Source organism: Hakea prostrata, chromosome 9 (genome assembly GCF_041222555.1).
Source record: "Hakea prostrata isolate BN-2017 chromosome 9, UWA_Hpros_2, whole genome shotgun sequence".
NCBI lineage: Eukaryota > Viridiplantae > Streptophyta > Magnoliopsida > Proteales > Proteaceae > Hakea > Hakea prostrata.
The window spans coordinates 4,924,137-4,995,800 of NC_142608.1; the positions used below are offsets into that span (position 1 = coordinate 4,924,137).

The 71,664-nt window shown below is 37.5% G+C and overlaps 6 protein-coding genes across 7 annotated transcripts in view; 4 read left to right on the forward strand and 2 right to left on the reverse strand.

Annotated features, from left to right (window-relative positions):
• Positions 1-3,238: 3,238 nt before the first annotated feature.
• LOC149004199 (protein FATTY ACID EXPORT 6-like) lies at positions 3,239-12,613 on the reverse strand. Its single transcript, XM_089169614.1, has 3 exons — positions 12,208-12,613; positions 4,761-4,848; positions 3,239-3,752 (listed from the first exon to the last, which is right to left on the reverse strand). Exons 1-3 carry the CDS (start codon positions 12,404-12,406, stop codon positions 3,680-3,682), a joined length of 360 nt encoding a protein of 119 aa, XP_089025740.1. The 5' UTR covers positions 12,407-12,613; the 3' UTR covers positions 3,239-3,679.
• A 111-nt stretch (positions 12,614-12,724) lies between these two features.
• Positions 12,725-14,543, forward strand: LOC149004200 (DTW domain-containing protein). Its single transcript, XM_089169613.1, has one exon. The coding sequence runs from the start codon at positions 12,894-12,896 to the stop codon at positions 14,262-14,264; it is 1,371 nt and encodes a 456-aa protein (XP_089025739.1). The 5' UTR covers positions 12,725-12,893; the 3' UTR covers positions 14,265-14,543.
• A 4,259-nt stretch (positions 14,544-18,802) lies between these two features.
• LOC149004201 (binding / calmodulin binding protein) lies at positions 18,803-41,036 on the forward strand. Its single transcript, XM_089168169.1, has 21 exons — positions 18,803-19,552; positions 20,648-21,116; positions 21,241-21,326; positions 22,270-22,383; positions 22,484-22,672; positions 23,299-23,364; positions 23,639-23,695; positions 27,089-27,211; positions 27,307-27,423; positions 27,515-27,622; positions 27,707-27,836; positions 31,525-31,671; positions 33,173-33,349; positions 33,440-33,585; positions 33,690-34,037; positions 34,207-34,384; positions 34,524-34,765; positions 38,515-38,704; positions 40,000-40,225; positions 40,314-40,469; positions 40,599-41,036. Exons 1-21 carry the CDS (start codon positions 18,890-18,892, stop codon positions 40,684-40,686), a joined length of 4,020 nt encoding a protein of 1,339 aa, XP_089024295.1. The 5' UTR covers positions 18,803-18,889; the 3' UTR covers positions 40,687-41,036.
• Positions 41,037-42,659: 1,623 nt separating this feature from the next.
• Positions 42,660-46,231, forward strand: LOC149004202 (RNA-binding CRS1 / YhbY (CRM) domain-containing protein). The gene is given in 6 exon segments (XM_089168117.1): positions 42,660-42,914; positions 42,916-43,261; positions 44,307-44,434; positions 44,539-44,764; positions 44,895-45,022; positions 45,177-46,231. Coding segments are annotated over 6 exon segments (1,113 nt in total). The 5' UTR covers positions 42,660-42,725; the 3' UTR covers positions 45,273-46,231.
• Positions 46,232-63,989: 17,758 nt separating this feature from the next.
• On the reverse strand, positions 63,990-69,178 carry LOC149004203 (purple acid phosphatase 18-like). The gene is made up of 5 exons (XM_089168118.1): positions 68,869-69,178; positions 66,631-67,299; positions 65,728-65,916; positions 65,169-65,257; positions 63,990-64,449 (listed from the first exon to the last, which is right to left on the reverse strand). Exons 1-5 carry the CDS (start codon positions 69,010-69,012, stop codon positions 64,230-64,232), a joined length of 1,311 nt encoding a protein of 436 aa, XP_089024244.1. The 5' UTR covers positions 69,013-69,178; the 3' UTR covers positions 63,990-64,229.
• A 492-nt stretch (positions 69,179-69,670) lies between these two features.
• The window catches only part of LOC149004204 (uncharacterized), a 5,579-nt gene continuing 3,585 nt past the window's right edge, over positions 69,671-71,664 (forward strand). The window contains exons 1-4 of one of the 2 annotated variants that reach the window (XM_089168712.1): positions 69,671-69,808; positions 70,012-70,612; positions 70,827-70,927; positions 71,657-71,664. The exon at positions 71,657-71,664 is cut by the window's right edge and continues 76 nt beyond it. In XM_089168712.1, the coding sequence (XP_089024838.1) occupies positions 70,021-70,612; positions 70,827-70,927; positions 71,657-71,664 (701 nt within the window). In that variant the 5' untranslated portion in view covers positions 69,671-69,808; positions 70,012-70,020. The remainder of the gene's footprint in view (positions 69,809-70,011; positions 70,613-70,826; positions 70,928-71,656) is intronic. The other variant, XM_089168713.1, reaches the window with a different exon arrangement.

Below are 71,664 nucleotides of genomic sequence, written 5' to 3' on the forward strand. Positions count from 1 at the left end.
AATGCCTTGAAGATTTATCCAATAAAGCATTTGAAAAAACCTTGAAACAGGTTTGAGGTGGTGAAAAATTTGTATATGAAGCATTACTATTCCTTGCTGAGATATCCACACTATCAATTGGACCCTAGAGCGAAGTATGTTCTTGCACCCACTGAACTTCACTGAGTAATCTATTCATCCAAGTCATAGTATTAAAAAAGTGAAACACTCTTACCATTAAATAAAATTTCATTTCTTGCATACCAAATAACCCAACAAAATATACTACTCATCATATGCACATTGTTCATAATGACCAAAGTCTCCCTAAATGCCTTAAGGGCCTGTTTGGTTACATGAATCCAGAGATTTCAAATCTTTGGATTCATGAATCTGAGAATTATACCCGTTTGGTTGTAAAAATCTCTAGATTTATGGGTAAGGAGTGAAATCCAGAGATTTCAAAAAAGCTATACATTTGCACATTTACAAAAATCACATTGATCAAATAGTTTTTTAGGATGAATACAAAGATTTCATTCCACAACCAAACATTTAATTTTGTATGACTCCATAGATTTGAAATCTCCAGACTCATGTAACCAAACAGCCCTTAAGATAAGTAAGTTAACTTTAAGAAAAAGACAAGAACGCATTTGAATGAAAATTCCCACACTCAAGCTATTCATCTTTCTCTATAGTCTACAATTACTCTTCTTCTTCCATTCTTCATATTCATGATTTTCTATTTTCTTGTAAACATTTTTTCTCTCGTTGTCATCTTTTAAACTTGAATATGAGGATAATATTGAAAATGAATAAATAAAAACTAATTGAGGCTAATTAGATATGAGATCTAATTAAGGGTATCAATCGGTATGGTCTTGGTAATTCGGAACCGTACCAACTGTAAATACTAAAAATCAGAGTAGTACCATACCGAGTTTACACGGTATGATACGGTTTTGGTATTTACAAAAATAGTTCGGTATGGTTTCGACATTAAATCTGTGCGGGAAAATGGTTTAAACATGGCAAAAAAAAATTGACATTATCAAATTTAGGAAGATCTTATTATTGATTGAATTTTTTTTTGTGTAAATCCAAATTTTAAAATTACATATGTAAAATTGGTATTTATATAGTTTTTTTTTTCTCTAAATGAAGATAATATTGTTTTTTTATTTCTTAATTTTAGAAGGGCAAAATAGATATTAAACATTTAACTATAATTGTTTCTTAACACCGTTATAACTGATGGGGGCAACAATAATTTAATAAATAATAGGGTCACTTTAGTAATTAAGTAATAGTACAACAGGCAAAATAATTATCCATTTTTATATATATATATTTTTTTTAATCTTAGATTTATTTAGACCAACTTACATCCTCAAGGTAACTTTTATATATAATTTAAATATATCATCATCACAAACCCATGACCTCTTCTTTTTTTCCCCCAAATCCATAACCTCTTCACTAAAAGGCATTAGTCATTGCCAAATGAGCAACCTTTTGATGATATTTCAGCCAAGCTCATCACATGCTTTTACGGGTCAAAAAAGAATTTTCTCAAAAAGAGTGGTGAAAGATTCCAACACTAATGCTCAATAATGGGTGTCTAGATCTAAACCTGCAGGGATGAATGGAGAGGTGGAATGCCTTCACCATACAATGGATATAAATCCCACTTCTAAGACTAAATTCTCACACTCTAGGTTTCTCCCCTAATAAGGGAAATTGCTTGGGTGTTGTGCAAATAATGAGCAGCACCTGCAGGTTCGTAGCACTAAAGTCGAACTCCCTAATAAGTTAAGCAACAATGTTGTAGGCTCAACGAGTGATAATGGGACTTGTCAAATTTGAATCCATAACCGATCGAGTTTTTTTAATTTTTTTATTTGTTTTATTATTTTTATTAAGGTATAACCGTCGGGCAAGAAATAAGATCAGGCAACTTACGCATAATGGACTCACCTTCACAGAACATGGCGATATAGCTTCTGCTTTTGAACAGCACTTCAAACACCTTTTTTCCGCAACCTAGTTTATACCCTCATAATCTTATTTCACACCCATTGCAAATAGGATTTCAGAGGATGACAAGCATGGCTGGTGAAGCCTCTCACTTCAGCGGAAATCAAAGATGCAATGTTTGGTATCAATGGATTAAAATCTTCTGGGCCGGACGGTTATCCAAGGATGTTCTATCAGCATGCATGGGATTCCATTAAATCTGATGTGGAGGCAATGGTGTTTCAATTCTATCAATCAGGTACTTTTACCTCATCCCATAATGCCACTTCCATTACTCTTATACCTAAGACTGAATCCCCTCAGGAGGTGGGAGACTTTTGGCCCATTAGTTTGTGCAATACAAGTTATAAAATCATCTCGAAACTACTGGTGAACCGGCTCAAACATATTCTTCCACATGTGATTTTTTTTTAACACAATGGATTTGTCAAAGGTGGCATATTCAGGACAATATTTTGATAGATCATGAGATCCTCACAAAACTACATCGACACAACAACCGAAAGACAGGGCTATGGCTGTCAAGCTGGATATGAGCAAAGCCTACGCCAAGCTAGAATGGGGTTTTCTTAAACAAGGCCTATTATCTTATGGTTTTCATCACCAATGGATCGACTGGACTATGTTCTATGTGGAATCGGTAAAATATTCTATACTAGTTAATGGATCTATCTCTGGCAGTTTCACTCCCTCCAGGGGTCTTAGACAGGGGGACCTTTTATCTCCATACCTATTCATTCTATGTGCTGAGTTATTATCTTCTCATATGGAGCTCGCAGTCATCCAAAAAAAATTAAAAGGCATTCCTTTAGCGCAGGGTGGTGAAAGGATATCGCACCTTGCTTTTGCAGATAATTTGATTATATTTGGTCAAACTAAAAATCTAAAGGTCGCACTTTTGCCCAAATTATTCAGGATTATTGCCCCCAATTGGGACAAGAACTTAATTTCCAGAAAACAAGGACATACTACAATAAAAGCACATCAGCCAATATGAAACGGGTTTTATCCACTCACTTTCATATCATCCCAACATCGGAGATGGATATATACTTGGACATTCCTCTCTTTTCAGGGAAGTTGAAGAAGAAACATTGTAATACCCTGATTGAGCGAGTATCTCAACGATTACAAGGATGGAAATCTAAAATACTCTCTTCTCCTTGTAAGATGGTTCTCATTCAATCTACTTTGGGGTTAGACAACGATCGAACAGAAATATCCTTCCATAAGTTCCATTGCCATTAGTTAGGGTTTAATTTACTTTGTTTTAAACCAAGTTTTTCTCTTAAGCCACGGGGGATGGCAGGCTTGAATTAGAACTGAACTTTCAATACAGGTCTGGCCTCAGACAGTGAGATGTAAGGTAAATTCTCACAGCACTCGATTGTGTAAAACTCTCTTTTATGAGTTTATCTCAACATATTTTAAATGATCAAGGGAATGCTAACTGGTCATCTAACACTTTGACCATCATAAGTAGTGATCAATGAGAATGTCTATAAAACTAGTGGTTCATTCTTTCAATTTATGTAGTCTTTTTACACACTTCTTTTGTCTTTGACCGCAAAAAGCACGCCACATTTATGCATTACAGACACACACACAGCACATTGAGTACAACAATGACTAAATTTTATTTACAAGATCAGCTCCAAACTCATTCAGATTTGGACGGGAAATGGTTCCCACCACTAGCGATTTTGTACAAGTAAAATCCAGTCATAAGAGCACTGCAAAAGAACAAAACATAACCACTGCATCAAAATTTCTGAACAATGCCAAAACCCATTGCGTTCAAAAGGCAACAGAAGCACAAAAAACTAAGTAAATTTAGCATAATTATCAAAGCAACCTGCAGATGAATACCAACACTATCTTGGAGACAGCGAAGGGAACAGAAACATTTTCCAAAATGATTCAGTATCTTTGCTAAAATTGGAACAACTAATTGTTGATTTTCCTACCAACAAGGACTCACTGCACTTAGATATAAAACATCACCAACCAAAGCAGGAGAAGAAAATTAACAGTCTCTTTATGCATCGATATTTAAAATAAAATGGCACTAATCTAGTAGTTAAACAGTTTCAAATTACAAATCATGGCTAACAAGTAGCATAGTTGACTAAAACACGATGCATACAACCCAAGCGCACGAGACATGAAAATCCATTTGATATTTGTTTTGGATGTAAAGAGAAAATGATGCCATTAAGTCTGACAGCAGCTCTTATAATTATGAGCATGAAGCTCTATGTTTTCAACAGATAAAATGCCCTCGTGATAACAGGGGAAAGATTTTATATACAGTCCTACAAAAGGATCAGCATGAATAACGTATAAACATCTACAGGACCATGTGAACTTCCAATCACACCTCCACATACTAGCTGGCATGCTAATAATGCTCAAACGCACTCTTTAGAGAGATCCACGACAAGGCATACACATAAACAAACACACAAAAGCAAACTACTCAGACTGAGCAATGCAGAGAGGAGTAATGCAAAATTAGTTGGAAGATGTAACAGAGATGTTATACTTTCATCATCTAAGAATCCAATACTAGAGAAGTTACAGGTCAACTACCATGAACCCCACATCCTCAAATACAAAAATCTTCCTTCAGACAAATTCAATACAAATTATGTAATGCATATGATTCAATTTTAGCTCACGCACCATAATATCTGAATCAACACCCAAGAAAGGCTTTGAAGTCTTTGAAATCGGTTTACCTGATTCCCGAAACAATTCCACCAGGCATTATCTTGGAGGTTTGGATATAGCGCTGCCCCATGACCACTGTAAGTGTCAATGCACAAGCTGCATGGGAAATTTATGAATAACCATAGATGAAAAATGAAGAAGTAAACAATTTCAGAGTCACAGTACAGAACAAGAAAAAGCCTCCACACTCTTTTGCTTCTACCAAAGTGATGCTGACTGCCAAGTTAACATAAATCACTCGAATGTACTAATATGGTCTCTTGAAATGAATAGAATAACTGGATCTATCTCACGATATCACCTTTTTCACGAATTAGCCATCAGAAACTCAACTACCCACCACAAACAGATTAAAACAGGAACATTTTCTACCGATAAAAGAAGATAAGAACATCTTTTAACCCTGGGCTTCCCTGGGTTAAAATTTGAAACTTGGGTCTTGACCACAACCTTGGGTTTTTGTTCAAGTATTGACTGAGACGTCTGAAATCCAAGTTTCCCAAGAAACCAATGAAACATGGGTTAGTCAAAAAGTCCTGGTTTCATTAGGTTTCAGCAAATTTTTAAACTTTCAACAATTCAGGCACCAGGTTAGGACCAAATTCAACCAACTCGGTTTCAATAGTTTCGACCAGCTCATCACATGTCAAGTTTTATCACGCCCCTCCAACACTCCCCCCCCCCTCCCAAAAAAAAATAATAAATAAATAAATAAACAACAAAACAAAAGTCCGTGGTTTTGTCTTGGTTTTAGCCCAGCTCATCCATGTCTTGAAACTGAGAACTTGATCCTTGGTTTTGAATCTTTTAACCAATACTTAGGTCCATGTTACCTGGTCAAATTGACTAGGTTTCCATTCGAAGTGAAAACTATAGTGTGTACTATGTTTCCCCTTTGAAATTCCTTATGCCCACTTGTAAAAAACTTTGACCAGGGGTATTTACAGGAATCCCCTGTTTCTTCTTCTTCTTCTTCCTTTATCGCAACAACCATTCCTGCAATTCAGAGCCACTGGGGGCTGCCCGCGGTGGTGAGGGAGGTTGCAACGACTTCAACATCAGCGGAAGAGACCTGGTATCTTTAATGGAACTCCCAGTTCAAGACACTGACCCCGCAGAACAGAGACTAGCAATCTTGTTTTGGTTATGGAACTAAGTATCGGCTTAGGGCATGGAGAGGAATCTGGATCTTGCCATTTCAGCACCCAGAATCTCACCAACATCATCACTAAGATCACAGCCATCATGGTCACGGACATCATCACTAAGACCACAACCACCACCACAGTCATGAACACCCTGATTTGGAACTTTCGAGACTGGGTCTGTGGATCCAAGCGATGGGCCTCTTGTTATCTCAGGCTTTTGGTGGCGGGCACTCTCATTCGCATGCAACCATATAGATCAATTTCATCATATTGAATATCACAAGTCACATTTGCATTTTCTGGAAGTTTTTTTCTGTTCGATTGTCCATTCTGTTGGGTTTCTGAATCCATTCCCGGTTGGAGTCCATAATTTCACCAACACAGCTTTAGGAAGCGCTTTCTTGCTTAATGTTACTATTGCAAGATGGTCTCAAATATCATTTCTGCTTGCAGATGAGCTTCCTCAAGAGATTTTTGATGAAGATGTAGGACAGGACAAAAGATTGGGTGTACAGAAACTACAATTGATTGATTTGGTACCTGATTCTCTGAAAGAGATTAATTTGAGATTGCAGTTATCACTTGATATGCTAAATGTTAAAGGTAAGAGGGATCGAGGAACTCTTACTGTTAAGGTCTTGTATCACGGATTCACCAAGGAAGAGCAGTTGGCAACCCTTGAAGAAGAGAAGAGGATCTTAGAAATGCAAAAGAAATTAAAAGAAGAAGGGGTGATATGAAGCATGATGGATGCAGTTCGGACAGGAGTAGGCCTTACAGGGACTGGCACTGGGGCAAGAGTAGCATTGGTTGGAAGCGACATTGGTATCAATGTTGCAACAGCCCTCATTTTTCAACTTCTAATCCGCACAATGGCTTAACCTGTCATACAAGCAAGGAAGTTTTGTCCTTAAGGACACTGAATTGGCATGGTTGTGCAGCAAACAAGTGAAGACCAAGCTACTGACCTCACCTTGAGGACAAAGTGAATTTCAAAGGGGGTAGTAGTGATAGGCCAACGGGGGCACAACATGTGGAGGAAAGAGATGGGGGGACAAAAACAAACTGCCGCAGTGGGGGATGAATAGGGAGTGGGGAGAATGTGAAGAGAGGGTATCGGTTATCTTATGAGTCTTTTGGGCAGCCTTTGGCTGAGGGCAGCATATGCTGTAAGGGTTGACTGGCACAATTATAACTGGGTTTCTCTCTTTATTTTCTTGCTGTAATTGTTACTGTGTAGACCAGATAGGAGGTTCCTATCAGCCATTTGGAATGATGTTGGCTCCAAGCTTTCCTTTTTGCTTCTTAAGGCCCCTGTAGATACCCCAAGGAATAGACATATTGTTGTTACCTGGGGTCTAGATAGCTCTTTATTGGTTCACTCCAGGTGTTCTTAGCTTGGCCTCCCCCTCCCCCCACCCCTAGTACCATCTTTTCTTTCCCTTTGGGGTTTTTAATATTTAATTCACCCAGAAAAAAATTCTCATTAACTAAGGAATAGAAAAGTCACATAAAAAACCTCCAGCCTAAGCATTGGGGCGTGGTAAACCCTAGTTAGAAGCTAAAAGTTTTTTCGGGATGAATGAATTAATCGTTAACCAAACCCCGAGAAGGGGAAAGAATGTACAGCAAGGACCGAAAGACAAGAGGGAGAAAAGGGGGGCGGGTTTACTATCTGCTAGAAGGCACTAAAGCGGTGCCAAGACCCTAGGAGACCACAATGAGCTGGTTCCTTTGGTGTCCAAAACCGAGGAAGGGGAAGAGATTGCAATCTAGCAGACATGTCAAAGGATACAAGCTAAAAGTTACATTTAAGTTAACATTGGACCAACAGCTGAACCAAATTGATCCAAGATGAACTATGGTTCACCTGATACTGGAGCAAACTGAACCAAGATGAACAATGGTGCAATTGAAACTGAACCAAACTGAACCAAGATGAACCATAGTTCAATCAAGTTATCTGAAAAGCCAATCGTGCCCCTGGTCCCGATGGGTTTAGTATGGGGTTTTTCCTATCTATCTAGGATTTCATTGTAGATGACCTTGTTCAAGCCATTTGAAGTTTCTTCCTCAATCCCTCCCAACTCTCCTCCGTTAGCCAAACATTCCTCTGTCTCATTCCCAAAAAACCTGGAGCTTCCTCCCTTTCTGACTTTCACCCCATTTTTCTATGTAATATCGTCTATAAATTCATCTCCAAGGTCCTCACAAACCGCATTAAGCTTGTCATCCCTTCTCTTGTGAGTGCCAATCAATCTGTTTTCATTATGGGTCATAGTATATTAGATAACATTCTCCTCAGTGTGGAGATTGTTCAAGGTTTTGACAGAGCCTCCCATTCCCCCATTGCACTCATGAAAGTGGACATCCATAAAGCTTTCGATTCTATCAGATGGAACTTCATTAGTGAAGTTTTATCTGCCATGGGATTCCCCCTGCCTTTGTCCATTGGATCGAAATTTGCATTTCCACCCCCCACTTCTCCATCATTACAAATGGCTCCCTGACGGGCTATTTCCCTTCTAGGGTGGGAATTCGCCAAGGTTGCCCCCTTTCCCCTTATCTATTCTCCCTGGCCCTTGAAGTCCTCTACCGCATCCTCTAGTCCAAAACTGATAAGCTCTTAATCTCTCCCATTCCCAAATGTAGATCTGCCAAGCTAACCCACCTCGCCTTCGTGGACCATCTCATGATCTTTTCCAAAGCTGACCATCAGTCCATCTCCGCCATCCTATCTTCTCTCCACCTTTGAAGCCCTCTCCGGCCTTCACGTTAATCTTAGCAAATCCACCCTCTTTCTCTCTACAGTTTCCGACCCTATCCAATCCTCTCTTTTGCAACTCTCTGGCTTCACGCTTGGCTCCTTTCCCATTACCTATCTGGGGCTCCCTTTTATCCTTGGCAAGGCTCACCGGCACCATTGCTCTCCTATGCTCGACCACATTAGGAAAAAACTTTAACTCTGGAGAGGAAACTTCTATCCTTCACTGGTAGAGTGGTGCTCATTTAGTCCATCCTCCAATCTTCTGACCTTTATTGGAGTGGCATCTTTTCCCTCCCCAAATCCATAATCCATTCAATGGAGTCCCATTTCTGTGCGTTCCTCTGAAAAGGCCGAGAATCCTCCTGTTTCCTTCACCCCATCCCTTGGTCCTCTGTCTGTCACCAAAAATCCGAGGGTGGCCTTAGTATTTGTCACATCCTTGACGTTAAATTGGCATGCCTCTTGAAGCTCATCTGGAAGGTGGCCACCAAGCATGACTCTATTTGAGTTTCTTGGGTTTACTCCTCTCTCCTTAAGCAATATTCCTTTTGGACAGTGTCTTGCCCCTCTAATCCCTCTTGGATCTAGAGAAAGCTCCTCCTTCGCCCTCGTGCTCTATCTGCTATCTCTGTCCAAATCTCTTGTGGATCCTCTACTCTCTTCTGGCTTGACCCCTAGCATCCGATGGGCAATCTCTACTCCCTTCTTGGTCCTCGCACTGTCTATGATACTTGTATTCCCAAAACTTCCAACCTCTCCTCTTTCATCTCCAAAGGATCTTGGTCCCCTCTCCCCCCACCCTAGCCTCAGCCACGTCTGGAATTCCCTTCCCCCCATCCTTAACTCATCCCGAGATACCACCATTTGGCTCCCCTCTCCCACTAAATCTTTTATCATTTCCTCCGCTTGGAACCCTCCTTCCCCCTGTCCCTTGGACCCCTTTGGTTTAGTTTAAAAGTCACATTCTCCGCCACACCCTCACTCTTTGGAGAGCCCTCAACCTCGCCCTTCCGACCTAATCCTTCCTCATAAGACGCCATATCCCCGCCAGCCCAAACTGTACCCTTTGCTGGAACGGCCTAGAGGACACCGACCACCTTTTCTTCTCTTGCCCTTTCTCCCTATCCCTTTGGCGCTCCTATGGGTTTGTTCGTGTGGTCTTGGATTCTGAGAAATTTTGCCGGCCATTCTATTTGTGATCAAGTAGGCAAGCTAGTCTTTGGTGCCACTATCCACCACATTTGGAAGGAGTGCAATCTCAGAAGATGTTCTTCCCAATCTTGATCCTTAGACTTGATTTGGAAAGCCATCTATTTTGATGTTACTTCTAGAGTGCTCTCTTTCCCCCATCCCCTATTACTTCTAGGGTCTCATCTCTCCTCTGTATCCCTCCTCTTAAAGCCTAGTGCTTTCCCCCTCTCCCTCTTTCTCTTTTGTATTGTTTCGTTGCGTTAATATATTTATTCATTCATCCAACAAAAAAAAAAAAGTTATTTGAAAAGCTCTAAAATTGAAAAAACAAGTACGGACAAACTACTATATCTACTAGTACTACTGTTTGGACAGCTTCTTTTTGCAGATGTAGGTCTTCAGATCTGCATCATCCATCTTCTTGAAGGTCATCTGTTCTTTTCTTACTTTCTAGGAAGTGCTAAATTTCCCTGTGTAGAAGTCTGTCCCACAAGAGGAGTCAAAAGGTGACATTATTGGGTTTTTGGAATGATCATAGGGAAGCACCATGCATTTGAGATAAGCCGAGAAAAAACATGTGTACTCACATGATTGCAACCTAGTTCTTGAGGAACCATGGTAGTTGACATAGGCAGTTGCAAAAACCACTCTAAATTCCATGTGTTTTCTCTTGCTTATTTTTCTTTTACCCCCTCACATCTTCTTGAGTGTGGGTGACTTGCTTCACATTTATCCTTGTTCAAAGTTTTTGAACTTAGTTCTAGTCTTTCACATTTCAATAATCCCAATTCATCCCCCTCCCTCCCTTCTCATTCTACAAAACATAAAACAACACACCTAATCTAGACACCCAATTGGAGTTTTAAACATGTTGTATGCAAAGACAAAAATATGTCCAAACTTCAAACCTCCAACTCCCTCATGCTGAACCTACTTTTAGAGTTGGCTATCTAAGATAGCCTATAAAGATGTCTCATAGACTGTGGAGGGTAATAGTAGATCTGTAAACCTTTAATATAGCCACATAACTAGTCAACTACAAAATGAGAAATGACATTCTCAATAGTGTAACCAATAAATTAACACTAATGAAGTGCTAAATCTAGATAAAATCCAGAAAATTTCCATTATATCAAGTATTCACAAATAGCAATTTCCAAGTTTTAGAACCTCACAAAGTAGATTATTTTTTGACCCATTGTACCATCAAAGAAGATAGGATAGGATGACTGTGATAGACAGAGATGATAATAAACATAAGAGGATAACAGGCGCACCTATAGCAGACTTGACACAGTTCACTTCATGTTAGGCTAGTTTTTAATCATTTGTTTGCCTTTTCATGATAACTATTTTACAAGGCATAAACACTAAGATATAGAATTCAAAAGCCTGCAATCCTAAGATAATTACGCTTCTGCATCAGTCACTTTATTTTTTTTTCAGTAATATAGATAGATTAAGAGATGATCTCATTCTTCCTTCTTGATTTTTTGTCTATCATGTGACTCTGACCAAACAGTTGTCAAAATTCACTGACATAACCTCCACCGAAAATTGGAAGAACACATCCTAGTCGTCAAGGCATCACCCTTAGACTCCCTCTCCTAACCCCCCCCTCCTCAATCATCAAAAAAGAAAACCAATTGGCTTGGGTTGCCTAGCTGCCTTGACAACTATGGTGTGATCAAGGATTTGCATGGGCCATTTATAAATGAAAACTGAGAAAAAAGTATAAGAAATTGGATAGTTTGCAGTATACACACGCGTAGAACTACTGTAACAAGAAGACCAGCAGTTTGTCATGGTCCTGGTCCTCGACAGTGCAGATCAACATGCACTCTCAAAAGGTACTCATGTTGGAAGGAAGTGACGGACAAAAGTGGAGATGTCACTATTTTGGGAAATGGGTAGAAAAGAGTAGTTAAACTATGTTTCTGTAATCAAAACCCGGAGGGTTAATAGTTCAACATAAATGAGAAAAATATCTGCAATTCCGAACATGTAATTTCATAGAAGACTAAATAATGAAACCTTATTGATTTTAGGCCTAGAAGAAAAATACCCGAATCCCTCTAACCAACCAGCATCCAAACTCTGATAAGTAGCCACATTCGTATAAGAATATAAATGGAAACTTGAAAGAAAAAAAGAAAAAGATTCAGGTTGCCTCAGTTTGATCACTCTAAAACCGTAGCATTTCAGTAGACGCCTTCTCATAACTATGGATAAAAACACTAGCAAATATATATAACCACTCCTAATATTCATGTTTTAACCAATATAAACAACTGTGGTTACAAACCAAAAATAAAGCTTCAAAAGGAAAAGTAAATGAAGAGCATATACCCGTCTCAAGAACTAGTGCGAAATAAGAATTCCTTCGCTTTTCAAACGCTTTCAGGCTCAGAAAACCCGCAAGCAGCAGTAGAAATCCTGTACTCAGTCCTCCGGCCAACGAAGCTGTACTCCCCCTCTTAAAATATCCAACAAGCCCTCCAGCAACAATGATCAATCCATATGGAATCGTAAAGCAAAAATCGTACATTTTGATCAATTTGATGCCAAGGGAGAAATTTTCCGAACAATCAAGGTAACTCTTAAGAAATCAACAGGGCTTCAACACCTCTCAGTAGGAGGATCAGTGATTCCTTACTGGTATTAATGGCGGAATCCTAGTCAACACCCAACGGGCAACGTTCCCAACCACTCTCAAGTCTCAACTCTCTATTCCTTGAACGCAGTTCCATTTTTCTGATCCACTACCCCTACCTTTATCAATAATGACGTTCATATCCCTAAGCTTCTGAATAATTATAAATTGCTTCGTTCTTCTCGAGCACTGTTTCTCCTTGTGCACATTCGGAGCTATTCGGAGCTCCAACCACCCCAAAAGGACCTAGGGTTTCCATTTCAACTGCTGCTTGTTCTATCTCTAGGGTTTATCGAATAGTGTGAGGTTAGGGTTTCTGAACTTCCATTTGTGCATCTCTGAAAGCTAAAGCCTTCAATCATCCATGGTTTGACGTCAACCAATGCTGGCCGGTATTCAGGGTTGGTTCCAAATTCGGGGGTTCCATTTTTGTCTCTTGTTTGAGCTCCAAACCCTCTGCAACCAACGATCCAACCTTTCACATAGTCGTAGTAAAACAGAAATGGGTTCTCAAGCCCCCGCTAAGAGGCCTTTCTGCTCTTCGTGCATGAAGCCTCTTCGTCTTTGTCTCTGTGAACGCATCAAGAACCCCTCTCTTGATAATAAAATAGCCGTAACGATTCTTCGACACAATCAGGAAAGAAAGCATCCTCTCAATTCTACAAGAATCGCTACGTTAGGGCTCAAGAATCTCACCATAGCAACGGATTCTGATGTTCATTTCGAAGCGAGGTTCCTCATTCGCGTGCTCGAGCCGTGCCCAAAAATAGCAAGGTCACCAGGTTATTATCCGATTTTAGAATCTAATGCAACCCAAACTAACCTCAAATGGACAGATGGGAGCGAGGAATTATCAGATTTTGAGCGATCTCCGGTCACCGAATCAGAAAAGCAAACTGCCAAGATTGCTCGCTCTGCAGAACATAGTGTTGTCAATGCTATTAATGGTCTGCATCACTACCCAGGAAACTTGTTGCAAGATCACACAGTTTTTGAAGAAGGACATGAATCGGCCATCAAAAGTGACGGAAAACAACTGGGAAAGCAGCCCTGCGATAAAATGACTTCAACTCTTCCAATGGTAAAGGAAACAGCGTCAGATACCCAAGCTGCTGCACTCAATGATCAAGCTAAAGCAACTACAAACGAAGAGGCTGTCATCACTGCAACCATTGCTAAATGTGGCTACACCTGTTCCCTTACTCAGCTCAAAGCAGCTCAAACCCGCATTGAAAAACCAGATTTTGATAAACTTTTGGCCACTCAGGTAGGCCAAGATGCCATCTCTAATGGTTTTGTGGTGAAAAAGTTGCAGAAAAAGCCAGTGAATGGGAGCAATGAATTGGAAGAGTATGAAGAGTTTGAAATTATGGTTCCTCCTGGTTCTGCCCTGCTCTTCCCAACCAAGAAATCAATTGGAGTAGAAGATGTTGATTTTGAGGTCAAGCACTTGATCGTACTGGATGGAACGTGGGGGAAAGCGAAGAGAATGTACCATGAGAACCCATGGCTGAAGCTATTACCCCATTTGAAATTGGACTCAACCAATATTAGTTTGTACAGCGAAGTGAGGCACCAGCCCAAGGCTGGGTGTTTGTCCACTATTGAGAGCATCGTTAGCGCGCTAAAGGCGTTTGGAGATGATCATGAGGGTTTGGATGATCTCTTGACCGTGTTTGAATCCATGGTTAGGGATCAGAGACGATGCAAAGATGAAAGATTGAGCAAAATCTCTATGGAAGGCGAGTCTTGACTGCTCTTTGCCTAAGAAGACAGGGGTAGCAATGGAACGGTAGAGTGACTCCACCACTTACACACGGAAATGAAAACATACTGAATCAAAATGTTTCTTCTTTATTGTTCGTTGTTCTCCAATTCTTTTTTGAATGAGGAAATCATCGATTCTTAGATTTGCTTCTCGGGTGTGAATTACAAATGTTAAGACGAAAATTCCAAAATCATTTTCTGGATCGCCTCATCAAGCTGACTTGTTTGGGAAATTTTTCTCAGTCAATTCTTCTAGCTCCGAGTCTCCGACCAACTCGCATTTCGTTGAAAAGAAATGTTGTTGAGGCGATGCTAGATTCTAGAATATCATGATTTTTGTTTTTTGGGTCTTTTTTTTTTTGAATATGACCATTTAAACTTAATAGGAAAAGAAAAAATAAATAAATGATAAAAATTCAATTTAGGCCAGTTTTTCAGCCCGCAAGTTGTGATTGGAATTTTTTTTTTTTTTCAAGTTTAAAAGTTTATATAGAATATTACTAATATAGGTGCGGCTGGATGGGTGCAAACCCAAGACCTCCTAGTGGGAGGCTGGGCGTTTAACCGCTCTACTAATCCACCATTGGCCAAGGGGCTTGAGGCCTTTGATTGACCCTAACCTTTGAATAATTATTGTTAAAACATGTTATTCAGGGTCAATTTAGGGCTAGCTCGGTTCATCGCTGTTTTGCCCAATCAGGTCAATAAGGATTAGGATCAGACACATGTCTTTGTGCGCTCACTCAACTCTAAGGGGAACGAACAATTTAATGTGTATTTGGTAATGTTTCTATTCTGAGAGATTAGTTCTTATAAAAATTAGTTTATAATGTTTCTCTATTAAAATACCATTCTTTGCTTATAAATGGGGGCTTGAAAAATCTATTTTGAAAATGTTTCTAGAACACTACTAGAATAAGTTAGTGTTTGATAAATTTATTTTAAGTTTTTTTTTGGTTTTTTTTTTTGTACAAATGGCCTTATTAAGCTAAGGGATGAGGATATTAATATGCCTTAGCGAGAATCGAACCCACGACCTCTTCACTAAGAGGTGTTGGTTTTACCACTAGAACAACTTCTGTGTTGGCTCATTCTAAAGTTTCAATTGGACCAATTTTATCATTTCTATTGATGTTCTTTTGTAAAAAAAAAATGTTGATGTTTTGTAAAAGTGTTATTTATTACACCTTTTTGACCGGCTTGTTCCTACAGAATTGAAGAACATTTTTAAGGACGTTACCAAACGCGCCCTGTATTTTATCTTTGAATGGAAGTTTAATTGGTTATACTAGCACTCTTCATTCAGGTCCGAGTTTTCCTGTGGTATATTAGTATGTATAATAGTCCATATCTCCTATTATAAAAAAGCTATCAATTCCAAACAATATCCATATATACATGTATATATGATTGTAAAGTATGATATTTTTTTGAGATAATTGTATGAGTATGATTAGAGTCATAATATATGCATATTTACCTTTGCTTTCACATAGAAGTTGTTTACATACTTAACCCATGAGCACTTGATCACGAATTCTTGAAGTTCTTTCTTTTCTCTCTTGGAGCATGAGGACATTTTCTTATGAGGTGATTGAGCATGTCACTAGCACCTTCATGATTGCATAGCAAAGATAATTTTTACCCGAGTGAAAATGGGCAACCATAGTCGACAAATATGGGGACTGATTCGAATGCTAAAGAAGGCTAGCTAGGAGCAAACTGAGAAAGGTTAGGCTCGTTATCATCACACCAAATTTAGTATTTGGATGATAACTTAGAAACTTATGGGTTAAAGGGGAAAGAATAAATTTCATCCATAACAAAAGTGATTTAAAGAAATTACGATTTCTTAATTTATCATATTGGTGAAAATAAATTTTACAACAATATATCTCTTATTTGCATACAGACCTAGGAGAGGTATTGGGTTTGCACCCTGATGCGGATCAATTATACTTCCGGATCCGACTAAGCCTCCTCTCGTATTCGAGACGATGAGTCCTGCAAGAAAGGTTAGATGCGGGCCGGCTTGTGTGCCGGGCAGCCACCTCCGATGGCAAAGTCAGATAATGAACAGAGTGAGGTCTTGTGCAAAAACTACACAATATTATACTCAGAGTGTATTGGTTGCTTACCGGAGGGGTATGTTTATGCTTTTATATTGTATTTGTAAGTGTTACCTTTTATGTATTTGGTAAGTTAGCCTGACAAGGGCTATTGTTTCTCCTAGGATCATGCTTCATTGTCGTTGGTCCCATTCAATCAGCTGCTGAGTTGACATTCTATATCAAAGATGATTGCTATATATGTGGCGTATGTTACGCTTTTGGTCATGGATGATCGGTAACTTTCCCGATGACTATCGGTAGAAATCTTCCGTATCACACCCACTCGGCGGCATTAATATAAAGCTCCCCCCATGAGGAAATAAATCGTGGTGCGCGCAAGCTGGCCCGGATGAACCTCAATTAAAAAAAAAATTAAAAAATAAAAAATAAAAATCAAGAATAACAGAAAAGTCTAGTTATCAAATTACATCACCTGCGAACTATAAATTATCTCACCTAAATACCAGCACCTTTTATTAAAGAAGTCACGGTTCGAATCTTCCTGTGGAATATTTAATAGTTTGCATCACCTATTATAAAAAAGCTATCCATTCCAAAAAGCAAAAACAAATTATTTAATTTAACTTCTTTTAATGTTTTTTATTAAAAAATTTGTATTTTTAAATTAACATATCATATAATTTAGGGTAAATATCACTTACCTCCCCAAAAAGCAAAAACAAATTATTTAATTTAACTTCTTTTAATGTTTTTTATTAAAAAATTTGTATTTTTAAATTAACATATCATATAATTTAGGGTAAATATCACTTACCTCCCCTCTTAGCTGGACAAATAGCACTTACACCCCCTCTTAGTTGGATAATATCACTTATCTCCCCTCTTACCTATCAAATATATCAAACACCTCACTTATGTTAATTTTTTCAATTAAATTTAACTTTTACCGTTAAATATGTTTCTAAAACCCCACAATACCCTTAGCTAAAAAGTTAAACTACTAAATTATCCTTAATTAAAATAATTATTAAAAACCAAAATACTATAGTTAAAACCTAAATTATCTTTTCTTTTTTTTTGATAGTAAAACCTAAATTATCTTTAATTATTAAAAGCCCAACATACTTTTTTAAAAAAAAAATAAAATTATGAAACAATTAAAAAACACGTATTAGACCGAGTAAAATTAAAAATGCAATTAAAAAATGCAGAGTATGTTGATAAAATTAAACATGTACTACTATTTTGGGTTTTTTTAATTGTTTGATATATTTTTTTTAAAGGGTATGTTGTGATTTTAATAATTAAAGATAATTTGGATTTTAGCTATGGTGTTTTGATTTTTAACAATTATTTTAATTGAGGGTAATTAATATTTTAACTACTAGGGTGATTACGGTAATTTAGGGTTTAAAAAATATATATATATATATTTAACCAATGATATTTTGGGGTATTCAAATAATATTTAACAGTAAAAGTTAAATTTAACAGAGGGGAGGTGTTTGATATGTTTGCCAAGTAAAAGGGGAGGTAAGTGACATTATCTAATTAAGAGGGGGTGTAAGTGCTATTTGTCCAGCTAAGAGGGGAGGTAAGTGATATTTACCCTATAATTTATGGAGGTTCGCACCTAAAGGTGTCAATCGACGGGCCAACTTGAATATCGAAAACGAACGCACAAATTTAAAAGGACGACGGTCGATTAAATCGGTATAGAAAACGGTTTAAACACAGGATCTAGTGCGGTACAATTTTGGTACGATTGAACTTATACCACTTTTATTATTAGTTCATTAAGATCATAATGAAATTGTGATCGACCAATCGATATAATTTGAAATTAACATAGATAAAGCAAGTAAATCTAATTAATAGAAACAAAACAAGTAAATCTAAGAAGAGGAGTGAATGCTTAAACGAAAAAATTGAAATAGGGAATTAGGGATAGGGTAAAAGTAAAGTATTTTAATTGTAAAATACAATTATACCCCTAATTGGTACGGTTAGGACTCGGTATGAGTACCAAAAGCGAAAATTATGGAGGTTAACGCGATTCAGCGGAACGATTTAACGTAATTGCACCTTATTTGCACCACAGTAGTTCTATACTTCTATGCTTAGATTATACGCATAGATTATCAGTTATTGCGTTTTCTGGTAAGGTACAGGCATGAGGCAACATTCCATTTTACCCCAAAATTGCAAATTTGCAACATATATGTATTTAAAATTTTTTTGAGTTGGAAAAAAATGCAACATATTTAGACTATTGAGAAAGAAACATGTATCCACTAGCCTACAAAAAAAGAAAGAAGCATGTATCGGAATTAGGGCATCTAATAGCGGTACAAATCGTCCGATACTACCGAAGCACGGAATCGGACTTCCAAATTGCGAGTTACGACAATTTTCCCAAGTGACCGAAGCATGTAACGACGTTCCCGCTGCTATCTTTAAAATTCAAATCTCACTCGCTTCTTACTCTTCAGATCTGCACTAAAAGACAGGGAGGCAAGGAACGTAAGAACTAGGAAGAATGGAAGAAGAGCAATCATCCCCAAATCCTTCGACGCTTCTCCGAGATATCTCCAATTTCAAAACCCCTAAACATGCAGGTCGAATTCCTTTTCCACAATCTCCGTTTCCTCATTTCTTCACTGCCCCTAAACAATCTCCATCTTCTTCATCATCTGCTTACCGTCGCCGCACTTCAATTGCTCCATCTTCTCGTTCGAAAGCTGCTCGTAAACTTAAAGCTTTTGAGGTGGAACAATCTCAATCCTCTCGGAAGGCACAAATCCGTAAAGAGAAATCTCTGAAATGTCTAGCCAAATCACTGACTGCATGGCTTAATTTCCTCTTTGAAAACCCTAAAGCTTGTGGCTGTGAACTTTCAAATGGAGCAGATCGATTGGAAAATGCGAAGACTGTGTTGGCTAACGGTAAGAGGGACAGTTGGCCGGGGGTTGAGGTTGGGGTCGACGGAGCCTGGAGGATCCCAAAACGCCAGAAGGATAACTCATGGCAGACTCCAAGCCTTGGTGATGCGGAGCCGCCCTTGTCATTGTCGGCATTTTCATCGCTTGAGGTTTCTTTGCGTGAGGTTTGCAGCCTTGAAGATCTAACGCAACGTATGAGAGCCTACCTAAGTTTTGGGGGCTGCAAGGAGGTGCTTTCTTTGATGAGTCAAATAACGAAGGTCTGGTTGCAGTCTTTGCACATATTTTTTGGATTATGATTTGTTCACCATGATACTAGTTTTGCAAGTTTCAGTCCACTGATTTAAGAAAACGCTGACTGGTGTATATTTTAGTTTGAAAATAAAGAAGACGTTGCATTTTTATGATCTTTGTCTGATTTCTGCTCCAAAAGAGAAAAAACATAAATTGTCAATCTCAATATACAGATAAAAAGAAGTAAGATTTTGTGAACTTTCGCTTGCCATAATCTGTTGCCCTAAATGAGTTTTAAGTATTGATATACAGTGCGGGAACAGACTGGTTATAGCTAAATTGTTAGGGATTCTCAAATCAACGTCTATTTATCAGCGATTCCTTTCATGTTCCAGTTACCCAGAATATGATAAACCTTATTTCTTTGTTTTTTATTAATTTGTTTACTATAGATGATCATCACTGGCTTCCTGAAACAGTTCCTCCGATGATTACTGATCATGGGAAATTTTTTTTTTCTTCTTTTCTTTCTAGTTCATTGCTTATCCAAGGTATTCACTATTCATTGCTGGGTATGTAATCACCTTGAATCATGATGCCGTTGTACTAAGTACTAACTACAACATTCAGTGAAATGCTATCAAATGAGAATGAATGGGATGGGATTGCTGCTGCCTGCCCTTCTTTTCTTACTGATGTCATCACTAGAAAACTGTTTCCAATAGTTATCAATTGCGGTACTTTTTTCTTTCCCTTTATGCTACCTTTATTTTGAACGTGTCAGATTCTCCTAAGTTAAGCCCTGTTTCGTACAAAGAATATACCAAAAAAAAAAATCTTGATAATATCTCTTAGAAGTAAAACTTTCTTGAATTTTTGTCAATCACATCAACTAAATTCTCAAGGGTATTTCAACTCTTTGATTGTGATCCATAAGTTTGCCCTTATACACATTCCAATAGGCAGAAACATCAGTATCCAGTCAGTGTGGTGTTCCACTTCCACACGTTTCCAGAAAGTAATGATCTTTTTTGAGAGTCCAGAATTTCAATGGAGCTCTATACATGCATCTACATATATAATTGATTCAATATTTGAATCTGTGTTGTCTTCTGTTTCAGAATATTGATGAAGGGAGGTTGAAGATGAAAGCACACTGCCCTATGGTAACAGATGTAGGTTTGAAGAAGAAGGCCACCAAAATCCTCATGGCTTACAGTCCAATTTGGCTCCGTATTGGATTGTACATTATTTTTGGTGGTGACTCATTGCTACCCACTGTAGGTGTCTATTCTGATCAAGAAGTTATGTTCTTAAAGATGGTGGTAGAGAAGCAATTCTTTTCTCATGTGGGTCTTGCAAAAGCTTATGCTTATAATAAGTTGGTTGAGGGTCTATACAGACCAGGTTACTTTGAGGCTCTGGGAAATGTTTTATTGAAGAGGTTTTTATTGCTCATTCTTATACTTGACAGAGCTAAATCTCAAAGCAGTCTACCAATAAATTATGGCATCGATGGGACTGATGGTGGGTCTCCACTGTTATTTGATTCTCAGTCTAATATTAAATCAAGTCAACAAGTTGTACATGGTAATTTAATTTGTCTTCCCCTTTTGTGTTGATATGTGAAGATAATAACTTTTTTTGTTTCTTATTCATGTTATAATAATTAAAGGTTGATACTTTCCATATGTCTTGTTTTATGATAATTTAGATTTCTTATCATCGGAGGTAATGCATGGAGAAGGCAATATTGTTGCACATCTGGTGATCCTCGGGTACAAAGTCCAGTATCAACAGGTGAAGTGGCCATTCTATTGTTGTCTTGTGCTATGCTCTTTTTTTCTCCTGTAGTTGTTCAAGATTTTTTTTTGTGGGGGGGGGGGGGAGGTGGTAATGTGGATTCAATTTTTTAACCTTAATCTTTGGCTAGTGTTGTAATGGAGCTGGAAAAATACTGCTCCACATACAATACAACCAGTTGGGCTGTTGGGCCACAATGAAATGATCTGGTTTTGATTTCATTGGTTCTCTTTCCAATGATACTTGATTCAGAACCAAAAGCTGAATAAGGACTTTTTGCACTAGATGAATATCGACACTTTTAGTCCAGTAGTACAGATTATGATGTGTTTACGACACCGTTTTCTCAGTGATGGGTGTGGTAAGTTCTGCATTCACTAAGGAGATAAATAACTAAATGCAATTCCAATGCTTGTACACATCTGACATTGTTGTTATATTAATGGTTGGATCCAATGGCCAAAGAGTTCCCTAACAGTAAGGAAAAGAGGAAAAAGTGGCATGCCACAAGTAATGTATCCATGAATGGTGTGTAAACATATAGTTGTCTCCATCTTCAGATGGAAAAGATAATAACAACTGAATGCCATTTTTTAGGGACTAATATAGCTAAGCAAATGGGTTGGCCTTTGCTTGCTTTTTCAAAACCAGTAGTCCAGTACTAAAAAATACAATTAAATTAGGTTGTTAAGCGGATAATACAAACCGAATAGAACACAGTAAAACTGGATTCAATGTGCATGATTCTGATTTTGGCTTATCCTATCTGTTTGTTTTTTATTTAAATCTTGTCAAATTATAAACTGCACTGTGTGGCACCAATTGACACCTTTATTCTTAAGTGCTTCCTGCTGTGGAGTTGAATCAACTATTGTGCATATTGAGATTCATTTGAATAGGTTGACTGAGCAAATAAATAATACCTCAATGTGTGCTGCAGCATCCAATCCTGGAGTATGATTTCACTATTAAAGACTTATTTGAAGATCTTCAGGATGGCATCCGACTTTGTAGAGCTATTCAACTCTTGCAGCGTGATGCATCAATCTTATTGGTCAGTTCATTTGAAGCAAAACAATTTCACTGTCAATTTCTTTACTCCTACTAGGATCCTTTTACATGTTTAGGAATTTGATGGTTTAGTCCATGGTCAGAAAATGGCAGTTCCTTCAGACACTAGAAAGAAGAATGTAGCAAATTGCGGGTTAGCAGTGCAGTATCTTAAGCAGGCAGCTGTGCCACTATACGATGAAGATAAAGTGATGATTGTAGCAGAAGATATTGCTAACGGAGACAAGGAGCTTACCCTTTCGATGCTGTGGAACATCTTTATTCACTTACAGGTCAGTTCAATTTCTGAAGTTCTGTGAAATAAGATAATTCTGCACTATTTGAGAAACTTTGCTGCTGATGTGACTTAAGTTTTGTAATTTATAGTCATCAAAATCAGCTCTAATTATGTGATTTGATAGTTTCTTACCATAAATTGTTTGGCATTATCCACCAACATGGAGAATTCTTAGTGTTAGACAGGATGTTTGTTTATCAGGTTAAAAATTTCCACCCTTCCCCCACATGTACATGGATATGCCAATGTCAACAAGTTTCATTACTGCTTGGGTTCTTTTGGGAGTTATAGCTGCTGGCCTATTTCTGTAATCTGTTTTCAGTTTTAATTGTTGTAAAGTCCACTGTTATACCCATGTGCACTTACATGTTTGTTATGGGTACTGTTGAATCAGTTCGGAAGAATGTTGATCCAAAACTGATTGCATCCCTTTCATTAACTATTTGCATTTATTTTTTTCCACAAAATGTCATACAGTGAAATGATTTTTTGATGATGTTTGTTAGTTATGAGAAGTTAGAGAACTGTGGTAGAGCAGTATGAAAAGCACTGTTTATGATGTTCTTTTACTTGGTTTGGCTTCAAATTGCACCAGACTGATCATGTCATATAACTTTGCAGTTGCCACTGTTAATCAACAAGACGCTGTTGCTTGAAGAAATATGTAAAGTCAAGGGGACTGATGTGGTATGTCCTTATTTTTGGATGTGCAGGGCATTTTCTATTTATTAGAATCATTATAAAGATGTATGCATGTCAGAAAACTACGTTTATTTGTGCTTATTTTTATGTTTGAATGTTAACCAGGAAGAAGTATGATTTGATTCTGATATTTGATTGCTGGATAATTTTCTTTGCCCACCTTGAGCCTCAGGGCAATTATTTGGCCTAGTTTTAGCTAGGCATTTGAAATGTTATTAGTTATTACACTTCTTTCTAAGTTTCTCTGTTTATTTGATAGGACTCTTCAACTTGTAAAACTCCCAACTTGATGGAAATGCTTCTGGAGTGGATACAGGTATTGGCTGTGTTCATGTAATTGCTTAAATTAGCTTGACCTCTTTGTCAGTTAACTTTCTTGCAACTTGGCAAGCCAAGTAAGATTTGTACCCTACACATTTTATTGTTTTCTATTCAATTTTGAGCTCCTGAACGATTGCACATACTTTGAAATTTTGACATAATTTTATGTGCTTAGAATTGCACAACTGTTGCCTACTAAATATATAGACACAATTTCTAATGCTAAGAACACCAACCACCACCCGTAAGAGAAAACCCCTGCTGGGGGGGGGATGGTGATAAGCCCCTTGTGTCAGTCTACACTCGTAAGCGTGGCAAGGGGATCCACACAATCTAATCAAGAAAAGATCTCCAGATTCAGATTGCATTCAGATTGAGAAGGAAATGGTTGTGAGATCTTGCGATTCAGATTGATATCAGATTGCATTTTTCATCAGATTGCCTTATAGGTTGAGATTTGGGATGATTTTATTAGATTTGGGGAGATTCTATGGAGGGATATTGTAGGCATGTAATTACTATTAATAGGGGGAAGGTAGAGTAAGTTGGTATGCTTTTGAGTTATTAGGGAAATAAGGGAGAGGGCGATTGCTCTTGGTAGCCGTAGGTATTCCTACTGCTGGTAGTAGGCTATGTTCTGTTTCAGCATTTAATCCAAGTTCATTATTATTATTACTTCTTTGTGTCGTTCTTCCATTGTTGAGTCACTCCATTTGGGTACTTAACAGATGGTAAGAAGCATTGCGTCATAAGGTACACTTCCCTAGTGAAAAATTCAGACCTCTCTTTCTCTCTCTTCCCCCGTCTTTAAATTAGACATTTATTTGGAATGTATGCCAGTGTCTGTCTTGAGGGGTGAGCCTTGGCTCAATGGTTAAATTGCGCTATAGCAGCCTGTTGGTTTCAGGTTCAAAACTTGGAAACAACCTTCTTGAAGCAGGAGATAAGGAAGCGTAAATTAACCCTTTACAAACCTTGTAATAGAGGAATGTACTCTCTTAACAATGTGCGGTCCATTCTCCTCCATGAAAGCCAACAAATTTTGTGATCCTGTTTATTTTTACCCCAATAGAACTGAGTGATAGCACTCTTCAGCCTCTAATGGTTATGAGATGGGGGTAATTTGAAGTGTGATGCAACATAACTTAAACTACTCAATGCAACTGATTTCACTAGCTTCTTTCCCCTACATGAGAAAAAAGTTTACTCTTCCACCCCTGATTTCTTGCTTTAGTTTTCTCCTCCACCTCCCTTGAATAGGATCTTCTTAGACATCCCAAACTCCACTGGTAGGCCCAAGTATTTCTTAGGACCTTCTCCATAGGGGATTTTGAGTATCCTAGAGAACAATCTCTTCATTTACTTGGTGTATTTGGGCTAAAAGTCAAAGAGAAGCTCTAACAACAATACTTTGACCACCTGCCAAGCAGTAGAAATCCAATCATGCTTTCAGATTATGCACTTCATTTAATCCTACTTCAGCAAAGAGAATACTATCGTTAGCAAATAGTAGATGGGCGAAGGGAGAACTACTGTTTCTGACCTTTATGCCATGTGTGAACCCATTTTTTTCTGCTTCTAGAAGAATTACACTCAAGACTTGTGAAGAAAGGACAAAGATTGCTGATGGGAGGGGGTCTCCTTGTCTAATGCCTCTAGTTGGAGAATTACTAGGCTGAGGAACTCCATTAACTAGGATGCTTTTGGTCATTGAGGTGATACAGAACATCACCATATCCACCCACTCCCTTGAGAAGCCCATGGAGAGAATGATTTGTTCAACAAACCTCCTCTCCATTCTGTCATATGCCTTCTTCATATCTAACATGATGGCCATTAGTTTCTTCTTTCTGTTCTTCCTTTTTTTTATACAATGGAATGCTTTGTGGGTCATACGTATGTCATCTGAAATGAGGCTTTGAGATATCAATGTTGACTGGGGGAGAAATGATGCTGTCTATATGCGCCTTCCTTAAGTGTGGTGGCTAAAATCTTACTGAAAAATTAACCAAAGACATTCAAGATGAGGTCCCCTGGTGTATGCTTTTTGCGGATGATATTGTGTTGATTGATGAGACCCAAGTGGGGATTAATACCAAATTAGAATCATGGAGATTAGCTTTGGAATCAAAAGGCTTTAAACTTAGTAGATCGAAGACAGAATATTTAGTTTGTAACTTTAGTCATGATCGGGCAGATGATGAGGTGGTGATACTTGACGATAAAGAGATTCCTCAGAGTGCTTGTTTTAGGTACCTAGGTTCAATCGTAAGTAAAAGAGGTGATTTAGAAGATGAGGTTTCCCAAAGAATTAAAATAGGGTGGATGAAGTGGAGATGTGCGTCCGGGGTCTTATGTGATCGGCGTATTCCATTAAAGCTTAAAGGAAAATTTTATAGGACCGTTGTTTGACCAGCTATGATGTATGGTGCAGAGTGTTGGGCTGTTAAAAAGAATCATATAGATAAACTCAGTGTAGCAGAAATGAGGATGCTAAGATGGATGAGTGGCAAAACTAGGATGGATAAGATAAGAAACAATCATATTAGAGTTGGTCTGGGAGTTGCTCCCATAAGTGATAAGCTTAGAGAAAGTCGTTTGAGGTGGCACGGCCACGTTCAACGGAGACCTATAAATGCTCCTGTATGGAGAAGTGATATAATCCATATTGAAGGAACTAGAAGAGCTAGGGGTAGACCTAAGATAACCTTAGGAGAAGTGGTGGGAAAGGATATGTATAGCTTAGGCCTTGTATCTAGCATGGCCTCGAACATAACTGATTGGAGGGCAAGAATCCATGTAGCCGACCCCATTTAGTTGGGACAAGGCTTATTGTTGTTGTTGTTCAGACTATAAGTCTGAACTGGTCAACTTGTTCAAGGTGGTCTACCTTGGGGATCAATAGGAAATCCCTTGACAAAAACCTACAAAATTATCCTTTTTAGATTTATTACTATGACACTAAGTTTTCCTTCTTTTCTTCCCTTTTAATATGTTAACCGTGATAACGATAACATGGGCAAGTCAGAAAAATGTAATGAATATGATATTCTAAATGGGCAAACAAATTGAAACCCAAAAATTCTCCATAACCAACAATTTTGTTGAACTGGAAAAAGTTGATTTTTCTGTCCGACAATGCAAAGTTAGAATTTTTTTTTAGTATGATTGAATTTCTTATAATACAGGTAGACGGATACATTTATCAGTTTGTTGATGGGGAAGAAAGCTGGAGGACGTAGAAGTAGTTTTTTGCTATAAAATCTCTTTTCCATTGTTTATTTTCATTATAAGTGATATTCGGGAGTTTTTTCATATATGTTTAGTTGGTCTAGTTAGTAAGTTTTATCCTTACGGCTGAGAATGTAAGTTACCATGCCATTTGCAGGGAATCTGTCAAAGTTATGATGTGAAAGTTAGCAGTTTTGAATCTTTGGTTGATGGTAAAGCCATTTGGTGCTTGATTGATCATTACTTCCGTAAAGAACTCAGTCAGTCTTGTTGTCATAAGGTGAAAACTATAATGTCTTTTGTTTGGTCTGTTTCTTGGATATGTAACATTTCTATGTTTGAATTCTGATCTCCAGTTGTTTGATATGTTAATAGGGAATTCAAAACGTCAATTATGAAGATTCTATTTTGTCGTCTACTGATAAGACAGATGCAATGCACAGCTTTATTTTATCCCAGAAGCTAACCTCGGTCCTGGGAAACTTTCCTGAGGTAAGGGCCCAATAAGTTATTAGTATATGAATATCTGATTCCACTATTATTACTTGATGTGGTGTTGTATGCTCTATTTGATCACTTACAGGTGTTGCAAACAAGTGACATACTTGAAAATAATGGTCCTTGTAGTGAGCGTAGTGTGATGGTTTTGTTAGTATTCCTTTCGTCTCAATTGATTGACAGAAAAAACATGGTAATTCTTGAAGTGTTGTGATAAGAGATGTTTTGAGGTTCTTAGTTGAGGAAATTGTTCTCAAAGTATTCACACTTTTTCTAGGATATGTTGAATATTCATAAATTCTTGGGATGCAATTGTCAAAGTACACACAAGAAGCGTTTAAATCTGGAGAAGTGTTGCTTCAATTCTGAAAAGCTGGCAAAAGAAAATGAATCAGATGAGTACAGAGGTATAATTTCTCATTGTTTACTTTTCCAGGAATTTCACTCATTTTTAACAACTGCATGCTGAGACAATATCAGAAACAGATTCTGTAACTAAAATCAAGGAGTAGAGAGAAATAGAGGAAGAATTAATAAACAGACTACTGAAAAACAGTGTTGCAGTTAATGGCAATGTCCCATGACATTGCATATAAAGTTACCAATTACAACATTGCAAGGACTAGAAGACTTTAGGGCCTGTTTGGTTACATGAATCCAGAGATTCATGAATGTGAGATTTATACCCGTTTGGTTGTGAAAATCCCTGGATTCATAAAAACTCTGGATTTCACCCCTACTATAAAGTGCTAAACATTTGCGCATTCACAAAAATCATGTAGACCAAATAGTTTTTCAGGATGAGTTCACAGATTTCATTCCACAGATTCAGGTTAACCAAACAATTAATTTTATGAATTATGACTCCATAGATTTGAAATCTCCAGACTCATGTAGCCAAACAGGCCCTTACAGATTTAGTTGTAGTAGAATTTAATAAACCTTAGCAATAACAACTAAAAAAAAATTAAACATAAGATTAACTTTAATATCTAAGATCATGGTCAATGGCAATTAAACATTTTACCACAGGGATTTGACAATTATACCCTATGGTAAAGATCTTAATTTCCTCAAATTAGAGCGTATAAATTAACCATGCCCAGGTTGGAACAGTCTTAAGAAAGCAGAACAGAGGTTCAATAAATGTATCTGCCTGCTGGCAGGACTCAGGAGCAACAAAAGGAGTACCAATCAATTTCCTCATAATGGCATTAGTCAAAAAGTCACTGTTAACTTTAACATGTTTGGTCCTGTCACAAAACAGTACTGGCATTGTAAATCTCAGCTTGATAGTTACAGAACATATTCATTGGGTTAGTCGCCGGAAAATCCAAATCTTGAAGTATTGACCTCAATAACATCCATTGGCTATAGTGTGAGCCATAACAATGGATCTAGCAATAGTTGTTTGCTTCTTGCTTCTCCAGGTGAAAAAATTGCCACCAGTAAATAAACAGTAGATCTCCTATTGCTGTTAGTAGGAGCCTAATAAACATTAACAATAACAGCTAGAAAACAATTCAACATACAACTAACTCTAACACCTACCATATGCTATGATATTGACACTTCCGTTATCATGGTTAATGACAATTAGATATTTTATTGCTGGGGTTTGGACAGTTTACCACTGCATATGTATGATGTTGCCTCAATTAAACAAGGGCCAAATGATCAACATCTTGTTTTAGAACCAGCTCAATGGGACAAAAAGATTAGGGTTAGGGTAATTTGGTTATGCTTTGGGATGCCTCTAGAGTGATCTCAAATGGGCGTAATAGTGGGGCTTTGGTTGAAATAGTATTTGAGGAAATAATGTATTATGTAAAGGAAGAGTCCAAATGGATTGATATGAGGACTGGATTGATATGAGGACTGAGACTTCAACAAGAAGAGGTTTATGTGAGAATTCTTAAGATGGGGTGATGTGGGCTGAAATCTTCGAGATGTAGACTTGTGGTTTTAGGTGTTGGAATCAGATATAACTTGGATCTTGTGTAGGATTGATAGTAAGAGATGTGCCCTTCAAGTTTGGTTGGGTAGATCATAAGATATAAGTTTCATGGATTCTAGGGTTTCAAATATCTTGAAATTCAAGAAATAAATGAAATCTAGGATTAGGAATGTCAGAATGAGGTGAGGTTAGGATAGAAGGTCAAGGGTATTGATGTAGAGGCTGTGTGAAGTTAGATCAAATTTGGCTGGTGGAATATTTAGATCTAGGTTCTTGATTATGGAGGGAAAAGGGGTTAGCTGAGGGGTTTTAGTGTTCAAGAAAATTAAAAAAAAGGGGAAGGCGGGGGTGAGGAATTGGTTGTCTTGAAGCTTACTAGCTATATGATATTGTCTTCAAGTGTGGATATGGATTACTAAAAATGTATGCAAAATCCACATACAAAGGTGGATCTTAGACTTGGAACCACCAAGAACCTAGAAAAGCCACCTTGGAAATTAGTGTTTTGTGGAATTAAAAATAACCACAAGCACACGATATCGTGTAGCTAATGGGTCAATCTTAGGGAAATATACCACTTAGATTTTAATCCTCTTTAGAGTAATGCAAGAGTGAGAATTTGTTTAACTAATTAATTAAAGTAATGGTCATAAGACATGCAACTAACAAAAGTAGAAATTGCGGAATAAAAATAAAACCTAACAATTCATCTTTTATGCATAAGTAAAGACATGAATAACATTGATCACAATAAACAAGGAGTAACATAATAAATAAAGGAAAGCGATCCGAGTGCCAGCTCAGGATCGAGGGAAGGGGAGTGCAACTAGGATGCGTTTTATCGTGGGCCCTTTGCTGTAGCTTGCAATCCGGAAGGAGTATAAAAAAAATGTGAACAAAATAGCAAAACAATAAATAAAAGGGAACCTTAGACAAAGAGAGGTACCTCCGTAGACATCTCTGGATCAAGGACCCCGGGGAGGGAAACAATAATAAATTGCCAAAAAGTAAATTCCTAAATTAGAAACAGGAATGGCAAATAAGCAAGAATGAAGGGAACAGAAAAGGCTATTGATGAAGGCTAATGGCATTGAAATCCTATAATAATGAGAACAATCAATCGATTTGAAACAGACCTTAACAACCAGATCTGGACTAAACCAAATCTAAAATTGCTAGATCCAACGACAAACAAATCTCTTGAAGAATCTTGAACAGGAACAAAACTCGAATTTCATGGATCAGAATTAAAATTACACTTTGTATAAAAAGAGGGAAGAAACAATTAAAAATAACTAATTGCATTACATGTAAGTTGAAAGCCTAAAAAAGAAATTAAGTAAAAGGAATTGTAGCCTAAGTCTAAGTTTGGAGGGTACTTATAGGGGTTGGCGAAGGGACTATAATCATGATGATGATGATGGAATATTGATACAAAAAGAGAAAATAAAATAAATTAGAAAGTGGCCAACACGTGAAGTGGAATGAGAGAGGATAATAAAGAAAAGAAAGAGTGAAATAAGGGAAAGGAAAGAAAAAAGAAAAAACAATCTAGATTTGTTGGAGAAGAGAGGGGTAAGGAAGGAGAGAGAACATACATTATTTAAGGAAGAGGATTTGTGTGAGGTAAGAGAGAGAGACATGGGAAAGATTGTGAGAGAGTAAAGACGGAAAGAGAGAGAAATGTGAGTTAGAGAGAAAAAAGAAATATCAATAATAATTATATGGGAGAAATAGAAAGTGGGAAGAGAGAGAGAGAATGAAAAAGAATGGAAAGAAAAAAAAATCTGACAAAATAAAAGATTTTATAAAATCTTAGGATTATGGAAAATTGGAAGGAGTTTCTAATCTTTGACTACTTTGTGAGCCCTTATGTATTCTTGATATTCCCCCCCCCTCAAGGTTTTACGCCCTTGATTGTAAATAGCTTCCTTGGAATGATTGATTAGTCCTGTATGCGACGTTTTGAAAAACTGAATAAATAGTAACTGAGACGACGTTTTGGATGTAATTCATGATATATGCAGCTGACACTTCTTCCTAATTTCAGATTCAATCCTAGAGCTGGTAGTGCTTTGTGTTAGCCTTTATGGAGGTTATTTCAATTGTCTAATTCTGCCATGTGCTTGTCAAAGCAGATGCTGTGAGAAATTTTAGAGCTATTCAGACCTGGTGGGAAGATATGGCTAACCGAAACAATGGCTGTGTGATTAAACCAGCTGCCTCTTCTGTACGGTGCCACATGTATGATGTGGCTAACGGACAATGCTCTAAAATTCAAATAGGTAATCTGTATTAAATGTCTTTCTTCTCCTGAGTTCTTCAAGTCCTCCAAATGAGATAGCTAATTTCTACTTTTTGTTGGTTTTTGTAACTCTCTATACTCAAAAGTATTTTTCTAGGTCACTAGGTCCTATTGAAACTTGCCTTGACATCTTTGATTCCAATGGTTAGTTATGCATGGAGGGGGGGGGGGGAGCCAGCATTTTATGGGCTAATGGTGGATGCTAAACCCCCAGCCTGTTCCTTGGAGTGTCCATAATAGGGGGATGAAGAAGTTCTAGAGCAAACATAAAGATCAAGTTCAAGGACCTAAAGTTGGAGGTCCATCTCCTAAGGTTTGGCTTCCACCATAAGTGGTGAATGGCAGCTCAGGAAACCAACTTACTGTCAAGGTCACAAATAGAAGACCCAGGGAAGGATCTTAGGATCCACAACCAGTTTTGAGCGAATCTAAAGCGGGGACAAATGGAGGATAAGTTTTTTCTCTAAATGTGGTGGGAGAAGGGGCAGGTGAAGAGGTGGTCTATATCTTCCATACAATTCCAACGAAGGATGCAACTAGGGGCTGGCGGGGATGTGGCAATTGATAAGAAATGACTAGGTGGGAAGGTAGTGGCTGGGAAATCTCCAGAGAGTGAAGGAGTGACAGGGAATGTGACCATTGAACGAAACCAAGGGGGACCATGTGACTGTTTGGGCAGGGGTACAGGAGTCTCCAGGCTGAGGAGGTGGAGAGGGTTCCCAAGGAGGTGGGGAGTCAGATTTTTAAGGTTTTCAGTAATGCAGTCCATTTGCTTAGGTCACTGGCTACTAGCCTGAAAGGCATCTCAAGACCCAGCTGCATCTAACTGTCACTCCATATTTTGTGTGCTTGGATTGGTGGTTGGAGCGTTCCATCATTGATTGCCATGTCTGAATTGTACCCTCTCTTTTTCCCTTTCAGTAACAATGGTAACTGGTGTAGAAATTACTTTACTGATCTTCTTATTAAATCTTTGTTCCCAGCATTGCAATAAATTTTGTTCAAAAGCTTGTTGCATTATTGGAAAGGTTAACATTCACAGTATGGATTGTCAGTGAGTCATCTTTGCCTTGCTATTTCTGTTCCGAAGTATTTTCCTTTGTTTCACCAAGATTGGTGTGGTCAGTTTTTTGGATTCCTTGTCTTCCCCACCTTTTCTTTCTCTTCATTCTTTAGCCTGGTAACTATCGCTAGCTTGTAATATTTGATCTTTTTGGTGTCTGATCTACTTCTGTTACAAAAAGTAAGGGCTTCTAGCACTGTTTTATACAATTAGGGTTCCATTCTCTTGCTATCTCATAACATTTGCTCTTTTTGGTGTCTGATCTACTCTGCGATGAAAAATGAGGACTTCTAGCATTGTTTCATTGAATTAGGGTTCCGTTCTCTTTTTCTTTGAAAGAAACACAGTTAATGGAATGCAAGAAATTTTTGCAATGACACACTTCTACTATTGGGTTGGCCTTTATGAAATCTTGCAGATAGGGCTGCAAAAATCATACAGTCTTGGTTCAGAGGATTGATTGAACGCCACAAGTTTTTAAAAAGAAAGTCTGCAGCTTCCTTGCTGCAAACTTGTGTTCGGGCTTGGCTAGTGGCGAAGCATACAGGAATCTTTAAGAAAACCAATTCCTCAATCATTGAGCAGCAGCCTTCTGGTATATGACAAGCTTCGGTTTTTTTACCAAATTTGTTTCTCTGCTTATTGTTTACATTTTTGTATACATAACTTTGAGTTTACTCGACAGGGTGGCAGGAACATTCACACACTTTTCAGAGGTATTATAAGTTTTTAGTTGACAGATATAGTTTTATCAGGTATAGAAAGTCCACTCTGCTTATTCAGCAAGCTGTTAGGGTTTGGATCAAGCGAAGACATCAGCATATGACCATGGTCAGTTTTGAGGTTATGGCTCTGTTGTTCCCACTTTTGCCATTATTATGTGGTCATAATTCATGTTTGAGTGTTATCTAGATTACAACTTGGCTTGATGACAGGGTAAGCTGATAGGAGGCAAGTCGGTGGAGGATGTCCAAGTAAATGCTGAGGGAGGTATTCAAGTTTTCAGGAAAGAACTTGCTGTGCATACCTCTATCTCCAACCAATTCATTGCTGCAACAAAAATTCAGAAGAAATGGCGTGGTTCAGTTACAAGGAAAAACTTTCTATGTCAGAGGAGAGCAGCACTAGAGATACAGAGTATGATCCGATCTCTAAATTGTCAGATGGTGTTTCAACAGTGTAAACTATCAATTAGTTCTGCCATCATAATTCAGTCCTATATTCGTGGATGGTCTGCTCGTAGAGAAGCTAATAAACTGAGACATCAAATTGTTTTGATTCAAGTGAGTTTTTGCGGAAAAGTTTCTTCTATCTTCTTTATTGAACTGACTTTTGTAATTTTGTACTCTCTACTCAATTTTGTTGAGCAAGAATTCTTCCCTAAAAAAGGATTGATCAACAGTGAAAAGATGTTCATATATTTGATGGTATTGTTTGCTCCAACAAATCCAGAGTCATTGCCGTGGTTGGTCAGTGAGGAAATATTTTCTGAATCAAAAGAATGCTGTGATAAAGATCCAAAATGATCTCCGATGCTTTAGATGCTGGAAGACTTTTCAGACTCACAGGAAAGCAGCCATTGAAATTCAACGGTTTGTCAGAGGGCAGGTTGATCGAAGGAGGCTTCTAGGTACGTGAGAAATTCTGTCTTTTAATTTGATGCTGTAGGTATGGAGGAATTATGTCTTTCAGTTCGATGCTGTTTATTACTTTTGAAAAGGTCCTGTTTGCATGGATGGTTGTGCTACTCTAAAGCAGGTTTAATACAGGTGCTTCTTGTCATCACTTGATTATGCTTCATAATTGCCCGGAGGAGATCTCAAGAGACACCATCCTATGCCCTGAATTGAAAGTTCTATTGTATTCAGTTCAGAAATTGCAAAGGTGGTGGAAGAGAGTTTTATTGACAAAATCCAAATCAAGGGCTGCAATTCTTATTCAGTCACATGCTCGTCGGTGGCTTGCTAAGCGACTAGCTAGAAGGGAGCAGTGTCGTATTGTTGTGATCCAAGTACGGCTTCCAGATAAGTCATTTTAAGATATGCTCTTTAGTGATATTGAATCAATATTACAATCTGTAATGTGTTACGGTCATTCTTAGGTTTGTCTGGACAAAAGAAATCCGATTTTTTGTTGCTTTCTAATGCCAACAATATGGAGCCTGATAAATCCATTTAGATAATCTGAAATAAAAGCACATACTGAATACTGGTTAAAATAAGTCTACAGCTGCTCAATGCTACTTGTGGTGAATAATTAGCATTATTACTCTGCTGGAGCTTTCCATAAATATTGTGAAAAGAGTTATGAGTTATGTCAATGCTTTTTGGTTGATAAAGTTTGGTTGAACTAAAGCTAATTTCAGGTCAGTTTAAAATTCTGGAGCAATTGAGATGTGATGCACCAGATTTCTTCCAATTGGATTGGTTTCATCATTTTGTCTCTTTGTTTAATATGATGAAAGTGATTTTTTTTGGGGGGGCTAAATGCTGAATGTGCCCTCTTTATTTGTCTTCTGTGTGCTTAATTGTTGTGTATTTCAGCTGACTTTTATATCTTGATTGCTATAATATCTTATTTTGGTTGCGTTACTAGGACTTCTTATCTTCACAAAGGACATTCATTGTCTGGCATAGTTAACTGATAATTAGTGTGGAAGACTAACAGACTTTGACATTTAGAGTAATAAACTGAACACCCAAATTAGACAAATGGAACATTGGGGTTTTGGAAAATCATGTAATCAAATTATGTTGGATTCCATTAGGAGTCTAATAAGAGTTTGTATAGGAATTAAATTAGAGTTTGCATTCATATAAACTTCTAATCCTTGGAATAGTCTACTTTCCATTTTATTATAAATAAAGGGCTTGAGATCATGGATCAATAAGCCATTCTCCCACAATTGTTTATTTCAACATGGTATCAGAGCCTAAGTTCGATTAGGATCTTTTTATTCTCCCACAATCTGCATATTTTTAGGGATCTATTTGCAAATTTACGAATTTTCAGGGACATAATTGTAAAATTACTTAATCGGGGCTATTTGTAAATTCAAATAGTTAGGACCTAGTAAATCAAAAGTCTAGGACCTATTTGTAAATTCAAATAGTTTTAGGGACTTATTTGTAATTTGCGTGAATTAGAATTAGAATCGATGAATCGGGAATCGATTTGAATCGAGTCGAAGAAAAGAAAAGAAAAGAAAAAAAGGGGGAAGGAAGGCTCATATCATCTCATACCCGGACTTGTCATTACAGACGTTTGGGTGTGGCTATTGCATGCGACGTTTAGTTTTTTCGAAGGGGGAAGACCGAAAAACGCGACAACTTTTAACATGGAGCCATCAATGATACCGCTCCCACTGGATCCGAATATTTTCCCATTCTCATTCTCTTCGGAGAGGACAAATTACGACTGATCCGACGCTACCTATTGCGGAAGAGGACTAGTTGGATACATTACGGGCACACATCAAACCACTACCGAGTGTTTCAGATAAATGGATATCAAACGACTCTCTTATTATGTCATCCTTGAATTCCATGCATCCAAATATTGCGGGTTACCTATTACTTGATACCAGCCCAAATTTGAAACATATGGACAGTTGGGGAATGATGCAGGTTATGAGCTACGAAAGAAGCTTCATGAGACTACCCAAAAGGAATTAACTATGGCCCACTATTATCGAGTTGCGATCTCTTTGGCAAGAGTTGGATCATTATGGGGATTATCACCCCACTAATCCAGATGATGTGGCGACATATAAGAAGTACATTGATAAGATTCGAGTATATGACTTCTGGCGAGGTTTGAACGTGGAGTACGATCGGACAGTACAAGTCTTAAGTCGTCTCCTTTCCTACACTAGAAAAATCTTATGCTCTTGTTCGGGTGAGGAAAGTCGTCGATTAGTCATGCTCATACTCCTATTATGGAGAAATCATCTACAATCGGCACTAAACCGATCCGGCAAGGAGATTGTTAAGTGTGAGCACGTCACAAAACATATCATACCAAGGAAAATTGTTGGAAACCGCATGGGAAGCCTGCTGATTTTGAGCAAAATGAGCACAAAGACGGGGAAAACAAAAGGCTAATTTTGAGACGTCACCGGACCCTCTGAGACGTTGGTTTTCGCAGAGGAGTTCGCACGCGATGTATTATGCGCTTCGGACAGCCGACCACCGCTTCTCTACTACCCCTACCAACTCCTACCAGCTACTCAGGATGTGGGGAAGGAGATTGGTCGTGGTAAATGGACTTTATTTGCTCGAGCCAATTGAAGGATCTACGCTGACTACATCTTCTAATCCGATCCATTCGGTAATTTCGACCTTCATAGTGGACCGAGGCTCAGTCAACCCCTCAAATTGTCATTTCTCTGGATTTGTTTTCTTGATACTTTTATCTTACCATTATAATTTCTTCCTCTTCAAGTTTCCCCATTGGAATTTCCTTGTTATTATCTTCCCACGGTAACGCTACACGGAGGGGAGATGAAGATGTCTACAATTCAAAGCCTTTCATGTAGACTTCCTTATGCAGAATTTGATCTTTGTTACCTTAAAAGTTTGTCCCTACCCGCAATCTTCCACTTTGAAGATCTAACATTCTATAGATCTATCTTTTGTATGCAGAACGACTCGAACCCCCGGAGATTTGCCCAACCGACATCTCTCTCAGAGATCTAACCTTGCAAAAAGACTTGCGTGACCTGCGAACGACTCTATTACCTTTGGAGATTGTCACTTATCTTGACAAATTTCCCCTACCTTGAGATTGCCCCGGCAAACTTCCAAAGATCTAACATGCTACAAATCAAAACTTTCACTTGGCGTTTACCCTAGCATGTTACCCCAAAAATATATTTCCCTCGGATGTGCAGAAATTTAGTCTCTCAACATTTGAAGATTCTACTCTTTACTGGCGTCTCCTTGGAGACATAAGTTGCGAAAGATGAGGACAAATCAAATGGAAGTTTATAAGGCAGACGAATCTATAAGTTGAAGATCAAATTGCTGATGTTACCAGACAGATGTTTTATACTTTTTGTCAAGTTGGACATGTGTGATATCCATGCCTCAACTTGAGGGGGAGTGTTGGATTCTATTAGGAGTCTAATAAGAGTTTGTATAGGAATTAAATTAGAGTTTGCATTCATGTAAACTTCTATTCCTTGTAATAGTTTACTTTCCACTTTATTATAAATAAAGGGCTTGAGATCATGGATCAATAAGCCATTCTCCCACAATTGTTTCTTTCAACAAATTACAACTTTGTAAGACTTGAAATTCATTGTGCTTGATTTGTGAAGTACACATGTGAGCAAGATTTTTAACTAGCAACCGCAAATGTATAGCTTGTTGGTTACAGTATTGATGAATTAGTTCAGTTACTAATCACATATGATGTATATTCTTATCATATGAACCTAGATATTAAAGACCAATTTTTTTGAACTTCACAAGTACAACACTGATGCTGCTACTTGTATTTCTATAGGATTTGGTGAACCACAGATCTTTGCTCCTTATGCTTCTATTCATAGTGTAATGTATCTTAATGTCTCAAATTATATGTAATAAAGCAAAAAGCAGATCTTGCTTTCTTTGTTGCTTCAACTTAATTTCTTTCTATTTTCCAGTCATACAAATCAATGTAACTGTCAAATGATTCCTATTGTTGATGGACTTTATTGCGACACAAACTTCAATTGTTTTTAAATTCTTTGGCTTAATCTCATGAGTTTGGCAGTCATATTGGAAAGGCTACCTTGCCCGGAAAGAATCAAAAGAGCAGTTACAGGATTTGCGGATTAGAGTGCAGAATTCTGCTGCAAATGTAGATGATAGCATGCGTCTTATAAATAGACTCATAGCTGCAGTTTCAGAACTATTGAACATGAGAAGTGTCAGCAGCATTCTTCATACCTGTGCAACTCTAGGTAATATCTCCGTCTTGGTATCGAAGTTTTGAAGAAGGGAAATTGTTTTCATTACACTGTTTTGCTCATCTGTCTAAAGTGCCTTTACTTTGATTTTGTTAAATGGGTACTCATCTATTTTTCATATAAGCAGATGCAAATCACAAAAATTTTTGCTTGCCAAAACAAAAGACAGAACTAAATCATATTTTTCTAAGGAACAATAGGAGAAATGAAATACTAGTCTTATTTTTTTCTCTTAAGAGAGCGAAAATATACTAATAATACGATATTGCTGATTATTTTTCTCTCTTCAAGATGCTATTACTTTACATTTATTGCTATGTGCTTATTTTATTTATTAGCAGATTGTGCTAAAAAGCTGACTCATTAGCCTTTTACTGCCTCTTCGTTTACTTACAGTACTACAATTTAATGTTGCTTTTGCATTGGTTTGATACCATAGTTGTCACAGCGACGAGGCGATGCAAGGCGGTTTAGGCTAATTGAGGCGTTTTAAGTGAAATTTTTAGTGTACATCTCATTCACTCTGAATCTATCATATCTTATATAATAAAAAAACTAAATATTAGACTACCTCAAGTCATCCAACATACTACAAACCAGACATAATAGGTCCTAAATAAAAAGTCACTAGAAGAAAGGAAGAGAAGAAGTTGTTTGTCGTTGGCCATTGCTTGCCGGAGCGTTGTCGCGGGAATGGAAGAGAAGAAGAGAGGAAGAGAGAAAGAAATTAGGGATTAGAGTGAGAGTGACTGTGAGACTTGAGTCAAGAACTTATTCTCTTTCGATTTTGTTTGTTTTTATTTTTATTTTAACATTTGATCACATGTAGCGTCATTATAATATGCATATAGGTTCAAACAATAGATATTTTACAATCGGAATCTAATAAGTATTTCAATATATGCCTTCGATTAGGCATCTTTCTCGTGATTTAAAAAAAGAAAAAAAAAGCCGACGCCTTATTGCCTAAAAATAAGGCGATGCAAATTGAGGCGCTCCGAAGGAGCCCAGACGCTAAGGCGACGCCTTGACAACTATGTTTGATACTTCTGTTACTGGAGCAGAGAACTGTATATGACGTGTGTCCTGTGTTTCAAAACATTCTACTGATTACTTGAATTTGTAATGTTCTTTCAATTTTATCTATGCTTTACTAGTCAGGGAACAAATTGCTACAAATTTGGAATTACAGATATTCATATGAAACAATGATTGCAGAGTGTTCCTCTTGTCGTGCTTAATACATGTACAATATACTTATATGCCCGGCCTCCCTGTTTTTGGTCCAGATGTGGCTACAAAACATTCTCAGAAATGTTGTGAGAAGCTCGTTTCTGCTGGTGCAATTGGCACACTATTCAAAATGATTGGTTCAGTCAGCCGTAGCATTCCTGATCAAGAGGTTTCAAAATATGCACTTTCTACACTGAGAAACCTTGCCCACTACCCCCAGTTGGTTGAAGTTCTAATTGATACCCATGGATCTGTGGAGACATTATTCTGTGTGATGCTGAGGTAAGTTCATTTGTTTCATTTTTATATCTTGGAGACAATATAATTTAATTTTCATTCTTTGCAACTTGTCACTTCAATTCTTCTGTAGGAACAAGGAGGATGGATATTTCATTGCCTCTGAGCTTTTGAAGAAATTATGCTCAACACAGAAAGGCTTGGATGCTGTACACAGATTCCCTGCTCTCTTAAAGAGGCTATATAACCTTGTAGAGGATCTCAAGAGGAAAGCAAACAATGAGAAGAGGTCAGCCTACAGAGATAATTTGTTTTCCTTTTGTTCATTAACAGAATGTCATCATAATATTGTTTTTCTTTGTTAATTAATACCTTTGCTCCACTCTTGCTTTCCTTCATTACTCTTTTATTGATGTAGGACTGACCGCCCTCCAGCCGTAAGGGAAAACACCGAGCGAAGGTTGAGAGAGGCTGAACAGCTTTTTAAATTGATTGTAATTGGTTGAGAAATTTCAACCATACTGTTCCCTTACAATCCTTGTGTGTAGTTTGTTTTTCATCCCCTTTTCTTGGTGAATGTTGCAAGTGTTTCATTGCAGCATGACAGTAGAAATTTGTGATCTAAATGCAGAAAATGCTTCTTTAGAATCTCAGAATTCAAAGTCGACCACATTTCAAGCTTGTGTTGGTGCGTGTCGCCAATAAGTATAGATCAGATTGAAACCAGAATAGTTCACCAAAACGAAAAAAAGATTGAAACCAGAATATAATAACAGATGTGTGGGTCCAGACGATCATTACAATTGGTATACTTCGGGTTGACGCATTTCAGTGACAGTGCCGAGTAGGGCGTTATCGTTTGGGGCTCGACTCTAGTGAACGGTCGAGATTGAGGTCTTGACTGAGATTTCACTCTCGACCATCCGTTTCTCAAAAGTATGAAACGGACAAGATTGAGCTGTAGGTGCGCCAAGCAATTTCTTATCATTTGTGTGTTTGATTTAGATTGCAAGGTCCTTATTTCAGTGATCCTAGGGGAAGTTGGATTGCACTTGGAGGTGCTCATCATTGTTGAAGATATTAGAAGCCTCCAAGCTTTTCTTGTTCCTTTTTAACTAAGGAGAGCCTTGTCCTTGACCATGGGGACATTCTGGTCAACTTTCAATCCTTAGCTCTTGAATTTGTGTAATTAGGATGTCCTGTCTTTATCTTTCCAGTTAATTTTTTTCTACCCAAAGAGAAAAAAAATTTCATGTACTCATATAGTTTCTTGAAGTGGATATGGTGTATTTCACATACCAGGTATATATGTACATAACACATAGAAGGTGAGAAAATGAAAATTCGGTAGGAAAATATAAAATATTGGGCAAAATGTTACCTATGCAATAGGATGGAGACTATGCTAGGTGCTAGCTTTTCAAAGGCTATTCTTTTAGTTAAACTTTTCACTCAAAATATTTCAAAATATAATATTTTACTTTATTGAAATATGTTTTAATATTTAGTTTAAGGAAGATGATAATTGGACTGTCAGTGTGAATATTTTGTTGGACAATTGTATGGGCCTTTTTAGTGGACTACAAATTAATGTTGGGTCTTGCATGTGGGTTCTAAGCGGTACAACATGTCGCCGACATTTCGCAATATGTCGGCGAAAATTTGGTGAGTCGCTCAAGGGTGACACAAAACCTACATACGAAACGACATATACCAAAAGTCGGCCGACAAATCGGCTAATATCTCCGACTCAGTGAAATGTCGGCAAGAATCGCTGTTACCCTGCATTTTCCGGCGAATAGTTCTATTCTCTAGGAACATGATTAGAGCACTGGTCCCTCTTTTGGTTGTGAAAACCCCAAGGAAGCACATCGGCAAGAAGGTCTCTCGCTACAAAAATTTGCAGAAATCTGCAACTCATCTCCGGCCATCTCTTTTTCTCTCTTGCTGCAAAAATCTGCAAAATTCTCTGCAGAATTTTGCAACTCATCCATCTCTAGCCATCTCTTTCTCTCTCTTGTCGCAAAAATCTGCAGCTCCAGTGATCTCTCTCTCTTGTTGCAAAAGCAAAACTCGCTGCAAAAATTGATGAATCTGCAACTCATCCATCTCCAGCCATCTCTTTCTCTCTCTCGTTGCAAAAATCTGCAACTCTAGAGCGATATTCTCTCTGCCATAGCGGGATTTCGGTGGCAAAACTCCATCTACTTCTAAACCTCGCTTTTCAAACCGTGGTTCTTCTGTCTTCTAACTGAGTAACACATTATTCTATTCAAATTTCAATCATAAAGAGACCAAAATATCCTTCAAATTATGTAATACATTATTTTATTATATTTTTTCTATTTTTTTTTTGGATGTATATATTTTGTTAACCATATTATCAATATTTGGATTTTGATGACCAATTATTTTTTTTAAAATCATACATTAACACAGAAAAACTTCTCTCACTTTACGTTTAAAAACTTTGCTCACCTTAGCTCTTTAGGGTGCGCTTGTGGTTGACCCTAAAAAGGTTGGTATTTTTGCAGGGTTGCAGCAGATGCTTAAGCTCTTCTCATGGCATTCTTCAGCTTCTCGAGCTCAGCTGTCAAACGTAAACCTCTCATCTCACCTACCATTTCGTACTTCTTCTTTGGTAGTCTTCAGCTTCCGTTCTATAAACCATTCTACAACTCCAACTGACGACATCTACGATCCTCCCTTCTCTCCTATTGCAAAAGCTAAAAATCCCGAAGCCGAAGCCGAAAAGTACCTCGAGAACACTCGATTCTGTTACCGATGATAACCTTCCTTTTCATTCTGACCTTCCCTTTGATTTCAGATACTCTTACTCTGAGACTAATCCATCTATCCAGCCGATAGGTTTTAGAGAACCGCCGAGATTCTCTCCTTTTGGTCCTGGCCGTCTTGGTCGCAAATGGAATGGGACTTGTGCGCCGGCGGAACGGTCAGTGGATGTAGAGAAGGTAATGGAAGAACGAAATGCGGTGCTTGGGGATCCCCTTACCGAAGAAGAAGTCGAAGATCTTGTAGAGCGGTATCGGCACAACGACTGTTCTCGACAAATCAATTTAGGTGATTCTTTTTGGCTTGCTCAATGACTTTTTGTTTGAAGAAATACAAAATCTCTGTATCTCTATGATGAAGATCTTATCGTCATTTTGTCCTCGGAGCTGTATTTTCCTCGCAACAATTGATTTTTTCTCCTTTTTTTTTTTGCTGTAAAATGGAATTAGAATGGAACAGAAAACTATAGCCTTTGATTTCAACGTTGAATATGCTTTTAACTGATTTAATTTAAATTGCTTATATCGGTATTCCACATCGCATGAACCGAGATATGGTTGAGTTTGATTCAAACCATGGATTTATGAAGAAAACTCGACTTGTGATGCAACTTGCTGAAAATTGTAGAAACTATCGGAACTGGGGTGGTTGAAATTGGTTAGAATGAATATAAATTTTTTAGGTGTTGTTGAAACTTGTCTAAGCCTGTCAAAACCAGGGACTTTTCAAAGTTCAAAGCCATTTATCTTATCTTGGTCTCTTTTTGAAATCTGGACCATCTTTGTCAAATTTTGTGCCAATGTTCTAAGCAATGAATTCAGACCTTGTCTATTGTCTGTGTACACTTTTGATCTATTTATGCAAGACAGGGAAATGCTTTTGTAGGAAGTTCTGAAACACAGGGCTTAATGCACAACATAACACTAACAGTAGTCATTTTGATTACTTCACATCTTCAGACTGAATGAATTACAGCATTTCAGCTGCATTAATATGAACAAGTTGGAAACAACTGTCAAGTGTACCTGGTAGCTTGTGTGGTCTGTAAATGGCCATTACTACCAGGTCTTTAGGGTTGATTCACACCTTTTCTCCCGCTTTTGAACAGAACAGAGTCAGACCTATTGAAAAAAAGAAAAAACACCCTTAACATGTGCCCAGTTATGGGACTGCTACCTGCTACTTTCCCAGGGAAAAGTGAATAATTGATAGACATACAACATGTGCATTCATTTTCTTTATGATGAAGTCCAGTTCTAACTTTGTTGTGGCGATTCTTGATTGTTTTTCCTTTAATAATGACTGAATTATTGATGTCATGGTTCGTTGGTAGGGAAGGGGGGAATTACACACAACATGTTGGATGACATCCACAGCCACTGGAAGAGAGCTGAAGCTGTGAGAATCAAGTGTTTGGGGGTGCCAACACTTGACATGGATAATATTTGCTTTCACCTTGAGGTTGAATCTTGTGATATTATATATACAGAAATTACTTCTTCTATTTTCTCAGCATTTTGGTTTCTTGAGAATGCTGTCATTGATCGTTGTGCAGTCTTCTGTAGGATAAAACTGGAGGAAAGATTATCTACCGGAACATAAATATCCTGCTTTTGTTTCGGGGTCGGAATTATGATCCCCAGAACAGACCTGTTATCCCTTTGATGTTGTGGAAGCCGTACGCACCAATCTATCCAAGGCTTGTGAAAAATGTGGCTGATGGCTTGACATTTGAGGAAACTAAAGAAATGAGAAGCAAAGGATTGAATTCTCTCCCGCTGATGAAACTCAGTAAGTGGGTTGGAGTTCCTTTATAATTAATTGAATAATGGTGTAAGTGATCAGGTCTAATAGCATGGATGTATAAGCAAAGATAGATTCTTATTTTATTTATTCATTTTTGGTTTGCCAAAAAATGCAGCTAGAAACGGAGTCTATGTGAACGTTGTAGGAAGAGTAAGGGAGGCCTTTAAAACTGAAGAAGTTGTGAAGTTAGATTGCACTTATGTAGATACCAGTGACTGCAAGAAGATTGGTCTGAAGCTAAGGGTAAGGTCAATTCTGTGTTATTCCAGTTGTTTTACTTTCATTTTGCACAAATAAATTTCTTTTCTGATCTGACATTAAATCTTCTTGAAGTTTGAGTAATATATTGATCTTATACTTTTCACTGGTGACTAATTTAAGGTTCCTTTGGATTCAGGATTTGGTGCCTTGTGTACCGGTCTTGTTCAAGAATGGGCAAATAGTACTTTGGAGGGGTAGAAAAGATCAGGACACAGAGTTCGTCAATCAGTGACACACAAACTACACTGAAACAGAGCCATTGGAGTTTTGTTTGAAGCACAGCAACATCCAAATTATTTCTTGCAGTATGTTAGGATACGTGCATATAAAAGACTGAGTAGTCAGCATCCATGAAGGGCTACGAAAGGTAGGTGAATTGAACACCAAAATGGAGCCTATTTGGTGCAACAGCCTTAGATCACAAATTTTTACTATTATTCTTTTTTTACATTTATGACTTAAAAAAATATGTGATTTAACTAATATTATCCAAGTTAGAGAATTTTGTTAGATAATGTATATGTACCATATCTACCTGTACACTTTAAACCTTGCAGTCACAAACCACACTGCTTGAGTATCTTTCTAAGATACCCTTCTCTACATCAAAATACCTTTTCATACTCGTACATGATGTAAGTTGAATTATGAGAAGGAAGACAAATAACAATGAGAGAATCCAATTGATAGTTTGCAAATTGTAGACTGAGCAGAGAGAATGTTATTCAAGTTAGAATGGACACTGGGACTTCAAAATTAAAACCCTCTCAGAGGACTGAAATGTAGTGTTCTAATTTAACACTACTCAAGAAAGAAATATTTGAACTTTCAGTCCCTTATGTCTTGTAAATCACCAAGCTACCCTATAAAATAGGAAAATACAACAACTTCACGTAAAATAATTAACAAACAACATCGCAATTGTTGCAGAGTCGATGCAATTTTACATTACTTGTTAATGTATAAGGAAAAAAGAACATCAGAGTATTTGAAAAACAGCATGGAGATAGGGCACTTTCCTTTCTAAATGCATTGAATGGGTTATAGTACCTTCTTCAATACTTAATGCTTCAGTATACTCTCAATCAGAATTTAGATCCCAGGCCATTTTCCTTTATTCACATATTAATCACTTCGCTTCGGTTTGGTTTGGTTCTAGGCACGGTTCTTGGGATTTAATTTAATAATGGATTGGTTCAATTATAGTCTGTCTAAAACCGAACCTTAAACCAAGAGTTATAATTTGCCTTTAAAAAATGCAAATCGTAAAAATGTCTTTTTCTTTTTCTGTTTTTGTCTTGCATTCTTGTTCATTAGAGAGGAGATAAATTTTGTAGAGTCGGCGGAGATCAATTTTACGAGCAGGCGGAGATCAATTTTGACAAACTGGTGGCGATAAATTTTGGTCGGGCATTGGCATTTTGGTAGTCAATTGACGCCATTGCAGCGGCTCCTGCCGGCCTGACCCCTCTCCAATTGTGTTTAGCCAGCCTCGTTCCTTCTCCTTCGGTTGGCTCTGTTGCCTCTTCATCCGGCTCTGCTTCTTCACCCGCAAATGTAATTTTTTGTTGTTTTTTTTTTAATGTTTTCTTCCTTAGTCATCCCTCTGATTCTTTCTATTTTCTGTTTGTATGTAAGTTGACAACGGTGGTTGGTTGGTGGGTGGAACCGTTGTGCTGTTTCTGCTGTCCTCCTTCTCCCAGGAAAGAGAGTTCGAACAAGAAGAGTTCAGTTTGCTATATAAACAATTTATTCGTTTTATTTTTGTTTATTCTTTGTTTTTGTCTTGCGTTCTTGTTTCTTTCATTCAAAAAAGCAAATTGAACTCTCCCTATCACTAAAATTAACTCGTTAAAAACAAATTAAAAAAACATATGTATAAGGTCTACAATATTTTCTGGTAAAAAAACAAAAAAGCCAAAATTTACCTATGCAATGAATGGGATCGAATCTACCTTTCAAAATGTTATATATGCTTGCTTTTAAAAAGCTTGTCTTTTTTTTTTCTTTTTTTTTGTAAAATCTATCACTTAGAAAAATGTCAAAATAACAAAGTTGAACCGTTTATTGACCCACGAGTTGAGAGTAGGTTAAGCATGGATTAGAATATCAAAATATAAAGAAAATATTTAATCACAAGAAATTATTAGTTTATTTTTTTCAATAGAAAGATTATCAATTTAACTTGGTCCTTCTAATGAGGAAAGATGTAAAAGATGACATTTCAGGGTTGTATCTTATAACTTGTGATATAAATGTCTTAGTTTAACGTAGCTCTTACCTATAATTTGTGTGATCTAATGTTTTTTTGACCTAAAGTTTGTATCTTGACTACATTCTTTAAGAGTAATTGTTTGGGTGGACATTTGGAAATCTCGGCACAGTCTGACGATGTTCCAACAATTCCCCCAGATTCAAAGTGAGATTTTTGGATAACTGAATCTCAAGCACAACCCGCGATATCCTAAAATCCTCCAAAAATTCTCCCCAAATAGCACCATTAATATAAAATTCAGCTCTATCCTAACCCTTACCCTAAGTCGAACCCACTGTTGTTTTTAGGTCCGAAGACCCGAAATGGTGGTAGAAGAGACTTATGGACCCTTTTGATTGATAATTATGAGTCGGAGACCGAGCCCATGGACATTGACGATGATACCCCTTACTTGAGTACATTGTTGGTGTTTAGTGAAAGTCTACGCATCGAAGAAAAGTGATTTAGTTGAAGTACCTAATGGACTCCCGTGCACAATCCGAAGGTATTCCCCGAAACTAGACTTCTTGATTGAATTGTAGAAGAAAACCCCATTCAATTTGACCTTGTATAGCCCTCCATATCCCTGTCCGAATTTGCTGATCAAAACCTGATTTTCTGTTGAAAGAAAATTTGGTCGATGCCATCGACCAAAGTTCCCCAGACAGACAAGTTAATGATTCTTGGAATATTCCCTATTCTATTTATACTAGCCTTGTGTTTTGAGCCCTATTGCAATCATTTTCACTCCTGAGAACGTGGGGAGAGCTTCCCAAAGCAACTCCTAGGCATTTGTGGAAAAAATTCCACCAAAACTCATTGTTAATCATTGTTCCTTGTCTCCATCTACAACTACAAGATATGGTTCATCACTTCCACTCTCTATTCTATTATTTTGTATTATTTTTTATCCCTCTTTTGCTGTTGAGACTTTGGAGATGGTGCTGCAACCTTGCAACTATCATTCCAAGTGTCCACTCTTGCTTAACTTATGATCCTATAACTTGTCTATTGATGTTATGCCCTTCCAGATATGTTTAACAAGGTTGTCTAAGGATTTGATCACGTGACCTCCTAGCTCTGATACCACTTGTAGAACTCATTAGAAACTCTCTTTTTCTCACCCCATTTACCTCTCCCAAGGGCCTCTTAATGATACAAAATATCTAACCTATGTTTAACACTAAGTGGGATCCACCAAATTCAAATTTAAACTTAAAAGAAATAAAGTGATTTTCATCACAAAACCCGACAATCTCTTCCTTGATGGAAATCACTGACTTGTCAAATCATGTTTCTTGAAACCAAGAGAAGATATACACCAATTCAAATTCTCTCCTTGGACAATCTTGGTAAGCATATCTGCCACATTCTCATTGGTTCCAATTTTTAACAATTAGATCTTTCTGTCTTCAATAACTTCTCGAATGTAATGATATTGTACCAATATAAGCTTTGTCATCTTCTAAAAATTCAGATTTGTGAAAAAAGTTTTTTTTCCATCAAAATTTCCCGTCGTCGGCTCTTCAGCCGGACAAGGTAATTTGATTTTTATTTTTTATTTTTTCTAACATACCTTAGTCACCCTCTCATTCTTCTTTCTGTTTTCTATGTTTTGTATGTAGGTTGATGGATGGAGGGTGGCTGTTGCTGGACTTCTATTGCTATCCGTTTTTTTATACAGACAGAAGAATTGAGAGGCAGGAAGAAGAGAACTGAGGAAAATATGTGAATTCTCAATTTTTGTTTTGCTTTGCTTTAATTTTTGGATGGATATTGCGTGTTAGTTCGGATAGATTTTGTTTGATTGTCCGTGCTTGTTTCACTCCAAAACCACTTTCCTTTTGTTATTGAAATATGTTTTGTGTAGTCGTTATTATTCGTGCTTGTGTAGGCGAGGCCCTAAAATCTTCCAATGGATTCGAACACGTGACCTCCTAGCTCTGATGCCACTTGTAGAACTCATTAGAAACTCTCCTTTTTTCTCACCCCATTTACCTCTCTCAAGACCCTTTTAATTGATACCAAACACTTAACCCATGTTTAACACTAAGTGGAACCCACTAAATTCAAATTTGAACTCAAAAGAAATAAAGTGATTTTCATTACAAAACCCAACATAATTCTAATATAAGGTGGGATTAATTTGTAGTTAGGTTGAGGGGTTCTAACTCTTGATTAAAATTTTAATACCATTAATCTTAACCTTTTGAGTTGAGATGGTTGAAATCTCCCTACATGGGTCCAAAAAACTTATTTCAAACGTCCATCAATCTATATAAGTCAAGTATCCCGAGTCTTAGCAAAATTATGCAAATTTATTTTGGGGCTTGGGATTTGATAATTTGGTGGGCAAATGGTCATAGTTGGTTTCATAACTGTAAGGGAAGCTTGAGTTCTAGAGTTGATAATTTGGTGGTTAAATGGTCATAGTTGACTTTAAAATTAATTCAAACCCTAAAGCTATACAAGTCATAAGGACCGATGATTGAAGGGAGGTGTAAAGGGACAGAGGTTTGAAACCAAACCTTTTTGGTCTTACTACCTCTACATAATAGGTTGCTACATTGTGCTAGCTGCATACACATTCCCATTTTAACATTGCATTGAGTAACTAAGTTGAGTTGGTAATTTTAGCAAGAGATCTTCTGTTCTCTATGGAACAAAAAAGGTCCAAGCACGCTCTTGATCTAATTCGCACACCATGCCCTTCCAACTCATCTCCCTTAAGATAACCTTTCAAGAGGATCAATTACGTTCATCATTCGATAAAACAAACGTATGGTTTTCAGCAAATCCTAGTGCACCATATAACTTGTACAATAATGAAATTTCTCAAAATAATTCATGTTCTTCATGTTCATCCTGAACTGAAGTCCATGTGCCTTCCGCTCTCTTCAAAGAACAATCACAAGTCATGATAGAGATTCTTTCCTATTAAACTGAATTCTAATCCTATCAATGCCTAATCATACATGCTAATCAATGCTTCCTTACAGTAAAAGCCTAAGTTTTCTTTTTCATTCAACATTTAAAAGTCACTCTCGCGACTAATAGATTGGTTTATTTCCACTTCTTGGATTCAAGTTTGTTCATTTAAACGTTTTCCGTAACATATCAATAAAGTTAGTTTTCCAATCAAACCCAAAATTTAAAAAAAAGAAAAGAAAAAAGAATGACAAATTACATATAGAACCCCCTAAATTTATAATTAATTAAATATACTATCCCGTTTTTAGGTTTTGCAGTAGGGAGGTGACTGATCATACAGTCACAACCCTCTGCAGGTGACTTTACGTACATGTGCAGCCCTCTGAAGGTGGCCATACGAGTCAGTAAATAGAGGTTAAGCTCTGAACAAGATTCCATTCCGTTTTTGGTGAAAAACAGAATTTCGAAAATCTAGTGTTAGAAAATTCCTTCTTTTGTTTTCTTCATTCGGTGCTGTGTATTACCTTCGGATCTCCTTTGCAAGTAGACTCCGTTGGAGTGCTGCCTTCGGATCTAAGAGTTGTTGTATCTTGGAGGTAAGAACGTCAAGGTCAAACCCAGCAGCATAAAAGGGGGCGTTCAAATACCTTAAGGAAAAGTACAGTTCGTACACCTCAACTCACTCTGTGAAAGTTCGTGTTGTTTTTTCCTTTCGCTCATTCTACTACATTCGAGTAAGTGATTCTGACATAAATAATATTTTATATATTTGTTTCTTCTTGATTCTGTAATTGGTCTGTCTGTACTGTGCCTCTGGTCTATTGGTTCTAACAAGCTCTACGAAGAATCAACTAAATGTTTAAAATAGCAACACCAAGAAACCATCAAAGAAATAAAATAAGTTTCTAACAAGTATAAAACTTGGTAATGGTGGCAGTCTCCTTTGTAAAGATAGAAAATCCAAGGAGGTCATGGTTTCAAACCTCTAACCTTACCACACCTTCCCTTGCCCCACTATGGGCCCTTTGACTAAGGTGAAGAAAAATAAATAAATGAATAAAATTTGACAATGACATAAATGAGTAAGCAACGAAACTATGAATTGTAGGAAACCTAAATGCTAAAGGTATCTCAAATCAAAAGAAATTGACATTGATTGCAAAACATAGTTTGGGGGGAAGGAAAAAAAAAAAAAAAAAAAAAAAAAAAAATAATTCTCTTAAAAAAAAAAAATTTATTATGGATGTCCATACCCCAAAGAGATGTACTTCCAATTGAAGATCCAATACCTCATGATGCAAATTGGTGAAGATCACAACCACTCATTACACAATATTGGCGCAATATTTCCATTCTATGCACCTTCTATCTTGAGCGGCAATCTATCTTTCCATATCAAGAATATCTTATGTGGCAAGAATCATATATTGTATTCCAATCGAGTAGATGCTCCTTCTACTATAAATTGTAATGCACTCAAGAATGAATTAGTCGATTGAACTCATCTTGTCTTTCTTCTTTGTATCTAATATATTTTCTCTTTATTTTATAACACATTATCAGCACGATTCCGCCGAAGAACGAATCCGCTCGAAGTATTGCGTTTGAGAAGAAAGACAACAGACTATGATCATTATGTTTTCTATTCCAAAGTGAAAAGAATGATCAACCTCCTCGCACGTTTTGTAAACAATGGAGTTTACCTTGTCCATCTTGAAATGTAAGTGCATCATGATAAAAGGTATGTGTTTTATTGAATCTAAGAATCAATCAAATAATAAGATATAATGTTGTTTTAACGATTGTGGTTTTATTTATTGTATATAGTGGTTGCTAGCTTTGCACCACAAATATTGTTAAATGCACGAGTTGCAAGATTTGAAATTGTAAATGAATCGGAGATGCACATGAAGTTGCAAGATTTGAAACGTAAATAAGTACGTCGAGATGACGAAGTTGCAAGATTTGAAACGAAATAAACAGGCGATGCACATGAAGTTGCAAGATTTGAACGTAAAAAATACGCGAGTTTTGAAATTAATTCTCTTTTGAAATTATAAGGAGAAAATATTATTCATGAAAATATCCCGACAAATTTTCAAGTTCAGATTTGTTGTTACAATAGTAATATTGTAAAAGAAGTTTTAAGAAATACTCGAATGATATCATGCCTATTTGTGGCGAGTAAAATAATGGACTATTAATGAAAAGTCATGAAGCTCGCTTATTAGTTCTGTCCATTCCCGAAGTGAATGCAACAATTCATGATATGCCGGAAAGAAGGCAAAATTAAAATTATGGTCATGACTGTGGAAGAGGATGAGACAAAAGACGGAATAATTACCGCATTATTATGGAAATAAATAAGAGAATAATAAGGATTCTCAATATAACAATTCAAGGAGTGAAGATAATATTTGTTACCAATGTGGTATGAAAGCCATTAGACATGTATCGTCATACTCCACAATATTTAATTAAGCTTTGTCAAGCCTTAATTAAAGAAATAAAAATAATGTGGAGATAAATTAGATTTTCCAAAATCATGATACTTGAGCAATTTTTGCCTATAAAAGGAATGATTTTGATGGCGTCGGATACTACATTTCTAGATGCGCAAACTTTTTGAAGATAATAATTGAAGATTTGATTATGTAATTCTTTTTCTCTTCAAATCTCACTCAGATGTTAGTTTATCTTAAATTTAATCTTTTTATTCTATAATTTTTTTTTATTGACTTTCTATATATCTTTTAATATATTTTGTTTCATTTTGATGAAGAATGTGAATATTCTCTCATATGTGGACGCATATTATCGAGAGAAAAATATACATATTTCTTTTATTTGATGATGCGGAAGCCAATGTTCATATAAAATCGGTAGTACAACATTGATTGGAAGCTCGGAAGAGCTAATCTATTATTATCGGGAGATAAAATTGGTTATAAATAATTCATTATTTTGTAGTAAGTCTCAAAGAAACTTATTAAGTTTCAAAGCTATTTGCCAAAATTATTATGATTGAGACTACAAATAATGGTATAAGTAAATATCTATACAAAGTTATTAGATATTTCTCCCAATTTGTACTACACGAATATCGCATGGTTGAAACACATGCTTGAGTAAATCAAATGAACATTGATTCCAATAATTTTATTATTTGGCATGACCGGTTGGACCATACCGGATCAAGTATGATGCGAAAAATTATTGAAAATTCAATTGTCATCCATTGAAGAACCGAAGATTATTCAATTAAGTGAATTTTCTTGTATTATTTGTTCTCAAGAAATATTTATTATTAAATATTCACCAGCTAAAGTTGAGATTGAACATTCTACGTTTTGAAACGTATAGAGGGTGAAATGTATGGGCCCATTCACCCATCATGTGGACCATTTAGATAATATATGATTTTAATAGATGCATCTATAAAGTGGTCACATGTATGTTCATTATGAACTCGCAATTTGGTGTTTGCGAGATTGTTTGCTCAAATAATGAGATTAAGAGCATAATTTATGAATTATAAGATAAAGACAGTTTGTCTTGATATTGCTAGTGAATTTACATCTCAGGTTTTATGATTATTATATAACAACTGAGATCACAGTTGAATAGCCTGTTGTTTATGTTTATATCCAAAATGGTTTAGCAAAATCATTTATTAAATGTCTCCAATTAATAGCTAAACCATTGGTTATGAGAACAAAGCATCATTTGTACGCATCGGGCCAAAAGGTTGTCATAAATTCTCCCTATTACAATTGGCTTATGGTCGAAGCCAAATATTTCTCATCTTAAAATTTTGGATGTGCGGCTATGTTCTAATTGCTCCACCACAAGCGCACAAGATGAGTTCCCAAATAAAGTTGGGAATATATGTTGGATATGAATCTCCTTATATAATACAATATATTGCCAATGATAGGAGATTTATTTAATGAATTAGTTTTTCCAACATGAGGGGGAGAGAATAAACAGTTGGAAAAAGAGATTGATTGTAATGCATTATCATTATCTCATTAGATCCTCGCACTGAGCATTGTGAACTTGAAGTTCAAAGGATAATGCAATAAATATTGTGAATCAATTGCAGATTTGACGCAAGAGTTACTAAATCTCATATTCCAGGTAAATGCTCAATTAGAATTGATGTCCCCAGGACAATCTATGAGCAAATGATCAAGATGGTCATAATATGGAGACAATTGATTATGAAGATCGAAGACATAACTTCTATAAAACCCGGAAGAGGCGTCACGAAAATAATGAAGAGATCTTGATTAGTTATGTCATTGCGAGGAAAATGATGGAACCAAAAATATAAAGTTGTGACAACAATTTTTGCATATAATGTTTTGTTGAAATAATGCAACAAGACGAGGATCTTGAATATAAATTTGTTGATGAATATAAATCAAGAAATGATTGCCAAAATGTAGAGACGCAATTTAAGTAGAATTGAATTCGCTTGAAAAATAAAGTTTTTGGACCTGTAGTCCAATATCCGAAGGTATAAAGCCTGGGGTACAATTGAGTTTTCGAAAAATGAAATGAGAAAAATAATGAAATCGTGATATATAAATTATGAATTATGGCACAAGAATTTTCGCAAGATGCCGGCATTGATTACATGGAAACATGTTTCTTGTGGTGGATGCAATCACCTTGGATATCTTATTAATCGGCAAGTATATGAAAATTTTGACATGCGCTAATGGATATTATTACAGCCTATTTATATGGCTCACTCGAGTGTGAAATATATATGAAAATCCGAAGGATTCAAAATGATAAGCATATAAAAATTCCTAGGAAGTTTGTTCAATAAGGCTTCAAAGATTATAAGGCATATATGGTAATCTCCTTGGTGGATATTTACTAAATGAAAAGCATAAAAATGATCCAATTTATTATTGTGCCTTTATTAAAGGATATGGATCTAATTTTAGTAAGTATATATGATGATGATTTAAATATCATCGAAACTCTGAAGAGTTTCAAAAGCGATAGATTATTTTAAGAAAGTTGAAATGAAAATCTTGAAAAGACAATGTTTGTCTTGATTTGTAAATTGAGCATTTGACGAATGAAATATTGTCATCAATCAACTTATATAGAGAATATTTTGAATAGATTTTATCTAGATAAAATACATCCATTGAGTACCCCAATGGTTGTGAGATAGCTCAATATAAAGAAAGATTTATTTCGACCCCAAGAAAACAGTGGAGAATTTCTTGGTCGAAGTACCATATCTTAGTGCTATTGGGGCATTAATGTATCTTCCGATAATACACAATCGGATGTAGCATTTTCTATAAGTGTATTAACAAGATTTATTTATTCCCCAATACGAAGACACTAAAATGTTATAAAACATATATTTAAGTATATTCAGAAATTATTGACATGATATTATTTTATGAATGTGGATATCAACTTACTAGTTTTGCGGATGCGGGATATTTATCGATCTACATAAAACTAGATCTCAAACATGCTATTTATTTTCAAGTGAATGTTAGTTATTTTATATTTGGTTAAGATCAATGATACAATACATTCATGAAGCATGCAATCTTCTACTAAAAGAAGGAATTTCAACAATATTATATGAAGATTATCGCATGCAAAGCTCAATTGAAGGGATGATACATCAAAGAAGATAGAACGAAGCATATTTCACGAAATCTTCTTCACTCTTGATCTTCAATGAAATGGTGAAATATATGTTCATTGAATTCGCTCAAGTGATAACTTGACAGGTTTATTTATTGAGGCGTCCTACTCAAATGTTGAGAAGTTGGTATATGATAATGGAATGTACGTATTCAAAGATACTCAATGATGTTATCATCGGGAGTAAAATACGTCGCACTCTTTTTCCTTAACCAAGGTTTTGTCCGGGTTTTCGTAAGTTTTAATGAGGCCACCAATACGTATTATTTAGATATGTATACTCTTTCCTTCACTAAGATTCCCACGGGGTTTTCTTAGTAAGGTTTAACGAGGACATTATCTATTGATGGACATCCAAGGGGAGTGTTATAAATAATATTTATTATGGATGTCCATACCCCAAAGAGATTGTACTCAATTAAGATCTCAATTACCTCATGATGCAATATTGTGAAGATCACAACATCATTACACAAATTGATCAATATTTCCATCATCACCTCTATCTACGCAATCTATCTTTCCATATCAAGAATATCTATGTGTCAAGAATCATATATTATTCCATATCGAGTAGATCTCCTCTACTATAAATTGTAATCACTCAAGAATGAATTAGTCGATTGAACTATCTTGTCTTTCTTCTTTGTATCTAATTATTTTCTCTTTTATGTAATCTTACTCCCTTCTCAAAAACTTCACCTTATTGCCTTTACCCCAAAACTTGATTTTTCTTTTTGGTTAATTATTTTTTCTTTCTTACTACAAAAATTTATATTTTTAGATTTTCTCCTTTTTTTTATTTGATTTATTTTCTTTCTCTTATATGGCCACGTGCAAATGCACGTGTCAGTACTTAACTAGTATATTATATATGTATATAACAGTAGGCAGTGGATATGTTGTGTCTCACATATCAAGTATGTATGTATATAGCACACAAAATGTGTGGAAAATGAAAATTTTGTCAGAAAAGTAAAAGAATATTGGCCAAAATGTTACCCATGCAATGGGACGGAGACTGTGCTAGGTGCTAGCTTTCAAAGGCTATTTTTTTCGTAAAACTTTTCATCACTCAAAAAATGTCAAAACATAACATTTTATTTTATTAAAATATATTTTAATATTTAGTTTAAGGAAGATGATAGTTGGACAGTTGTGTGAATTTTTTGCAAAATATTGCTAAATGTTAAAAGAGATTTTTACGTGTAAGTCATTTTAGTGAACCATAAACTAATGTTGGGTCCTTTTAGTGCAATAAATTACGTGTGGATCCTAATCAGACCAATACCGTTAGTCGCAATTAAGTATATTCAAATTTTAAACATAGAGGGATCAAAATATCCTTCAGGCTATTTAATACATTGTATTAATATATATTTTTTGAATATATATATTTTGACTATATAATTAATATTTACTGACCAATTATCTCTTTTTAAAATAATATATTAACACAATGTATTAACTCAAGAAATATTTTCTAATCCCTGCCCGACTCTCTGAGGATTGCAGCCTCAAACCATGCATGCCTCAAGTCAGGGTTGTCAAAGAAACCTTAAACCTCTGCTCCCTTAGAGAATATCTCGCTCCATGGCCTCCGAAGGAAGAGGTAGAGATGACAACAATTGTGTGTCGTCCTTTTTCCCCTCAAGTGAGTCGTTTTAGGTTGGATCGGTGAGCCGGTTATTAGACCGGTTTAAAATTGTAATCTAAAGGCTTAAATAATAGATGACTGAGATTTTTTATTTTTTATTATTATTTTTTATATGAGGTGCCGAAGCTGTGGGATGTAAAAATGCATCGTAAGGGGAGCGTTCCGCCTTAGAGGGAAGCACCCGCGCGAGCAGGTGTGGACAAAGCGGAAGCGAGAATGTCGGCTTGAGTAACGCAAACATTGGTGAGAACCCAATGCCCCGAAAACCTAAGGGGGCGTTTGGTTCCGCAATTTTGTGGAATCGGGTTCCTCCGCAAGGTTCGTCCACGGAGGGTGAGTCAAGGCCTCATTGGTAGATGACTGAGATTTTAAACAATCCATGTGGCACTCATTCAGTAGCAGCCGCTGGATGGCCGCTAGAATGAGCGCTGCAAACGATCTCAACCCAGCTTCAATTGCCGCTGGATGGCCACTAGAATGAGTGCCGCAAACGATCTCAACCCAGCTTCAATTGCCTCGATTCGGTCCTTTAAAACCGGTTCAGTCTACCTATTTCTTCGCTTAAAACAACCAAAACTTCACACGAGAAAAATCAATGGTTATTATGCAATTGGACTTCGTGGTTGTATCTGGTCCGTTGGCGCACTAAAGCAACATCCCGCGTGGCGTTCTCATTTGAATGATGATGAGAAAGACGACGCAGCTCTGCAGAAGTTGGAAGTGGGTTTATGAATTTTGCACACACAGACACAAAGTAAGTTGGGGGTTGATTTTATAAATTAATAAAATATTAACCCTTAAGATGTAAAAATAAAAAATAAGATTGCAAACTTCAGCATTGGATTGTGAACCGTCCGATTTTGTTTAGACTATGCCATCTATGCCGTTGGGTACTTTGCACAGCACCAACTGCAAATGAAAATCCCAGTTGGTGCGTGATACTTATATAACCCTTAGTCGTTCATTTTTGTTGTTCACATTTCAAGATGATTTTTCCTTATACCAAAGAGGAGAAAACTAACGTCAATGGAGCATTTGCTTTCTGGAAGGCAAGAGATGCCAACCCAGTTGCAGCAGTTGAAGAGATGGCAGTTGCAGAGATGGAAATCGACGGTGGAGTAGTTTCTCTGGCGGTCATGACCCCTGCGTCTCCGTCTCCAGTAATTTCCCCCATGATCACTGCTTCCCCAGTTTCCACCACCATGACCAGTGCTTCCCCAGTTTCTACCAGCTCTGTCGGCTCTACCAGCCCTGCTGGACTTGTCAGTGCCGGCGGGTTGGACCTGTCGGACCTGCTGGACTGCTAGCCTTCATGTTTTTCCTTTATTGATTGATTTCTGGATTTATGTTGCTTCTGTCGTTCTACCAACATAAGCACTAGGAAGAAAGGGAGTTTTGATGCTGTTCACTTAGACTTAGTTCATGTTTTGATGTTGTTTTGATCATGTTTTGATGTTGTCTTGATCATGTTTTGATGTTGTCGAGGAAGAAGGGAGTTTTGATATTGTTCACTTAGACTTAGTTCCTGTTAGACCATTTAGAGTTTTGTAAGGAACACTCTGATACCAATTGTTAAACCATTTAGAGTTTTTCTCAAACCCCTAATAAAAAACATACAATATGATTTATTATTTTTGGGTAGCAACTGCAAATAAAATCCATGTTTAACCTGAGTTAGAGTGAGGGTTAGAGTTGAGGGAGGGTGCATGATAGTTTATATAAACAGTCTTTGTTCATTTTTTTTGTGTTGTTCACACTTCACAGTTGAGGGAAAGTAACGTTGCCCGAACATTTGGTTTCTAGAGTACGAGCGATGCAACGATTGAAACCAACGCAGATGCAGCGATTGAAGTTGACGCATTTGTAGCCATTAAAGCCGACGCATTTGTAGCCATTGAAGTCGTACCGGTACCTATTTGCCCCTCTCCAGTAGTTTCTCTGGTAGTTTCAGTCAGCTCCATCCTAACCCCTGCTTCCCTGTCTCTAATCGTTTACACCATGACCCTGCTTCCCCATTTCCGCCCACTTTGTCGGCTCTTCCGGCCCAGTTTCCGCCCGCTCTGTTCTCAGATGTTTATATAAGCAGTTTCTTTTTGTGTTGTTCATAGCGAGCCAAGATGAATTCTTATTATGATGAGCAGGCGAAGAGGAATGTTGATTGGGCATTTGCATACTGGAAGTCGAGCAACTCCATTGCAGCGTTTGACGCCGTCTCGACCCCTCCTTCCCCTTCTCCCTCTCCGGTTGTTTTTCCGATAGCTCTAATGCCACCCTAACCCCTCAATCCCCCTCTCCAATGGTCGTTGCAATGACAGATTGCCAAAATGCTAAGGTTTGATTAAAATCCATGACTTAAACGAACAATCGATTCTAATTTTACAAGGAAGGCTCTGATACCAATTGTTAGACTATCTAGGGTTTTCCTCAAAACCCTAATAAAAAGCATAGAAGATGATTTATTATTTTCGGGTGCTCCTCCTCCTTCTCATGCCCTATATAAGTAGTATTCTCCTTCTTTCTTTTTCTGTCTTCAACTTGCCTTCTCATTCTTGTTCATTCTGTGTTAGTGTTCATGGAGTAAGGGAAATGAGTATTGAATGAGAAAGGAAATGCTAGCGAAGGAACCTCTAATGCCGGCTAAATAACCTACAAGCGAAGGAATCTCCAATCCCTTTTTTTTCTGTCTTCTGTTTGTCTTCATGTTGGTGTTCATTATGTGTTAGTGTTTAGGGAGACGGGAATCCTGTCGAAAAAACCTCCAATGCATTACTGATCTTGACCCATATTGTTTCAGACATGCACAATGTATTCTGCACCACTAATCTTAACCCACACTGTTTCAGTAGACATGCACAATGTATTGTGTCTTGTTTTCTCGTAGTTTTGTTTCTCTATTTTTGTCTTGCCTTCTCATTCATTAATGTGAACATGAATGTAGAGCAGGTGGAGATGAATTTTAGTCGGACCTCGGCATTTTGCCAGTCCATTGGTGCCAGTGCCTCAGTGGGAACGTCTCTGACACCTCCCCCCTTTCCAATTGTATCTACCCTCGTTTTTTCTCCCTCATTTTGCTCTATCGCCTCTTCATCCAGCTCTATTTTTTCGCCTTCTCTTGGTGTAAATGTAATTTGAGGGTTAGGGTGACGGGCCATTGCGATGGTAGATTGCCAGAACGTCAAGGCTTGATTAAAATTCACAACTAAAATGAACAATTGATTTTAATTTTTTAAGGAACGCTCTGATACCAATTGTTAGACCACCCTAATAAAAAGTATACAAGATGATTTATTATTTTCGGCCTCTTCGTGCTCTATATAAGCAGTTAGGGCGTGATTTGAGAATGAGAGTATGTTTAAACCCTATATAGACAGTTTCTTCATTTCGTTTATGTCTTGCTCCTTCTCTATTTTTGTCTTGTTCATTAGAGCGAGCGAAGATGAATTTTGACGAGCAGGCGGAGTCGGATTTTGATCGGGCATTGGCATTCTGATAGTTGATGGACGCCATTGCAGTTGCAGCAGCTTACGCCGCCCCGACCCACACTGTTTCAGCAGACATGCATGATGTGTTCTATACCACCGATCTTGACCCACGCTGTTTCAGTAGACATGCAAAATGTATTCTGCACCACTGATCTTGACCTGCATTGTTTTAGTAGACATGCACAATATACTCTGCATCACTAATCTTGACTCACACTGTTTTAGTAGACAAACACAATGTATTCTGCACCACTAATCTTGAACCATACTGTTTGACATACACAATGTATTCAGCACCACTATCTTGACCCATACTGTTTCAGTAGACACACACAATGTATTTTGCACCACTGATCTTGACCCTTACTGTTTCAGTAGACATGCAAAATGTATTCTGCATCACTTATCTTGACCCACATTATTTTAGTAAACATGCACAATATACTCTGCACCACTGATCTTGGCCACACTGTTTCAGTAGACATGCACAATGTATTCTGCACCACTAATCTTGACCAACATTGTTTCAGTAGACATTAGACATGCACAATGTATTATGTACCACTGATCTTGACCCACATTGTTTCAGTAGACATGCACAATGTATTCTGCAACACTGATGCAAATGGACGAAAGAGAATGAAGAATAAATGAAGCGGAGGGAAAAGGAATAGCGGTAGGAGAGGGAGTAGACTGGGAATTAAGGGGAGACACAATCGGAGAGGGGAGCGGGATTAGGGCGGGCAGCCGTTGAAATGGAAAAATGCCAAGGTTTGATGAAAATTCATCTCTTGCTCTACATACTCTACCTACACTGCATCTTCTGAATTAGAAAAAAGAGAAACTGGAATTGGAATTGGTTTTGAATTCATCTTCCAATGTTTACCAGAACTGGTTTACTGCTAAGCTTTGATTTGATTTTTGTTGAGTTTAAGATGCTTTTTTTTTTTGAGTCCTCTTCATGCCCTATATAAACAAACTTCTCCTTCCTTCTGTTAACCTTCTTGTTCTCATTCATCCTGTGTCAATCTTTTGCTTCCATTCTTGTTGTTTAAACTAGAAGAAATTAGTAATCATCATTTCGCCATATATAAACAACTTTGTTCCTTTTGTTTATGTCTTGCCTTCTCGTAGTCTTGTTCCTCTATACTCCGACCGCCATGACCCTCCCCCTCTCAGATTGTGTCTATCCTCGTTTTTCCCTCTCGTTTTGTTTTATCGCCTCTTCATCAGGCTCTGTTTTTGCCAAGGCTTGATTTAAATTCATCTTTACTCTATGAGAATGGAATAGGAATAGAAGGAACTCGAATGCCTGCAAAGGAACCTCGAATAAACCAAGTGTTATGGCGTGCGATTTGTATTTAAAAAGAAATGATCGATTTGATTGCATTCCCTAGTGTGTTGATCGTCAAATAAGATTTCAATCAATCATATAATAAAGGGAAGGTAGTAGCCGAACGGACATATGAATTTCTTAGCTGAACGTTTCTAAATATCTACCATCAGATTTGGTAGACTAAATCTAAATCGTCCAATAAATTTCTTTAAGTTAGTTATGTTAACTTTCTATCATCAATTGCCATTTAAGTGACATTAAAGTTTCAAAATCAAAAAAGAAACAAACAATGGAGCTTCTAACGTTAACCTTTTATCACCGTCTCTTTGGAAACCATCCATGACTGTAGGGGCTTGTTGAGATCTGTAGTTTTGGTTCTTGAGTGTTCTTCCTTCAAGCGGTTAGAGTTTTGGAGTTCTTGAGATCTGTGGTTTTGGTTCTTGAGTTTCTTCCCTGCTTCCAACGAAATCGGTTGTGATGGCTTCTAATATTTCTTCGTCTTCCTCCATTCCACTACGTATTACTCTGAATGTGGTTTTGTCCCTTCCGTTGAAACTTACTGATTTAAACTATTTGTTGCGAAGGATTCAGTTTTCTTCTCTTTTGAAAGGCCATGCATGGTCTCTTCTACTAACTTTGGGTAGGGGTTGGTTTTCAAATGATATGAAATCATCAAACGGAATACCTTCGACTCAAATCTTCAAAAACCCCATTAAATCTGTTCAAACCGAATCAAGAATACTCTGAAACATGCCGTCAAACGGAGAACCTTCAACTCAAATCTTCAAAAACCCATTAAATCTGTTCAAACTGAATCAAGAAGATGTCTGAAACACGCCATCGCCGACGAACCCTAGAGAACCTCCTTTCCAAGGGGCGGAGGTTACTCGACTTTCTCATGTAAGTTAAATAAATAAATAAAAAACCCGGTGCTAACCAGTGATGAAAATTATCCGTAAGTAGTGGGAAAAATCTAAAATCTTTAACGAACGGTTCAGATTTAGTTTCATAGATTTAATGGTAAGATCTCAATGAGTGTTCAGTGAAGTCATTCTACACGTACGTTCTGCTACATTTTAGCATATAATAAATATACAAAGTTTAGAGAATATACAAGGAAATAGAGAATGATTTGATTCTTATAATTGGAAATCAAAAGATATGACTGAAGTGCATATGGTCAGATTCATTAACTCTTGTAATTAAGACTAATGATTGAAATGTGACTAATTAACTCCAGTTGGGCCCCCCCCCCCCCCCCCCCCCCCCCCCCCCCCCCCCCCCCCCCCCCCCCCCCCCCCCCCCCCCCCCCCCCCCCCCCCAATTGGAATTTGGTAAGATTGATTGACTTCTGTAATTAGAAACCAAAGATATAATTTAAAATGCATATGGTATGAATATTCATAAAGTTTGAAATGAGTCATACTTTTTATTATAGACAACAACCCGTTTGAATTTTCATTTTCAAAATCTCTAACAAATGGAAATATATGTTATCCATAGATTCAAAAAGAAGTAATGAGCAAAAACCTTCCTCCTTTTAAGAGTTAACTGAGGGGTTGGATCCCATTTAGATATAGAAAAAACAGAGCAGGTAGAAAAGTTTTATAATTTCCATAGGAGAAGGTGATTGCGGAAGGCACTTTATATAAAATAGAGATTTTTACAATGGGTCCTTTTAATGGATCATATACTAATGTTAAGTCTCTTTAGTACAATATATTACATGTAGATCCCAACCAAACTTACACTGTCGAAAATGCTTTAGTCATGCGCATTTTTTTGGATCTGATGTTCATCTGGATCAACTTACGCGCACCTCGACTGACGGTCCACTTCTAAGATGCCATGAGAATGTTCCCAAATTCATCGCTATCTTGGGGAAGACATCCAGAACTGATCAATGAAGATATCCACAGTTGATCTGACTTTACAGCTTCATCATCATCATTCCTGTGCCAGCTCCACCGTGCATGAGTTTCATTCACAATATTCAGCTCACCATGACCAAAGCTTGCCTCACGGAAGGCTGACCACTCTGGTTGTGGGTTTAAATATCTGCAAAAAGAATATTTACTGATTCAATAAAAGCAGCCCAGAAGTCGTTCAACCTCAAAGCAAGTTTCATTTTCTGTAAGGCAACGAGCAGGAAGGTATAAACTGAGACTTATTAAGCCTGGAGAAAACTTGAGATAGCAATCCTTCCGTAATGCTAACAAATAAACAGAAGCAATCTTTTTCTTCAACAGCGAATGCTGCGTCTGGAACTTCAACAGGATATTAGCCTAATATTTCTTTCAGTGTTTGTCTAAATTTTCAAAATCCAATCATCTTTACTACTATCACCACAATAGCCTACCATTTCCCTCAATCCAAATCCCACAAATTATACAGCGTTGGAATTCTAGAGAGTGCAGAAATCACTTCATGGTCTTTCAACCTAAAATGCAGATCCAAGTCAAATCCACTCTTACAAATTAATTGCCAAAACTTACCCCAAATACTTCAAATTAAGGATCCTAAAAAGTGCGAAAATCTATCCATATCACTAACTCTTCTAGCACATCACATTGTTTAAGCACCTCATGCAAGCGGTTGAGAGTTACGAGATGGAGAGAATTTACTGAACATGAAATCCTATGAACATGAAAATCCTAGAAAACACCATATATATAAGTTTTGTTGTATAACTCTAAAGACAAGGTTAAACAATCAGGCGTGTGCATGGGTGTGTGTGCACACAGGAGAGAGAGAGAGAGAGAGAGAGAGAGAGTCACCTCCCTGCTAGACCTTCGTTGTTGCCTCCATCGCCAATAGTTAGGTGGATAGATCCGCAAGGGTCTGATCTTCCATTATATATACGTTTCTGCCATTCAAACAACCACAGATATATTAAAGGATTGGATTTGCCACTCGTATCCTTGATTTGTCTAGAAAGGTTGTTGGACTGAATGAGCCCCACATTTTAATTACAGCACAAGGTCTTTATAAAGAAAGCTTCAACACATTCGCTTCCATGCCTCGTTGAAAAAAAAAAAAAAAAAAAAAAAGCTCTTTTTCTCAGGCATTTCCTCAACATTTTTTTTCCAATATCCAATATCAGTTGGGAAAATCACAATACATGAAGAGCTGGAGCTTTGAATGAACTCAAGCAAGAATATGAAGCTAACTAAAAATGCCCACTACCTAATGGGAGCTTTGATTGATGACTTATTCCACCATGTCGCTGAAGTAGGAAGGTCATGTAGTTGACAGATAGGTTTTAAATGTTCTTTATGGAAATCCCCACCCAAGCTCCCTAGTTTTAGAAGGCAAGACTAACAAACATTTACTTACAGAGCGTTCATATGCATGCACATGGCCAGTAAGCACGATATCCACTCGAGCAGCATGAAGCAGCGGCTCCATCACAGCCCTCATACGGTCTCCTTCACCATGATGGGCCCTATTGCTGTTATACCATGGAGCATGAAATAGCACTATCAGCCATGGTGTCTTATTCCGATCCACCTTTAAGAGATCAGCCTGTATATCCAGCAAATCAAGAAACTCTCTTTACATGAAAAATGCTAAGAAATGTCACGTAGAAAATACAAAATCAGTCCCATGTGTTGCTGAAGTAGTTTAAATTTTGACACAATTCACTTCTTAACAACTATTAAACTGAGTAAAGAGAGAAAGAAACATTAGAAATAAAGATGCAATTAGAGACAAAAGTTTTTTCTGTTTGTCTGAAAGTTAGTCTCAGCTCTGTTGAGAAATGTTGGCATAAGACTACTTGGGAGGCACAATTTTACATTGAAAGCGGGGACAAATGTGCAGACACTCAGCATCACCAATGATCAGGATTAGGCCCACCCCTACTATTGGCAACCGATGCATATTTCCATCAATTTCAACCCATAGGAAACTTCTTGACTGAGCCAAATTCTGAAGCATTATACTAATTGACCAAAATCTACAGCGACCATGACCATACCATTGTTGTTCCTTAAAAGATGAAGTGATATGTTTTGCAAAAAGGTACAAATAAGTGTTAATTTTTGAGGAGCCAAGCACCATGCAGGAAATTAAAATCCAAAAGGCAATGTAATTTTTTCCGCTTTAACCCAAGAAAACATTTCTAGTACAGTGAATTCTAGAAGTAACTTACCTGCATTTCAACTTCCTCAGAATAATCGACTAAATCATAGAATGAAAGGAAGGAAAACTAAGAACTTAGAAGTGGTATGGGGTTACCTTCAGCCAATTATATTGATCTGAGTACTCATCATAGTCTGTATAAGAGCCAAGCATGATAACATGAACTCCTGCAACTTCAAAGGAATAATAAAGATTTGAATCTGATCTACTCTCCTCAAATGGCATCTTCCACCTGGCATTATATGCTTGAAACCCTGTCTTAAAAAATGGTATAATCTCCTTTTCATGGTTCCCTTCAGTTACCATCCATGGCCTCGCACTTGCAAGGGGTTGCACCAATTCACCAAATGTGTCCCATAGGTGCTGCTGGTAATCAGCATAAGAGAGGTCCCCTGGGAGCAAAAAAACATCATGGCTACAGTGGCTAATGTGGTCAAGAGTTGAGGCCGTCCATCCTGTTTGACCCAGATCTCCAACAACAGCGAAAGTAATTGGGAACTTAGAGGGAGGGGTCTTTAGCTTAAACTCTGGACCTTCTCCTCCGCAGCGGTAAAAGTAAACTGTATCATCTTCCAGTGGTCCAATGACCGTGTGGTGTATCTGTCCAGAGATATAGAGCAAATAGACATATGATGTGGATTCTCCTCGATTTAATGATGTGTATTTTCCAGGAGATGTTCCATATTCAACAACAGAAGGAGAGTTGTCATCATCAGTGATCCAAGTAATGCGCATGTGCTTATCCCCTGCCAAAGAGATATGAACCTGCAAAACCCTCAGTCTTCCATACATGTTAAAAGTGGATCACACAAAAGTAAGGAAAAACAACTACAGATTATATGATATAGATGGATGGTATTTTGCATATGACAGAATGGCATGGCTACTACCAGAAATATGATATAGATGGATGGTATTTTGCATATGACAAAATGGCATGGCTACTACCAGAAATATGATAATGATGTATGGACCAAATATGATAGTCCAGGATCTACAGGACATGGCCCAAAGGCACGATGATGCTGCAGGCTTCAGCCCAGAGGGGAGGACCCAAAAGGCCCTAGTCGAAAGCTATTTATTTATGCCCAGTAATTAGGCTCATTAACAACAGTACTTCTATTATCCCATTAATAGTATCAGTTCAACTTTGGGAGAGAGGGTTCAACGACCAGCTCCTTATTTTTTTTAAAAACCGCAAGCCTTGGATGGTCGAGGTCCACACTCTCTCAAGATTAAGGACCACCAAGTGGCATTCCGAAACTGCAGACAAAAAGGTTTTTTGACCCATTCTATTGTACTTAAATGTATAGAATGAACGAAAAATAATGCTGATACTACTTTTAGTGTGGATCCACTGTATGCATATTAGTTTTCTGGGTCAGTCTTAATGTTAGTGAATTCACTGGTAAGTAAAGGTCTTCAACTTCAACTTCTTCCAATGCAAATCTTCTTCAAATCATGTCAGATTCTTCATACTCTTAAATACCCAGTGAAAAATCTATTTCCCTAGTTCAGTTCTGTCAGAAAATTCTGTACAGTTCTTCTGAATCCTTTGACAATTTGCATTCAATCATTCACAGACAGCTTTTTCATTTCCTTCTCTGTTAAACCATTCCATTAGATCCTAATTTCTATTCACCCGTTTCTGTGATTCCATTTACCCGTTTCCCACTGTTTGAAGTGACTTAGGAGACCCAACAGGGCAAACCTGATTTTAGTTTCGACCCTCTCCATCAGTGGTTCAATTGAATCAGTTTACTCAAGTTTTCTCCTACCCAGTCCCAAGTCTGTTGTAATCTTGGTTTTGTTATTACCTCTTTGAGGCCTGTTTTTTCAGTTCTCTAAATCGGTTCTTATTGCTTCCAACTCCAATGAACAGTATGACCGTCTAAACAAGTAGGATTTGGTTTTCTAATACCGTTATCATATGAGAGATTACAATCGAGCTACAACACTACAAGTTGCAATTTCACAGTTCTGGTAATACACAAAACAGCTACTTGAGAGACACTTGGAACTTCTGATTACCACCATAACGAAAACCTAAATTTGCGTCATTGTGCTTTACAAAATAAATAAGCTTCCTATGCCAAAGCAAGCAAACCAAATTATTTTCCCAACACAAAGACATGACAATAAAGTATTAGTGTTCTTGGTGTTAAATAGAGCTAAATAAGGATAGGGACCTTTTTTCCGACTTCCTTCGGAGAGAAATCTACAAAGCAGGAAGGAAAAAAAAAAGGGGTTCTGGGAGGGTGAAACAAAGCAATAATGAGAAACTGATAATATGAATCTACATGCTCAAACATAACAGGACAAAGCAAATTTTACCTGTTGTGGTTCAGACGAACTCCTTGGCTTCCATGGAAAATCTAAGATTTTCCGAGGCTTCGGCCGAACATAATCTGCCCTCACAGTCGCAGTTGCAGCAAACACCAAAACGATAACCACAACCAACTTCTGAGCCATTTCCATCTGCTAGTGCAAAACTCTTTTCGACACTAAGACTCAAGATCATCTCCTGCGATCAGTGACCACTAATTTCTTCTGCTGCTCAGTCACCTTTTCAAGCTGACCAAACTCTGAAAAGGATTCCGACTCAGTTGCAGACGATTTAGACCCGGTTCGTTTCATATCGACGCCGATTCCCCCTCTTTTTTGGTCAAGGCTTATCATTTTTCTGGAACCGATTCAAGTCAGCTTATACGTAATTGTCAAAGGAAACCTTTGAGGACAATTATTTTATTCGCTCGTCCCCTCTTGGTCACAAAACTACAATTTAACCCCAAAATGATCACAAAACTACAAGATTCACACCCGTTTATGCAAAGCCACATCCGCATCAGGGGCCCACCGTATCTGTCTAATATGCTATCGCCATTCACGCAAGGAATAATTCATCTTACCATCGTAGCATCGGAATCTTGTTCCAATGTTGATCACTATCGTACACTTGTCACTATCACAGTGACGTCCTCGTCATCAATGCTACACGTGAACTTCCAGCGTAACCCGGAAACTGGCGTAGTTTGTCGGTGCTCGTTGTCTGGACAGTCAACTATGATCAATCATCACCTCAATCACAGCCGTTGAAAATGAGTTGTCTTTTCCAATTTATTTTTGCCTAGCAGTTGCGATCTCCATGTACCTGTAGTTTGGTATTTTCCGTTCCGCAAGACCTTATCTCCTCGGAAGGTCTTGTGGATCCTATCGTTCCGGCGCCTGTCCTCGCCGTCAAAAAGCTGAATCAGAGCCCCTAGTTGCTCGTAAGGTATGCGAAAAACTCTTGTTTCATACTTCAATTTCTGGATTTGGATTTTTTTTCCTTCCTTCTCTGTTGTTTCTTCTGTATCTCTTGTCTTCGAATGGAATCGATGGAACATTCTATTTTCTGTGAAATTTTGGCGACTGTTTCAACTGGTTTTCTTCTTAGATTTGGATTTCCGAAACGACTGACATTTCATCTGTGTGAAGGAAGCTTCTATGATGGATATTCATCGAAGCTTTTGGCAACTAGGGGATGAATTGCGGGGACAGTCTGCTTTTGCTTCAGAGGATCAGAAATGGTTGGTGGCGGCATCGAAGCTGGCTGAACAGACTAGATCCAAAGCATTAAGACTGAACAACCTCGATCCTTCAAAGACCACCATGGAAATGAAACCGACAGAGAAATTTGGGTTTCAAGAAGAGAACAAGTTTGAGAGTCTTAATTTTGCTATGTTGAATTTGGACTCTAAGCTGAACGAGCCTATCAACAAATGTGGCCATTTGAATGTCATCTCTACGGCTAAGATGCTGTTTCAGAAAGGAACTGGTAACATTAATGTAGTTGTTGGAGGCAACTTGTCCAGCAATAACAGCAACACGACTATAGTGGCAAACGATGGCGGCAAGAACAACAACAATTACAGCACAAATAATAGCAGCAGTAACAACAATACCAACAATGCAGCTGACAAACGATTTAAGACATTGCCTTCAGCCGAGACCCTTCCAAGAAATGAGGTCCTTGGTGGCTATATCTTTGTGTGTAACAATGACACCATGCATGAAGATCTGAAGCGGCAGCTTTTTGGTATGTTTAACATTTTTTTAAGTCAACTCTTGAAGTCTGGGAGTCGTCGCTGACATCTCCAACATACACGGTTTAATTGCATAAGTTCTTTGGGCGGTGGCACAAACTTTAGATTTCATCTCTAGCTACGGCTTGGGTTTAGGTGATTAAAGGTAATCCCCATGGATTCTGAACCTTGGGAATAATGGTTTGTCATATGATTTTCGTTATGCAGGCTTGCCATCAAGATACCGGGACTCTGTTCGGGCCATAACTCCAGGTTTGCCTTTGTTCCTGTACAATTATGCTACTCACCAGCTACATGGGATATTTGAGGTATGTATATCTCCAAATTGACTATATCATTTGGTTTTCATTCTTGCGGTTTCAGATACTATGAGTAAGATGTTTTCTGCTACGTAGAAAGATCCTTCCAATTATCAAAGGATTGCTATTCGATGGATAAGCACAGAAATAAAGATGTTATGTCCCAGTTTTGAAGGAATTAGATGGCTGAAAAGACTCTGTCCAGATATCTTTGCTCACGATTATTTTAAATAGTTTCCATTTTTTCTCCTTCCTCTAGGTCTCTATCAATTTGAGGGAAAAGGGACCCTGATCTCTTAACTGATGCTGAATAAATTTCTGACTGGAAACCGTGGGATGTCAGTTGAAGTTTCCTTTTACATTGTGCAATATTGTGCTTTCTTCTTCCTTTCTCCCCACCCGTCCATCAATCCTATCTTTAATGCCAAGTTTATAGGGAAGAGGACCAGTGATTGATTTAACAGACATTATCTAAGTAGCTGTAGGCATGGCGCTACCTGGATCTGAATTTTCTGTTGCAATCAGAACCCAAATCTATTACTCCATCTACTTGATGCAAATTGCCTTGCAGCATATCCAATCTGGCATTTCAATGGTCATTTGTACTTTCCTCTGTGATTATACGCTAGATTTAATGAATAACTTATATCCATATTCCCCTGTGTCTCAATCTCATTAACATTCATTTTTGTTACTGTTGTTGACATAGACTATATCTTTCCTGTGATTATTGTACAGGCTGCCAC

Coding starts and splice junctions, on each gene's coding strand:
- LOC149004200 (XM_089169613.1), top strand. CDS start 12,894: ATGCTGGCCGGTATTCAGGGTTGGTTCCAAATTCGGGGGTTCCATTTT.
- LOC149004201 (XM_089168169.1), top strand. CDS start 18,890: ATGGAAGAAGAGCAATCATCCCCAAATCCTTCGACGCTTCTCCGAGAT. Junction 27,837..31,524: donor TGAATCAGATGAGTACAGAG/GTATAATTTCTC, acceptor TTGTCAAAGCAG/ATGCTGTGAGAAATTTTAGA. Junction 40,226..40,313: donor TTATTCTGTGTGATGCTGAG/GTAAGTTCATTT, acceptor ATTCTTCTGTAG/GAACAAGGAGGATGGATATT.
- LOC149004199 (XM_089169614.1), bottom strand. CDS start 12,406: ATGTACGATTTTTGCTTTACGATTCCATATGGATTGATCATTGTTGCT. Junction 4,849..12,207: donor CGCACTAGTTCTTGAGACGG/GTATATGCTCTT, acceptor TTTCCCATGCAG/CTTGTGCATTGACACTTACA. Junction 3,753..4,760: donor GGAATTGTTTCGGGAATCAG/GTAAACCGATTT, acceptor GTTCTTTTGCAG/TGCTCTTATGACTGGATTTT.
- LOC149004203 (XM_089168118.1), bottom strand. CDS start 69,012: ATGGAAATGGCTCAGAAGTTGGTTGTGGTTATCGTTTTGGTGTTTGCT. Junction 65,258..65,727: donor TGCATGCATATGAACGCTCT/GTAAGTAAATGT, acceptor TTTGAATGGCAG/AAACGTATATATAATGGAAG. Junction 64,450..65,168: donor AACGAAGGTCTAGCAGGGAG/GTGACTCTCTCT, acceptor TTCTTTTTGCAG/ATATTTAAACCCACAACCAG.